Raw genomic sequence first — 72089 nt, 5'->3', positions numbered from 1 at the left:
CTCTTAAGCACTGCATTGGTTTTCCCTTGAAGAGGAAAGGGTGATGCAACAAAGTAGCATAAGTATTTCCCTCAGTTTTTGAGAACCAAGGTATCAATCCAGTAGGAGACTACACGCAAGCCCCTCGCACCTACACAAACAAATAAGAACCTCGCAACCAACGCGATAAAGGGGTTCTCAATCCTTAAACGGTCACTTACGAGAGTGAGATCTGATAGAGATAATAATGATAAGATAAATATTTTTGGTAATTTTATGATATAGATTAAAAGTAAAGATTGCAAAATAAACGGTGCCAGAAATAACTTGTTGGCGGGAGATTAATATAATGGAGAATAGACCCGTGGGCCATAGGTTTCACTAGTGGCTTCTCTCAAGATAGCATAAGTATTACGGTGGGTGAACAAATTACTGTCGAGCAATTGATAGAAAAGCGAATAATTATGAGAATATCTAGGCATGATCATGCATATAGGAATCACGTCCGTGACAAGTAGACCAACTCCTGCCTACATATACTACTATTACTCCACACATCGACCGCTATCCAGCATGCATCTAGAGTATTAAGTTCATAAGAATAGAGTAACGCATTAGGTAAGATGACATGATGTAGAAGGATAAACTCAAGCAATACGATATAAACCCCATCTTTTTATCCTCGATGGCAACAATAAAATGTGTGTCGTTTCCCTTTCTGTCACTGGGATCAAGCACCGCAAGATTGAACCCAAAGCTAAGCACTTCTCCCATTGCAAGAAAGATCAATCTAGTAGGCCAAACCAAACTGATAATTCGAAGAGACTTGCAAAGATAACCAGTCATACATAAAAGATTTCAGAGAAGAATCAAATATTGTTCATAGATAGAGTTGATCATAAACCCACAATTCATAGGATCTCGACAAACACACCGCAAAAAGAGTTACATCGAATAGATCTCCAAGAAGATCGAGGAGAACTTTGTATTGAGATTCAAAGAGAGAGAAGAAGCCATCTAGCTAATAGCTATGGACCCGAAGGTCTAAAGTAAACTACTCACACATCATTGGAGGGGCCATGGAGTTGATGTAGAGGCCCTCCGTGATCGATGCCCCCTCCGGCAGAGCTCTAGAAAAGTCCCCAAGATGGGATCTCATGGGTACAGAAGGTTGCGGCGGTGTAAATAGGGTTTCGTGGTGCTCCTGGATGTGTTCCGGGTATATGAATATATATATATACATATATATATATATATAGGAGGAAGAAGTAGGTCGGTGGAGCCACGAGGGGCCCATGACGGGGGAGGGTGCGCCCAGGGGGGTAGGCGCGCCCCCTGCCTTGTGGACACCCCGTTGGTTTCTTGACGTCTACTCCAAGCCCTCTGGATCATGTTTGTTCCAAAAATAACTCTCCCGAAGGTTTCACTCTGTTTGGATTCCGTTTGATATTCCTTTTCTGCGAAACACTGAAATAGGCAAAAAACAACAATTTGCACTGGGCCTTGGGTTAGTAGGTTAGTCCCAAAAATAATATAAAATTGTATAAATAAGCACATTAACATCCAAAACAGATAATATAATAACATGGAACAATCAAAAATTATAGATACATTGGAGACGTATCAGCTGCCGACGTGCCCCTCTTGCTTTATCGGGGACGGCAAGGAAGCTTGTCCCAGCTGTCGCCGCCTCACCTGGCTCCGACGCGCGTCCAAGCTAACGAGGCATTGTAGCGCCATGTTGGCTGGCTGCTGGGCTGGTGTGGTGGCGGAGTCTTCACAAAGATCTGCATGCCACCACGCAGGTGCTTGCTGAGTCGGTGCGGAGGCCGCACGCTGCCACACAGATGCCTGCCCAGCTGGTTGAGCTAGCAGCTGCATGGGAGCGGCGGTGGAGTCTTGGCAAACGTGGGCCTGGCTGCGGCCTCGCAGATGTCCTCGGCAAGAGTCTTGCCGGGGCCCGACAAGGGTCTTGCCGTGGCACCGCGGTCGTCCCCGGCAAGGATCTTGCCGGGGGTCTCGTGGATTTCCTTGGCAAGGATCTTGCCAAGGATCATTGTCTTCTGGTCCTCATCTGATCTTGTGTATCTATGATCTCGACAAAGATATGCATGCCACCATGGAGGTGCCTCCTGAGCCTTGGTTCCAATGTAGTTGATGGTGTTGGAAACCCTTGGGCTCAAGGGTGGCGCGCTCTGCTGGCGTCAGGCAAGTTACCCTGGCAAGGGTCTTGCTGGGGGAGTCCACCTCGGCCTTTTGCTCTCTGTGCCTCTAGTCTTGGCGTTGCTCTGGTTGTCTTGTGCTCCAGCTTCCCTCCTCTGCCCTGCTCAGTGCGGCCGCGGGCGCGACTCTGACTGCCCATGCACAAGTAAAGGGGTACGAAGGAGAGAACCTACTTTTGTACACCGATAGGAGCCCCTGGGCCTGGGCCACACATAAGCACGACGCATTGTTGGGCTAGGCCCAGAATTGTGCGCGGGAAGGCGGGGCGGATTTTTACTGCACTAACTTTTCTGTCTGCTGCGCTTCCCCATGACCCGCGTTGAACGTGCGATGTGGGGGGTCATGCGCGACGTGGGGGTCATGCGTGGGGCGGATTCCCGCACACATGTGTCACATCGTGGTAAAGAGGCGGCTCGCACCTTCCCCATAAAAAGAGGAAAATGCATAGGCGCGACTCATTTACTGAGTGGACTTGGGTCGTGGTCTTCAAGGCGCCCGCGCCCCACGATCACAGGGTGGAGAACGGTCGCCTCACCCATCCCCTTGGTTTCTGCTTGCTCGCCATGTCTCCCCCATGCCCCCAAGGTGGCAGGCGATGGATGCGGGGGGGGGGGGGGGGGGGGGGGGGGGGGGGGGGGGGACACGGGCCCTAAATAACGAGGCGGGAAACTGGATCGTCGCTGATTGGAGCAGCGGGTCGGTCTCGATTCCCTGTGCCCTGATGGCCAGATTGGCTGAGTGGGGTGGCCGAGCCCTGACCCCGCCCCTTTATAAGAAGGGCGAGGGGGATGGCAACCCACAATCTTTCATCATCCCTCTCCTTCCACCTTGGCTCCGTTCTTTCATCTGCCATGGCGAGAGGGGGCGCCGGCCCTTCGACGGTGGCGGCAAGGGTCTCTGGTCGATAGCACGTCCCTCCTTCCCAAGAGCTCGCGGTGGCGGAGCCGACCATGAGAGGAAGGGGGAGGGGCGAGGCTGAGGTCGGCGTGGCGCTCGGGGAAGAGGGGGATGGGGTGGCGCACCGGCCTTGCCTCCGCCAGTGATGCCTCCCCCAATGGAGGGCCACATTGGGGACCAGCCTCGTGAGTTCTTCATCAGCCTGCGCCGGCCACCGCGCCGTTGCCTTCGTCTCCCTGCTCCATTCGCTCGGGAGATGGAGCTCAATCCGCCCCAGACCCTGAGGTTGCATATGAGGGGTTGCGGGAATGGCGGCACGCGGGTTGACGTCGACTTTCCCGCCCCTCATGTCATGTACCTTCGTCATGGATGGAAGACTTTTGCTCGTATCCATAGCCTAAGGACGGGGCTCGTTCTCTATTTCAAATTAATGGAGAATGTCCTGCGCTCTGTCAAGGTCTTTGGAGACTCTGGGACTCGCCTAAAGTGCTACATGGAGAGCTCCTCCGATGACGAAGACTCTTCCTCAAGCGGGAGTGACGAGGAGGACAGCGACAGCGACGATGAGGGTGTCGAGCGAGGGAACGCCGACTCCGACTCCGAATGACCGCGCCGCTCCTCCCTTGGCCACGTGCCCTGCCGAGGGCCTTCCTCGTAAAGCTCTCCATCGACGCATTCCCCATCGCCCCTCTTTTTCCTTCACCTGCTGCACCTGGGAGGAAAAGCACAATAATGGGGATCATGGGGCACTTATCTTTTTTAGTTTGTAAGCCTACGTGCCTTGGTAGAATTTAGACCTTGTAATCCCCTCGCTCGTGTACTCATTCCGTATGAATTGTACTTGTTTACAACGTATGAATGAAAAGAAGGGTGTTTGCCGGGTTTTGTTTGTGCGTGGGTGAGGGCCACACCAAGGAACGCGTCCTCGTTATCTTAAGATAAACATTGTATCCAGGAACAGGCCTTGCCGTCCTCCTTCTATATGGCTCGGCTACACTCACGCCCTTGGTGGAGGTAGGGGCCGAGTAGGATTAGGCCCTTCGCTCGCCCTCTTCCCATCGCACTACAACCAAGTTCCGGCCCAAAGTAAGGTTTTCGGACACGGGACAGAGGGAGCAAGATGGTACGAGAGAGAGCGAAGCCTTATACGTCCAAGGTTCATACGGGGGCACGGAGTGGGGGAGAAAGACTTATCTGATGTCGCAGCCCCCGACAACTTTGGCTTTCCGTGATTGGATCCTTAGACCTGCACCCCCGGCAACCCTGGCTTGTCGGTGTCGGGGCGTCAGCCTGTTCTCTTTCTTCCAAATAGCTCATGAGAAATGTCCATGTACCCTGCGAACCAAAGAGGACGGAAAGGAACAGAGAGACGCACACTCGACCTCTATGCTAGGGGTTAGCCGCTGCTAAGCACTATTAACCCTAACCGAGGGAGAGACTCAACCTAGCATGCATGCTAAAACTTAGGGCGCCAGCGCTTCATTTATTTAGGCTCAGGGTCTGTGGCTGGCTTTGTACAGAGGGTTACATGCCTTGCGGGCAAGGCTTGTACAAAAGGTGGCTTGCCGGGGGGGCCGGCAACCGCGCCTTATGGGTAAAACTTGCGAAGATGATCGATGTTCCAGGAGTTGCTCACTTGAATAGCATCTTCGGTCTCCAGGCGGACTACGCCGGGCTTGGTGACTTGTATTACCCGATAAGGGCCTTCCCGCTTCGGCGTCAACTTGTTGGAATTCTTGGCCGATTGAACGCGCCGAAGAACAAGGTCGCCTTCCTCAAAGCTTCAGGCATGAACCTTGCGTCTATGGTAGCGGCGCAAGGCTTGCTGGTAGCGTGCTGCTCTCACAGCCGCCCGAAGACGATCTTCCTCAAGGAGCGTTGTGTCATCTTGCCGCAACTGCTCTTGCTCAAGCTCGTCATAAGCGAGCACTCGAGGTGACCCGTATGTGAGTTCCGTGGGGAGAACTGCTTCTGCCCCGTATACCAGGGCAAAGGGTGTCTGGCCGGTGGCTCGATTTGGCGTCGTTCTGATTGACCAAAGAACCACCGACAACTCATCAATCCAGCACCTTCCGCTCTTGTGCAGCCTGTCAAAAGTCTTTGTCCTCAGGCCTCGCGGTACTTCAGCATTTGCCCTCTCCGCCTGGCCGTTGCTCAGTGGGTGTGCCACAGAAGCAAAACAGACCCTGCTGCCGAGGTCCTGGATATATTGCATGAAGGTGTGGCTTGTAAACTGCATGCCATTGTCGGTGATGACTCTGTTTGGCACACCAAAGCGGTAGACTAGCCCCTTGAAGAACTTGACAGCTGATTGCGCTGTCACCTTCCTTACTGCTTCCACCTCCGGCCACTTTGTGAACTTGTCGATTGCAACGTACAAGTACTCAAAGCCCCCGACAGCGCGGGGGAAGGGGCCCAGTATCTCGAGCCCCCAGACCGAAAATGGCCAGGAGAGAGGAATTGTTTGAAGGGCTTGAGCTGGTTGATGAAGCTTCTTCGAATGGAACTGACACGCTTCACACTTGGTTACCAGTGCCATTGCATCCTGGAGGGCAGTGGGCCAGAAGAAACCTTGCCGGAATGCCTTGCTGGCAAGGGCCCTTGACCCTATGTGGGAGCCACATATGCCTCCGTGTACCTCTGCCAATAGCTCTAGTCCTTCCTCCCGGGGAATGCACTTCAATTTCACACCGTTTGGTCTCTTTCTGTACAGGACGTCGTCGACGAACTGATACATGGCAGACCGACGGGCTAATTTATCCGCTTCTTCCCGTTCCTCAGAGAGTTCCCCTATTTGCAGGAATCGGACGGTATGTTGTACCCATGCCGGAGCCTGGGGCTCGACGGCAAGGACTAAAGGCATTTCCTGTACCATGGGAGCGGCCGTCTCTACAGCCAGGGCTTGATGCCCCGCCGGAGTCAGTTGCCCCACGGCAGGCTCAACGTCCATGGCAACATCTTTGCCGGCAGCTCCTGGGAGCTCGGCAGGAAAGTACTTGCCGGGGCCTGATTTCCTGTGCTTGTTCTGCTCTGTTTGATGGTTCAATGAATGGTTGAGTCAACCGAAGCACAAAAGTACCTAGTTCCACAGGTAGTTTGAAGGCGGCGCGTTTCGACAGGTAGTCGGCGATGTCGTTCTCCACTCGGGGAACATGCTCCGCCTGTATACTATCAAAACGCTCCTCCACCTTCCTCACCTCATTTACGTAGGCCTCCATCAACGGGCTTTGATAATCTTTCTTGACTTGCCTGACGACAAGCTGTGAATCACCTCAGACGATGAGCTTCTTAATCCCGAGGTCTGCCGCGATCCTGAGACCCGCAAGCAACCCCTAGTATTCATCAGTGTTGTTCGTGGACACCTCCCTGGGAAAGTGCATCTAGATTACATACTTGAGGTGCTCTTCGGTGGGTGCAACGAGCAGCACACCAGCACCGGCACCTTGCAACGAGAAAGCCCTGTCAAAGTACATAATCCAGTTGCGACTTGTCTCCTTGCCTGGGAGGGTGGTCTCCTGGATCTCTTCATCGGGTGTTGAGGTCCACTCGGCAATGAACTCTGCCAAGACTCTGCTCTGGATTGTCGAAGTACTTTCAAACTTTAAACCAAAGCTCGACAGTTCCACGGCCCACTCCACAATCCTCCCGGTTGCGTCTGGGTTATGGGATATCCATTGCAATGGGAGGCAGGTGATGACGGTGATTTCGTGTGCTTGGAAGTAATGAAGCAGCTTCCTCGAGGCCATAAGGAGGCCGAAGAGCAATTTCTGCACACCGGAGTACCTTGACCTAGCCCCTGCAAGAGGGAGCTGACAAAGTAAACCGGGTGTTGCATCATTTTCTTCTTCTGCACCACTTCGTTTGGTTGCGCAGGCCATGTCCCGCTAGCATCAGACTCTGCCGGGGGCCTTGCCTTGCCGGCACCAGGCCCTGCCGGGGGGGAGCTCTGGCTTGCCATCTGCCAGTCCTGCCATTTCCACTGCCTCTTCGTCGACCCCCCCTCTGCGCCACTAGCGCGGCACTGACCACTTGATTCCTTGCCGCCAGATATAGCAGCAACGGCTCTTGTGGTTTAGGCGCAACCAGTATTGGTGTAGAGGAGAGGTATTTCTTCAAATCCTGCAGCGCTGCTTTGGCCTCTGGGGTCCATTCCATTGGGCCCACCTTTTTCAAGATTTTGAAAAAGGGAAGGGAACGCTCAGCAGATTTGGAGATGAATCTGGTCATGGCGGCAACGCAGCCAGTGAGCCGACGCACATCCTTGATCCGCTTGGGCACCTCAATCTGCTCAATAGCCTTGACCTTGTCTGGATTCGCCTCGATCCCACGCTGTGACACAAAGAACCCGAGAAGTTTGCTGGATGGAACGCTGAAGACACACTTCTTAGGGTCAACTTGAGGTTGATCTTGCGCAAATTTGCAAACGTCTCTTCCAAATCTTGTATAAGTGTTGCCCTGTCCTTGGTTTTGACCACTATGTCATCCATATAAGCTTTCCATATTTCTATGTAGCTGGGGCTCAAAACCAATTTGGACTGCCCTTGAAAACGTTGAGCCAGCACTCTTCAACCCAAAAGGCATCCTTAAAAAGCAATACGTACCACATGGGGTGATGAATGATGTCTTCTCTTCGTCTTCTCTTGTCATGAAGATCTGGTGGTATCCTGAGTAGGCTTCAAGGAATGATAATAGATCACACCCGGCTGTGGAGTCAACAATCTTGTCAATGCATGGCAACGGGAAAGGGTCCTTGGGACAAGCCTTATTGATATTTGTGTAGTCAATACACAACCTCCACTTCCCATTTGCCTTGCGCACCACCATCGGATTGGCCAACCACGTCGGATGGAGTACTCCTCTCACTAAGCATGCCGCTTCCAACTTCCTGATCTCCTCTATAATGAACTCTTGCCGTTCCAAAGCTTGCTTCCTGACCTTCTTCTTGACGGGTCGCGCATGAGGACAGACAGCAAGATGGTGCTCAATAACCTCCCTGGGAATGCTGGGGATGTCGGATGCTTGCCATGCAAACACGTCAACCTTCGCCCGCAGGAAGGTGATGAGCGCGCCTTCCTATTTGCTGTCTAGGGTGGAGCTTATGATGAAAGCCCCTCCCGTGCCATCCTCCTTGACAGATACCTTCTTGGTCTCTGGTGGTGCAGCTTTGGATTTCTTGCTCTTGCCGGTGGAGCTCTCTAGCACGTCCTCAACGGGAGCACAACACTCCGGAGAGGTGTGCTTGCCAGAGTGGGTGCGAGAGGTCTTGCCAGTATTCTTCCCTGCCGGGGCTCCAGCGACAGGAGCAAGTGCCTTGGCGGTAGTCGCTGCAACTGCTTCTCGGTAGAGTTGGTCGGCGTAGATCAGTGTGTCATCGGCCCAGGCATCTTCAGCGTGTTGTAGGCATAGTGTGACGCCACCATGAACTTGGCTAGTGTCTAGCGACCGAGGATCCCGTTGTAGGGCAAGGGGATCTCGGCTACATCAAAAACATTCCTCTCTGTCCTGTAGTTTCACTCGCCTCCAAACGTCACGAGCAGCGTGACCTTACCCTTCGGCTGACTCCTCCCCGGGTTGACCCCCTGAAACGTGCCCATCTCTTCGAGGTCTCTATCAGGAATCTGTAGCCTTTTGATCACAACGGGCGAGATCAAGTTCAAACCGGCCCTGCCGTCAACTAGCATCTTCATCACCTTGAGGTTGCCTATTGTTGGTGAGACCAACAATAGCAAACACCCGACCACAGTTATGCGATCAGGGTGGTCCTCGGTGTCAAAAATGATAGGCGTGCTGGACCACTTCAGTGGCTTCTGAGCATCGAGTGATGGTTCCACTGATGTGATCTCACGCGCCCGCTGCTTGAGCTAGCGGTGAGAGGTGTGAAGCGAGGTGCCACCGTCGACGCACATGGCCTCCGTAGCCTTTTGTAACTCATGCTCGCCAGACTCGTCGTCTTCGTCATGATCATCATCTCCTTGCTTCTTGTCACGGCCCCGAGCGGGCCTCTCTTGCTGGTTATCCTTTTCGCGGCGACCTCCTTGGCCGCCACCCTTCTTGCCAGATCCCTCGGCACCATCCTGGCCCTTCTCCTTGTCCCGCCTCTCATACTCAGCTCTTTGCTTCTCAGCAAGCATCTCAACTTGCCGGAAGTTCTGGAGGTCGTGGCCCTTGGTGTGGTGGATCTTGCAGTATTGCTTGTCAGAGCCTCCTGGCTTGTCGACAGCTGCCAAGGCCCAGCAAGCGGCGCACACAGAAATTTCCTTGCCGGGGTCACTTGCCTTGGCCTTCTTGGCAGCGCCGGTGTCCTCGGATCCCTTGACGGCAAGCACGGTCTTGCCCTTGCACTTCCTGTTGCGGCGCCGGCCCTTCTTCGTCGGGGTGGCTGTGTCTTCATCTATGGAGTCGGTTTCCGCACCAGCGTCCTAGTCGGGGTAATTCCTCCCCTCTTCAGCTCGGGCGCACCTATTGGCAAGAACATAAAGTTTGGCCATAGCTTTGACCTTGTTCATCGCCAACTCTTCACACATCTTGCGGTTGCGCACATTCTGATGGAATGCACTGATCACGGCGGCGGGATGAACATCTAGGATGTTGTACTGTACCCGGCTGAACCTCTGTATGTACTTACGCAGGTTTTCACCTTCCTTCTGGGGGATGATATGCAAATCGCTCGCCTGACCATGAGCTTGGTGGCCTACAGTGAAGGCGCCAACGGACTCATGACACAAATCCGACCAAGAAGAAATGGAATCCGCCAGCAAGTGCATCAACCATGACATGACATTGGGTTTGAGTGCTAACGGGAAGTAATTGGAAAGCACCTTATCGTCCCGAGCTCCAGCGGCTTGCATGGCGATGGTGTAGATGCTGAGGAACTTCGACGGATGGGTCTTGCCGTTGTACTTCTCGCCGACATGGGCTTGAACGTGCGGTGGGAGGGCCACTGGAACCGCCGCAGCTCACGGGTAAAGGTGTAACACCCACCTCTCGCTATTCATTTGTTCCGGAGTGCTGAAGATATCTCAGAAGATTCGTGTTTCCTTTGCTAATTCGTTTAAGTTATCTCGAGGTTGTTGTCTCATTCAAGCAACTTAATTCAACTGGCGCAATCTCACTTTCAAGTAATCGTTCAACGGTGTTTCATTTGAGTGGGCCCTAATCCATAGGTCTTTTCCCAGGATCTTACTTGACTCTTCAAATTTTTCTTGAAGCTTCTCAAATTGTTTCAAAGTTTGACGTAAGAATGAACTGTGATCAGTCAAATGTCCTTCACTAAGATCTTTCAAATTCTTTCATTGTTGGTTCAACCTTTCTAATTTTCATTCCGGAGTGCCTCAACAATTCATGGTGGTCTTTCTCATCGTCATTCTCTGCATTTGAAGACCAAAGAAGAGTTTTTCCTCCAAATATTATCCGTTCTCTCGAATATTCATGGTTCTAGCTTGTTGCCACCCTCTCATAATTATTTTTTATTGTGAAAATTCTTTTCACCATCCGAAGCAATTCAGGAATCTTTTCAATTTGATTCTCTGGAGCCCGTCATCTCAGAAATATTCATTCCAGCTTTCAGCTGTCGTTCTCAAATCCTACCGGTGCATGTCACATCCCTAGTTCTGGTATGACCTAGACAAGCTAGTCATGTGCGCATCATGTTTAAATTTCATTTAAATTTGAATTGGGGATTTGTGAAACCCTCAGAAATCATTTCTGGAAATAACCCAGATAAAAATTGCTCCAAAAAGGTCCAAGAAAATGTTCATGTTGCTCTCTGAAAATATTGGTCAGAGGTAAAATTCAAACAAATATTTTCAAGAGCTCATAAATATTTATTTCGGCCATTTGGAATTAATGCAATACTTATTTTCTTTGGATATATATATATATCCAAAAGTTCTGAAATTTGGTGAGGGGCTTTGGATTAATCCCTTAGGTCCCTGCAAAAATTGTCAGAAGAAAATAAAATGATTTAGTTTTATTATTAAGTCAAAACAAATGTCAGAAAAGTAGAAAATAAACAAAAAGGAAAAACCTTGCCTGGACCTACCTGCAGCTTGGCACTGTGCGGCCCAGCAGGCCAGCCCAACCAGCTGGCCGCGCCAGTCATCCCCTTCCTCACACCAGGAGGACAGGGGCACGCGCCCGGCGCGCGCGGCCACGCGCCCGGCCACCTCCTGCCTCTCTCCTCCCTCCCACATCTCTCTGGAGACACCACACGCTGCCCCGCACCTCTCTCACTCTCTCTCGTTCTCCCTCCTCCCCTGGATCCCTCTCTCTCGACCCGCCTGAGCACTGCCGTCGCCGCCGCTTGCCGTTGCCGTAGCCACCGCCTCCCCCTCGCCCTCTCTCAGTGTCTGCAAGCTCCGCCACGTCTCCATCTACCTCTCCGTCGAGCCACGCGCCTCGGGAGACCCTGGAGCGCCTCCATCGCCGTCGTCATCATCTCCGGCTGCCATGGATTCCCATAGCCGCACCGTCGACCTCAGCGCGTCCCCGAGCTCGCCGTCAAGCCCACGGAGATCGTTTGTGAGCTCCTGCTCCTTCTCCGTCTCTCCGTTTAGCCGTTCACGCGTCGTAGCCCCGTCCACCACCACGGCCGTAGCCCTTCACCGCCATCCATGTCGCCGTCGTCGCGCTAGTCGCCGCAGCTCGCACCCGAGCATGTCACCGTGCTCCTGGTGCCACGAGGGTGCCGCAGAGCCCCTCGGGTGGCCTCCCCGTGCCCCGCAGCCCGCTCCTGCTCGAAGCAGCGCTCCGGCCGCCGCGCCGGGCTCCGCTCCGGTGAGCTCCGGCCGTCCCCGCCTCTCCCACTTGCTCCAGATGACGCGGAAGAGCGCTGGCTCCACGCCCGTGGTCTCCGCCGCCCAAATGGTCGCCGGAGCGACGATCCTGAGCCCCTCCGCCGTGTTCTGCCTCGCCGGCGGCTAAATGCCAGCGGGATTGACCGGGTCTAACCCCCTGTTGACCCAGCTTTGACCCCTGTGGGTCAATGACATGTGGGGCCTGGCCCTGCTAATTTCTAGTTTAGGATTAGTTTAACAACTAATTAAACCTGTTAACTAACTGAGTCACTGACGTGTGGTCCCCATGCGTCAGGTTTGACCTGGTCAGCCATGGTTGACTCGCTGACGTCATGCCACTATCATGCTGATGTAGTTATTCATTTTCTGGTATTAAATTAAATCAGGAAAATCCAGAAAATGTTATAAACTTCAAAAAATCACAGAACAACCGTAGCTCAGATTGAAATAAGTTATATATGAAAAATTATCAGGAAAATTCAATCTATCCATCTGTACCATTTTCATGCATGACAAACCAACCTATACATGCTGTATATATGAAAACACACTTATGGTATTTAAAGGGACTTAAATTAGAGTTGCATTTGAACCTTTGGTTCAAATGGACCTCTTCCAAGTTGAATGCTAAATGCATTAGCTCAAAACAAATCACATATTCATGCCATGTTCATGCATCATATTGTTACATATGGTTGTGTATTGATTGTCGACACCATTCCTTCTCGATAGGTCCTACTCCGGAGAGTGCTCCAGAGTACCTGTCTATGGAGCAGTGCCCCCCTGTTGATCTACCAGGCAAGCAAACCCCCCTTGTTCATTCCGATAAAATCCCACTCCCTCGCCCTACTCTCTTTTATTGCATTAGGACAACATCGATTCAACTGCTACTTTATGCTGCGGTAGTTGAACCCATTCCTCTGCATGACCTGTCATTGCCACAGTAAATAGTTAAAACCCACTAGCATGTGTAGGAGTTGATTGAGCAATGTTGTGTTCCTACCATACCATGCCTGCAATTGCTTAGACTTGTGTCAGGTCTGATTCATCGGGAATGAATTGGAGTGTTACGGTATGTTCTGGTGCTGAGAGTTAAGCGTGTGAACACGATTTGGTAAAGGTAGCGGTGAGTGGCCATGTAGGAGTACATGGTGGGTTGTCTCACTGGAACCGTCCTTAAGCACTGAGTTCCGTGTATGTCGTCCAATGACTAGTTACTACCACACATTGGAATGCTTAAGTGCCCCTCTCGACTTATTAACCAACTTGATCTCTGTCCAGGAGTTGCAAATAGTTTCTGGTGTTTGTAGGTAGTGCTATTTTTCTATCGAGTGGCACCCGACAGGGTGGACTCGGGACAGACTAGGCACCGTGGCCCGGTGTACCGAGTGGCACCCGGATGGTGGGCTCGGGAACCCTGTACACATCGTTTGGGGCCATGAGCGAAACCCCGGCCGGATCTCCCTGCGGATGGAACCCGAATAGGTGATAAACCTGGACCAGAGTCTTGTGTGGTTAGTCAGGTCGTGGCCGACACCCTCGCCAGGCTTCCGCTTGAAGGTTGCCGAGATACATGACGTGTACATGGTGATAAGTGGTGAGAGTGTGTGTGAAGAAGTACACCCCTGCAGGGTTATCATGATCTATTCGAATAGCCGTGTCCTCGGTTATGGACTTCTTGGATGTTTACGTGGTACATAGACAACTTAAAGTGGATACACTAAAATGCTCAAGACAAGTGTGAGTGCTATGGATGGCCTTCTCGTAGAGAGACAGGGATGAATCCATAGTAGTGTATTGATGTGGTGATTAGTGGACTCGTGTGCGCTGCCTCACCTCAAAGAAGTTTCTCGTTGTCGTAGAACAGGATAGCCACTAAGTCAAGCTGGCTTGTTGCAACTAAGCCCCACATCACCTTCTTGATACAAATGCATGTATGATAGGATCTGATGTAAGCCTTGCTGAGTACCTTTGTACTCATGTTTGCTTTATGTATGTTTTGCAGGTGAGACATCTGTCTCACTAGTAGTACCGCTTGGACTTCGACGAGTAGCTTGTTACCTCTGCTACGATCTTGTACCCTTGGGAGGGTCTTGTAGATAGTCAGGCTTCTCAGCCTTTTTCTTTTGTAGTTGTCTGTACTCAGACATGTAATGCTTCCGTTGCTTATATGCTCTGAATGATGGGTCATGAGACCTCTATTTGTATTAATGCTATGCAGCTCTTCTGGGCCTTTATCTATATGAATTTGAGTTATGTTGTGATGCCATGTTGTACGACACATACTTGCATGTTATGCGTACGTGTGACGTTTATTGCTATGTGTGGGATCTGACAACCTAGTTGTTTATCCTTGGTAGCCTCTCTTATGGGGAAATGTGGTCTAGTGCTTCCACTGAGCCATGGTAGTCTGCTATAGCCTGGTTCACTGGAGTCCTGCTAGCCCAGCACTACTGCTCCAGAACACTTAGACTGGCCGGCGTGTGATTCACATCGTTCCTGTGTCTGTCCTTTCAGGGAAATGTCACGCGGTGACTTCTGGAGTCCTGCTAGCCTGCTACAGCCCGGATTCTGAATTTTGGTGAGGGGCTTTTGATTAATCCCTTCGGTCCCTCCAAAAATTGTCAGAAGAAAATAAAATGATTTAGTTTTATTATTAAGTCAAAACAAATGTCAGAAAAGTAGAAAATAAACAAAAAGGAAAAACCTTACCTGGACCTACCTGCGGCCTGGCACTGTGCGGCCCAGCAGGCCGGCCCAGCCAGCTGGCCGCGCCAGTCATCCCCTTCCTTGCGCTAGGAGGACAGGGGCACGCGCCCAGCCACCTCCTGCCTCTCTGCTCCCTCCTGTGTCTCTCTGGAGACACCACGCGCCGCCCCACACCTCTCTCACTCTCTCTCGTTCTCCCTCCTCCCCTGGATCCCTCTCTCTCGACCCGCCCGAGCGTTGCCGTCCCCGCCGCTCGCCGTTGCCGTAGCCACTGCCTCCCCCTCGCCCTCTCTCCGTGTCTGCAAGCTTCGCCACGTCTCCATCTACCTCTCCGTCGAGCCATGCGCCTCGGGAGGCCCTGGAGCGCCTCCATCGCCGTCGTCATCATCTCCAGCCACCGTGGATCCCCATCGCCGCACCGTCGACCTCAGCGCGTCCCCGAGCTCGCCGTCAAGCCCACCGAGATCGTTGTGAGCTCCTGCTCCTTCTCCCTCTCTCCGTTTACCCGTTCGCGCGCCGTAGCCCCATCCACCACCACGGCCGTAGCCCTTCGCCGCCGTCCATGTCGCCGTCGTCGCGCTAGTCGCCGCAGCTCGCACTCGAGCACCTCACCGTGCTCCTGGTGCCACGAGGGTGCCGCAGAGCCCCTCGGGTGGCCTCCCCGTGCCCCGCAGCCCGCTCCCACTCGAAGGCGTGCTCCGGCCACTGCGCCGGCCAACGCTCTGGCGAGATCCGGCCGTCCCCGCCTCTCCCACTTGCTCCAGATGACGCGGAAGAGCGCTGGCTCCACGTCTGTGGTCTCCGTCACCCAAATGGTCACCGGAGCGACGATCCCGAGCCCCTCCGCCACGTTCTGCCTCGTCGGTGGCTAAACGCCGGCGGGATTGACCAGGTCTAACCCCCTGTTGACCCAGCTTTGACCCCTGTGGGTCAATGACATGTGGGGCCCGGCCCTGCTAATTTCTAGTTTAGGATTAGTTTAACAACTAATTAAACCTGTTAACTAACTGAGTCAGTGACGTGAGGTCCCCACGCATCAGGTTTGACCAGGTCAGCCGAGGTTGACTCGCTGACGTCATGCTACTGTCATGCTGACGCAGTTATTCATTTTCTGGTATTAAATTAAATCAGGAAAATCCAGAAAATGTTATAAACTTCAAAAAATCACAGAAATTCAACCGTAGCTCAGATTGAAATAAGTTATATATGAATAATTATCAGGAAAATTCAATCTATCCATCTATACCATTTTCATGCATGCCAAACCAACCTATACATGTTGTATATATGAAAACACACTTATGGCATTTAAAGGGACTTAAATTAGAGTTGCATTTGAACCTTTGGTTCAAATGGACCTCTTCCAAGTTGAATGCTAAATGCATTAGCTCAAAACACATCACATATTCATGCCATGTTCAGGCATCATATTTTTGCATATGGTTGTGTATTGATTGTCGACACCGTTCCTTCTCGATAGGTCCTGCTCCGGAGAGTGCTCCAGAGTACCTGTCTATGGAGTAGTGCCCCCCTGTTGATCTACCAAGCAAGCAAACCCCCCTTGTTCATTCCGATAAAATCCCACTCCCTCGCCCTACTCTCTTTTATTGCATTAGGACAACATCGATTCAACTGCTACTTTATGCTGCGGTAGTTGAACCCATTCCTCTGCATGACCTATCATTGCCACAGTAAATAGTTAAAACCCACTAGCATGTGTAGGAGTTGATTGAGCCATGTTGTGTTCCTACCATACCATGCCTGCTATTGCTTAGACTTGTGTCAGGTCTGATTCATCAGGAATGAATTGGACTGTTACGATATGTTTTGGTGCTGAGAGTTAAGCGTGTGAACATGATTTGGTAAAGGTAGCGGTGAGAGGCCATATAGGAGTACATGGTGGGTTGTCTCACTGGAACCGTCCTTAAGCACCGAGTTCCATGTATGTCGTCCAATGACTAGTTACTACCACACATTGGAATGCTTAAGTGCCCCTCTCAACTTATTAACCAACTTGATCTCTGTCCAGGAGTTGCAAATAGTTTCTGGTGTTTGTAGGTAGTGCTATTTTTCTACCGAGTGGCACCCGGCAGGGTGGACTTGGGACAGACTAGGCACCGTGGCCCGGTGTACTGAGTGGCACCCGGATGGTGGGCTCGGGAACCCTATACACATCATTTGGGGCCGTGAGCGAAACCCCGGCTGGATCTCCTTGCGGATGTAACCCGAATAGGCGATAAACCTGGACTAGAGTCTTGTGTGGTTAGTCAGGTCGTGGCCGACACCCTCGCCAGGCTTCCACTTGAAGGTTGCCGAGATACATGACGTGTACATGGTGATAAGTGGTGAGAGTGTGTGTGAAGAAGTACACCCCTGCAGGGTTATCATGGTCTATTCGAATAGTCGTGTCCTCGATTATGGACTTCTTGGATGCTTACGTGGTACATAGACAACTTAAAGTGGATACTCTAAAATGCTCAAGACAAGTGTGAGTGCTATGGATGGCCTTCTCGTAGAGAGACAGGGATGAATCCATAGTAGTGTATTGATGTGGTGATTAGTGGACTCGTGTGCGCTGCCTCACCTCAAAGAAGTTTCTCATTGTCGTAGAACAGGATAGCCACAGAGTCAAGCTGGCTTGCTGCAACTAAACCCCACATTACCTTCTTGATACAAATGCATGTATGATAGGATTTGATGTAAGCCTTGCTGAGTACCTTTGTACTCACATTGCTTTATTTATGTTTTGTAAGTGAGACATCTGTCTTACTAGTAGTACCGCTTGGACTTTGACGAGTAGCTTGTTACCTCAGCTGCGGTCTTGTACCCTTGGGAGGGTCTTGTAGATAGTTAGGCTTCTCAGCCTTTTTCTTTTGTAGTTATCTATACTCAGACATGTAATGCTTCCATTGCTTGTATGCTCTGAATAATGGGTCATGAGACCTCTGTTTGTATTAATGCTATGTGGCTCTTCTGGGCCTTTATCTATATGAGTTTGAGTTATGTTGTGATGCCATGTTGTACAACACATACTTGCATGTTATGCGTACGTGTGACGTGTGTTGCTATGTGTGGGATCCGACAACCTAGTTGTTAATCCTTGGTAGCCTCTCTTATGGGGAAATGTGGTCTAGTGCTTCCACTGGGCCATGCTAGTCTACTACAGCCTGGTTCACCGGAGTCCTGCTAGCCCAGCACTACTGCTCCGGAGCACTTAGACTGGCCGGCGTGTGATTCAGATTGTTCCTGTGTCTGTCCTTTCGCGGAAATGTCACACGATGACTTTCGGAGTCCTGCTAGCCTGCTACAGCCCGGATTCCCGGAGTCCTGTTAGCCCAGTTTCTACAGCCCGGATTCACACGCTTCTGACCGACAAGCTCGATGTTGTTTCATGTATGCCTGTCCCTGTAAGTTAGTGCCACTTTGGGTTCACGACTAGTCATGTCGGCCCGGGTTCTCTGTCATATGGATGCTAGCGGCACTATCATATATGTGAGCCAAAAGGCGCAAACGGTCCCGGGCCAGGTAAGGCGACACCCGTGGGATTACCGTGCGTGAGGCCGCAAACTGATATGATGTGTTACATGCTAGATCAGTGCGACTTAGAATCGGGGTCCTGACAGCTTTGGTATCAGAGCCTGAGTGCCTGTAGGATTACCAAGCCAACCTGGTCAAAGTTGAGTCTAGAAATTCTTTAGATATATAGGGGAATTGATTGTGGAAGGGAACGTAAGGCTCTTTTTACTCCTTATACCTTATGCCCTCTGATCTGAGTCATCCTACCTTCCTACGGGGTTAAGGAACTAGGCCTTCTCTTCCGTCTATCAGGATCACCAGTTACTACTCCGTAGTCTCTTAGGATTGGTTGATCAGAGTCATATCCCAGTTCGAGTACTTCCGGTGTAGTCTATTTAGTAATATCTCAGAACCTTGAGTGATGATGTTGAGTATGGTACTACCCCATCGTTTGCAGGATGTCTCATTTTGAGCATTTTACTGTCGTTATGCTGCCGGAATTGTCCTAGGAGTTCGAGAGATACTAAATTCTTGTGCTACCTTCTGCATCCTATAGTTGATGCTGAATCCATCCATGTTTTCCTTGGTTTCGTTCTTCAGGATGTTGCCAGTTAACCGAAGTTCTGTTGCTTGTAGTCGGAACCACGGAGATGGTAGGGATGAGGATCCTCCCGACCAGTCTTCGTTGGCAGAGTTCATGTTAGAGATGGAGAGGAACAAGCGTGAGTCTAACCGCTTGTTAGCACGTATCGAGAAGAACACCGCACCCCAGTGCAAAGAGTCAGCGACCATCTATGATTTCATTGGTTTGAAACCACCTACCTTCCATCATTCCACTAAACCACTCGATGCAGATGACTGGCTCCATAGTATCACACACAAGCTGTGTTCTACGAGCATAGCTGAAGGTGACAAGGTCACCTATGCTGCATATCACCTAGAAGGTCCTGCTAGTCTTTGGTGGCAGAACTATGAGGCTATGCTTCCAGCTGGCCAGATACCCACCTGGAGAGATTTCACTGAGGCTTTTCGAGAGCATCACATTCCTCAGGATCTCATTGACCGCAAGAGAGAAGAGTTATGTAGTTTCACCCAGGATAAGATGGCTGTTGATGCTTATAGTAGAGAGTTTGAGAACCTCACCCGCTATGCTACAAAAGATGTGTCCACAGACGCCAAGAAGCAGGCTAGGTTCCGGAAGGGCCTCAACCCCAAGTTGCGTCATGAACTCCACCTGCATCACTGTGATACATTCTAGGCTCTTGTGAACAAGGCCATTAATGTAGAGACAGCTCAGCTTACGTACGAGGAGTCTCGTAAGCACACCCGTGATTTGGTTTCTTCCTCCAGTTCTAGTTCTCAGAAGCGCCGGATTTGGGTTCCGAACTCCGCTCTTCCACCCAGATATTCACGGAGGCCCTCTTATGTGGCGCCTCACCCAGTTCAGCAGTATGCTCCACCCAGGCCTATTGGTAGACCGCTTGTCAATGCGGGTCCACGTCCTACCTTAGGGACTTGTTTCACAAGCGGAGAGCCAGGACACTATGCATGTGACTGCTCTCAAACCAACTATGATCCACTGTAACGCCCTCGATGCGGCTATAGCTCCCACGTGTCGAGGCACGACTTAGAGATATAACCGCATTGAAAGCAATGTCGCAAGTCAGGCAATCATTACAACATCCCATGTAATATATAATAAAAGGGGGAGATACATAATTGGCTTACACTCGCCACGTCACATCAAAGTACATAAATAACATCCATCATACAAACACTCATGGCCCGACTACGGCGCCAAAATAGAAGAAAACCCAACATGTGGCAAGGCCCTGAATCGAACCCCAACTAGGCACCACTACTGATCATCAGGAAAAGACACGTAGTAACGCTGAGAGTCCTCGTCGAACTCCCACTTGAGCTCGTACTTGTCACCTGGAGTGGAATCACCTGGACCTGCATATGGAGTTATAGTATCTGTGAGCCACGGGGACTCAGCAATCTCGCACCCTCACGATCAAGACTATTTAAGCTTATAGGAAGGGTAAGGCTTATATAAGTGGAGCTGCAGCAAGCGACTAGCATATATGGTGGCTAACTTATTTGCAAAAGAGGGCGGGAAGAAGAGGCAAAGCGCGAGCGAAGAACTAGAGGAACAACCTGCGCAAGCATTACTCCAACACCGTGTCCACTTCCCGGACTCCGCCGAGAAGAGGCCATCACGGCAACACACTCAGTTGATTCATTTTAATTAATTAAGGTTCAAGTTATCTACAACCGGACATTAACAAATTCCCATCTGCCCATAACCGCGGGCACGGCTTTCGAAAGTTCAATCCCTGCAGGGGAGTCCCAACTTAGCCCATGACAAGCTCTCACGGTCAACGAAGGAATAGACCTCCTCCCAAGACGTTCCGATCAGACTCGGTGTCTCGGTAATTCAAGACACTTCGACAGGTTAAAACAAGACCAGCAACACCGCCCGAATGTGCCGACAAATCCCGATAGGAGCTGCACATATCTCTTTCTCAGGGCACACTCAGATTGTCCAAACTTCCGGTAGGCCAGCCCAGAGTTGCCCCTGGTAGCCACCGGCGGCTGACGGTTTGGACCAACACTCAGAGGAGCACTGGCCCGGGGGGGTTAAAATAAGATGACCCTTGAGTCTGCAGAACCCAAGGGAAAGAAAAAGGCTAGGTGGCAAATGGTAAAACCAAGGTTGGGCATTGCTGGACAAGCTTTAATCAAGGCAAAATATCAAGGGGTTCCCATTATAACCCAACCGCGTAAGGAACGCAAAATCCGGGAACATAACACCGATATGATGGAAACTAGGGCGGCAAGAGTGGAACAAAACACTAGGCGAGAGGCCGAGCCTTCCACCCTTTACCAAGTATATAGATGCATTAAGATAACATGGCAATATAATGATATCCCAACAAATAAATAAATGTTCCAACAAGGAACGGCCTCCAATCTTCACCTGCAACTAGCAACGCTATAAGAGGGGCTGAGCAAAGCGATAACATAGCCAATCAACGGTTTGCTAGGACAAGGTGGGTTAGAGGTTTGGCATGGCAATTGGGAGGCTGACAAGCAAATGGTAGGCATCGTGGCATTGGCATAGCAAGAGCGAGCAAACTAGCATAGCAAAGATAGTAGTGATTTCGAGGGTATGATCATCTTGCCTGCACAATTGTCAGAGTTGACTGGATCCTCACAAGCAAACTCAACGGGCTCCTCGGTAGCGAACTCGTCTCCCTGCTCTACCCAATAAGACAAACAAGCAACAAGGATACAATCAACCACGTGCAAGACCAAGCAATATGATGAAATGATGATATGCTATGCGGGATGCGATGCGGGATGCAAAATGCAAGATATGACAGGAAATTCATGAACCTGGCCTCAACTTGGAATTCCAAGGGTGCCACTGGAAAGATGAGATGAAATCTCTTGAAAACGATATAAAGAACACCGGAATCGGAGCTACGGTTCGGAAATGGCAAGCGTTTTAAGAATGACATCGGTCTGCGATTTACAGCAAGTAGGCATCTAAGTGCAATGCAATGAACATGCTACAGCCACCAAACATGACAACAAAATACATGGCAGGGATGCACACAAGATGCTTAACAAAATACTAGCACTGAGCCACGGCCAATTCATCCATTATGGGGTTCAAACAAGCATGGCAAAAATGCAAATGCAAAACAGATTCCAGACTTGGTGAAATCAACACTTGTCTGAAATATCAGATCACGAAGCCCTCTTCGGAGAAGCAAAACAACATGATACATGACCTGATTAAGACAAGTAAGAACATGTCATGGATCTACTCAACAAGCTTAACAAAAGACCCAAAGTGACCTGGTGCCAAAAGGGTTCGGAAAATATACTAACGGGCACACGAACATAGCTAAAACACAATCAGTTTTCAGACTTAGTGAAAACTGAGACATGCTGAAATATAACTCACGAAGGCATGTAAACGAGCTCGATGCACTCACCACGGTGCAAGTCATGGAAAGGCAAGCATATATCCATTAATAAGGCACAAAATTCCTGAAAACAGATTTCCCGGGTGCCTCACTTTGCAAGCTTCCACAAGTCACCACACACATCCTAAAAATGCATGGGTTGCACCTCTGGAAATAAGACAAAATCCTTAACAAAACATATGAAGGACTCACAGGCATATCATGCACCCAATAATCATGGCAAAAATGACAAATGTCCAAGATGAACTAGCAGATCTGACAATTAACTCACGAAGCCTCCTTCTAACAGCATTTTGGGCATCAACATGAGCTCAAATGAAAATGATGCAATGGAATGAAATGATGTACTCATCGAGACGAACATTTTGCTATACTATATGTCCAAATCAGAGCTACGGATGCAAAGTTACGGGGCCTCGAACAAGAGCATATGGAGTAAAAATTCTGAGACAGTGAAAAAAAACTACCCCGGATCAGATCTAGGGTTTCGGGGCACTGTTCACCGGCGCGACTCCCGAGGCTTGCCGGAGTTCCCTGTTCGCCGGAGGAGGAGATCGTCGCCGGGGACCTGCCGGAGCTCGGGGAGGAGGAGGCCGGGCGGCGTCGCGGGAGAGGAGGCGGCGTCCGCGGGCGGCGAGGCGGCGGCGTCGGGCCGGAGCAGCGGCGAAGGTCGGCGAGTGCGGGGCGGCGTCCACCGGCCGGAGCGGAGCAGGCGGCAATGGCGCGCGGCGGCGCCGGCGATCTGGCGCGGGGACAAAGGAGGGACCGCACGGGGCTCCTCTGGCCCGAGGGGTCGGCGGAGAGGGCCGGCCCCGGGCCTCGCGGGCCGGCGGCGGCGGGGAAGTGGGCACGGGCGGCGGCCACTAGGCAGAGGACACGTGGCGGCGGACGGGGAGGCCGGACATGTCCGTCGGCGGGGCAGATGTCCGGCGCGCGCGAGGACGAATGAATCTAGGGTTTTCGGGGGAGGAGAAGATCCGGATTTCGGGGGAGGCTATATATAGGCATAAGTGGAGCTAGGAGAGTCCAAATGAGGTGCTGTTTTCGGCCACGCGATCGTGATCAAATGCTCTAGGACATGGAGCAGAGTTTGGTGGGTTTTGGGCCAAATTGAAGGGGTGTTGGGCTGCAACACACACGAGGCCTTTTCGGTCCCTCGGTTAACCGTAGGAGTATCAAACGAAGTCCAAATGGTACGAAACTTGACAGGCGGTCTACCGGTAGTAAACCAAGGCCGCATGGCAAGTCTCGGTCCAATCCAGAAATGTTTAATCCCCACACATGAAAGAAAGCTAGAAATGACCACCGGAGGAGAACGAAGCGCCGGAATGCAAAACGGACAACGGGGAAAAAGCTCGAATGCATGAGATGAACACGTATGCAAATGCAATGCACATGATGACATGATATGAGATGCATGACAATGAAAACAACACACGGAGACAAAGACCCGAACCCGAGAAATAAATATAACTTAACGCCGGAAGCGGCAAGAGTTGGAGTACAAATTGGGAAAGTAACATCCGGGGTGTTACAACACTCCACCACTACGAAAAGATCTCGTCCCGAGATCTAGGACTGAAAGAACTCCGGGTACTCAGAACGGAGGTGATCCTCGCGTTCCCAGGTAGCTTCACGGTCGTAATGGTGTGACCACTTGACTTTGAGAAATTTGATTGACTTGTTGCGAGTCTTGCGTTCAGTCTCTTCAAGAATAGCAACTGGGTGCTCACGATAAGAGAGATCTTCTTGGAGCTCAATGTCCTCGAAGTTGACAGTGTGGTCAGGAGTCTTGAAGCACTTTCGAAGCTGAGAGACGTGGAACACATCATGAACATTTGCAAAGTTTGAAGGAAGCTCGAGTTGATAGGCGAGGTCGCCTCTCTTGCTGACAATCTTGAAAGGTCCCACGTATCTAGGGGCAAGCTTCCCTTTGATACCGAAGCGACGAGTACCTTTCATAGGAGAGACATGGAGGTAAACATGATCTCCGATCTCGAAAGCCAAATCACGGTGCTTACTATCATAGTAGCTCTTCTGGCGGGATTGGGCTGCTTTGAGGTTATCACGAATGACTTTGCACATTTCTTCTGCTTCTGTGATTAAGTCATTACCCAAAAGCTGACGTTCACCGATTTCAGACCAGTTGAGAGGGGTACGGCACTTCCTGCCATACAGAATTTCAAATGGGCCTTGCCCGAACTTGCTTGAAAACTATTGTTGTAGGAGAATTCAGCATAAGGAAGACAATCCTCCCACTTCATGCCGAAGGAGATCACACAAGCCCTGAGCATATCTTCAAGAATCTGGTTGACACGCTCGACTTGACCGCTTGTTTGAGGATGGAAAGCAGTGCTGAAGCGGATGTTGGTGCCCATGGCTTTCTGAAAAGAATCCCAAAACTTGGAGGTAAAGATGCTGCCACGGTCTGAAGATATCACTTGAGGAATACCGTGCAGAGAGACAATGCGAGAGGTATAGAGTTCCGCCAATTGAGCTGCAGTGATCGACTCTTTGATAGGCAGAAAGTGAGCCACTTTGGTGAGCTTGTCGATGACAACGAATATAGCATCATTGCCACGCTTGGACTTTGGAAACCCAGTCACGAAGTCCATTTCAATGTGGTCAAACTTCCATTCTGGAATGGCAAGAGGTTGGAGGAGACCTGCTGGCCTTTGGTATTCTGCCTTCACTCTTCTGCAGACATCACATTCATTCACGAATTGAGCGATCTCGTGCTTCATTCGAGTCCACCAATAAGCTTGCTTAAGGTCCTGATACATCTTCGTACTCCCAGGGTGGATGGAGAGGAGAGAATTGTGAGCCTCATTCATGATCACTTTACGAAGTTCACCTTTGGGCACAACAATACGATCCTCGAAGAAAAGAGTGTCCTTGTCATCAAGGCGGTAGCACTTGTACTTGGACTAACTCTTGGCAATCCCAATCTTCACCTTTTTCACCATAGCATCAAGAAGCTGGGCTTGGCGAATCTGGTCTTCTAAGGTAGGAGAGACTTGAAGGTTGGCGAGGAAACCTTGAGGAACAACTTGCAGATTAAGTTTGCGGAAAGCTTCACAAAGCTCGGGTTGATAAGGCTTAAGAATCAGACTGTTGCAGTAGGCCTTTCTGCTCAAAGCGTCAGCAATCACATTGGCCTTGCCTGGAGTATACTCGATACTCGGATTATACTCTTGAATCATTTCGACCCATCGAGTTTGCCTGAGGTTGAGATTAGGCTGAGTGAAGATGTACTTGAGACTCTTGTGATCAGTGAAAATATCCACTTTTCTTCCCAATAGAAGATGTCTCCAAGTCAAAAGAGCATGCACAACTGCCGCCAACTCGAGATCATGAGTGGGGTAGTTCTTCTCATTAGGCTTCAACTGGCGAGATGTATAAGCAACAACTTTCTTCTCTTGCATCAATACTGCGCTAAGACCTTGGAGAGAGGCATCACAAAAGACCTCGTACGGCTTGGATTCATCAGGCGGAGTCAGAACTGGAGCAGTGATCAATTTCTCTTTCAAAGTGTTGAAAGCAATATCACACTCCGGAGACCAAACGTACTTGATGTGCTTCTGAAGAAGATTTGAGAGAGGCTTCGCGATCTTGGAAAAGTTTTCAACGAATCTTCGGCAATCGCTTGCGAGACCGAGAAAACTGCGGAGTTGCTTCACATTCTGAGGAGGTTCCCAATTCACAATTGCGGACACCTTCTCGGGATTCACGGAAATGCCCTTGGCAGAGATGATATGACCAAGATAAAGAACCTCATCGAGCCAAAATTCGCACTTGGAGAACTTGGCGTAGAACTGATGTTCTCTGAGCTTATCAAGAACCAAACGCAAGTGCTTGGCATGATCTTCCTTGTTCTTGGAGAAAACCAGAATGTCATCGAGATAGACCAAAACGAAGTCATTGGTGTAGGCGCTGAAGATGAAATTCATCATGCGAGAGAACGTCGGAGGAGCGTTGGCGAGGCCAAAAGACATGACAGTGTATTCATATGAACCAAAGCTTGTTCTGAATGTTGTCTTGGGAATATCTTCTTCACGAATGCGAATCTGGTGATAACCCATACGGAGATCAAGCTTGGAGAATACTTGGGCACCTTTGAGTTGTTCGAACAGCTCATTGATGTTGGGAAGTGGGTATTTGTTCTTGATGGTCTTCTTGTTCACTGGATGGTAATCAACACAAAGTCGGTCCGTTCCATCCTTCTTCTTCACAAAAAGAACACCACAACCCCACGGAGAAGAACTAGGCCGGATGAGACCCATTCTTTCTTGCTCATCGAGTTGCTTCTTCAGCTCCTTCAACTCTTCAGGTCCGGGCTTGTAAGGACGTTTGCACACAGGTTCCGTGCCAGGATCAAGTTCAATAACGAATTCAACTGGCCGGTGCGGAGGCATTCCTGGGAGCTCTTCTGGAAAGACGTCTTGATATTCGCAAACGACTGGAATTTGAGAGATGGCATCCAATTCACCCTTGTCATTGAGAGAAAACAGACGGATGGTATTATCCCGAGCGGCAAAGACAATTACATCCTCAGACGAATGAGTCAATTGAATCTGCCTGGCTGCACAATCAAGCTGAGCCTTGTGCTTAGAAAGCCAATCCATTCCGAGAATAAGATCAATATCCGAGTTACCAAGAACCATTGGAGAAGCCAGAAACTTGAAATCACCCATCATGATAGAAATATCCGGAATCTCGTGATTAGCAAGCAAACATTTACCCGGAGAGACGACTGCTAACGGTTTATGCATAACTTGGGAAGTCAACTCATGCTTAGATGCAAAAGGTTTCGAGATGAAGCAATGCGATGCACCAGTGTCAAAAGAACTTTTGCAGGTTTATCATTAACAGGAAGGTTACCCATAATCACATCTGACAAGTCCTCTGCCTGAGCTGCATTCATCAAATTGACCTTGGCATGCTTGGGGTTATGCTTGACCATAGCTGTACTTGCCGATCTGACAGGAGGAGGAGGAGGAAGACGCCTCTGGTTGAAACACTTGTTGGCATAGTGACCCTTCTGTTGGCACTTGTTGCACGTGACCTCTAAAAGCGGACGGTGATACGGAGCACTCGATCTTGGAGCTTGAGATGAAGTCTTGTTCTGAAAGCCTGGGTTGGTGGGTGGGAAGAACCACTGCCACCTTTGCTCTTCTGCTGAAACGGCTGACGGAACGGAGGAGGAGGAAGCCAAAACTTCTGCTGCTTGGCCACTTGAGTAGAGGAAGAAGGAGTAACATCTCTGACTCGCTTCCTGGAAGCATCACACCTCAACTGAGCAGCCTCTTGCTTCAGTGCCATGTTGTAGAACTCATCGTACCTCAAGGGCTCGAAGAGAACAAGAGCGAGCTGAATATCATCCCTGAGACCACCCCTGAACTGGTATATCATGCTCTTCTCATCAGGCACATCCTGCTTGGCAATGCGGGCAAGCTTCTGGAACAACTTGTTGTAGTCATAGACAGACAAAGAGCCTTGCTTCAGATTGCGGAATTCCTCACGCTTGCTTTCAACCACGCTCTGCGGAATATGATGAGCTCGGAAATCTCGACGGAAATCATCCCAAGTGATAACACGTCCACCTCTGGAGTCCCTGTACTGCTGGAACCATTCTACAGCTTGATCTTTGAGTTGGAAGGAAGCGAACTTGACAAAGTCCTCAGGCCTGACGTTACTGCACTTGAAATGCTTACACAGATCCACAAGCCAATCGTCAGCATCGGTTGCCTCAACACAATTGCTGAAAGTCTTTGGCCCGTTAGCAAGGAACTGGTTGAGTGTAGCAAAGTGACTCTGATTGCTGCCTTGATTCCCTTGACTGCCTTGATTGCGCTCTTGAAGAATTTGCATGATCAGCTGAGTGTTTGCATTGGTTGCGGCCATCACAGCTTGCCATGCCTCCGGAGGAGGTGGAGGTGGTGGCGGATCTTGATTCTGGTTCTGACTGGTGCTCTTAGCGGGAGCCATCCTGAAGAGGTTGACCATCGTTAGCACATAGGCAGATAAATATTGAAGCTGAATCCAATGGAATGAAAATTGCAACATATAGTCTTCACATCCGAACAAAATGAACGAATGCATTCCTCTTCAAATGGTCACATATCCATAAATTGAGAAGCCACGTAGAATTAAGGTAGAGAAATAAATCAACAAGGTACGGATCAAGAACGAATAATCGGTAAGAAATCCCAATCTCAAACCAATATCCGTGGAAGAAGAACTAGAGCTACTAGAATTCCCACCTATGAAACTCCCGAACCTTTCTGGTTATGCAATCAGGTGTTGGGGATATAGGGGAAGCATAATATCTCACCCGAACTAGCAAATCCTACATCCAGCTGTATCCATCCTTCAACACATACCCAAGAAACCTTCGGAAACCATCTACCTCAACCTTCGAAAAGCATCCGTTATACAAGTTATGGCGATACTCCCGAACTCCCGCCCCAGTACTGGGTGGCGTCGAGGTTATCTCACCAACGAACTGCATAAAAGAGATTTTCGATGTCGGCGAACATATCTCAAGTATTCCAGAATTGCAACGATAAAATTATGATGACAACACCTCAGAGCTCAACTCCCCGGGACACTTCCACTAAACCCCTGACAGGAGGCACCAAGACAATATTCTCATCATAAGCCATCGGAACGATTCCAAGATACTCGCGTGATCCTAAAAAAAATTTAGTGAAATTTGAGAAGAGAAGAGTCAAAACTCTACGTCAGGATGCCTTACCAGAGCGATGAGGAGACTGGGAAGTAAAAAGAATTCCTAAGCTCTCCGATATATAATTCCTAAAGACTCAAAACATTTTTCTAGACACAACTCGGCTGCTAAAAACGATCAAGCAATGGGGCTCCTAAGGTCGGGGAAGGCTCTGATTACCAACTTGTAACGCCCTCGATGCGGCTATAGCTCCCACGTGTCGAGGCACGACTTAGAGATATAACCGCATTGAAAGCAATGTCGCAAGTCAGGCAATCATTACAACATCCCATGTAATAAATAATAAAAGGGGGAGATACATAATTGGCTTACACTCTCCATGTCACATCAAAGTACATAAATAACATCCATCATACAAACACTCATGGCCCGACTACGGCGCCAAAATAGAAGAAAACCCGACATGCGACAAGGCCCTGAATCGAACCCCAACTAGGCACCACTACTGATCATCAGGAAAAGACACGTAGTAACGCTGAGAGTCCTCGTCGAACTCCCACTTGAGCTCGTACTCGTCACCTGGAGTGGAATCACCTGGACCTGCATCTGGAGTTATAGTATCTGTGAGCCACGGGGACTCAAAAATCTCGCACCCTCGCGATCAAGACTATTTAAGCTTATAGGAAGGGTAAGGCTTATATAAGTGGAGCTGCAGCAAGCGACTAGCATATATGGTGGCTAACTTATTCGCAAAAGAGGGCGGGAAGAGGAGGCAAAGCGCGAGCGAAGAACTAGAGGAACAACCTGCGCAAGCATTACTCCAACACCGTGTCCACTTCCCGGACTCCGCCGAGAAGAGGCCATCACGGCAACACACTCAGATGATTCATTTTAATTAATTAAGGTTCAAGTTATCTACAACCAGACATTAACAAATTCCCATCTGCCCATAACCGCGGGCACGGCTTTCGAAAGTTCAATCCCTGCAGGGGAGTCCCAACTTAGCCCATGACAAGCTCTCATGGTCAACGAAGGAATAGACCTCCTCCCAAGACGTTCCGATCAGACTCGGTATCTCGGTAATTCAAGACACTTCGACAGGTTAAAACAAGACCAGCAACACCGCCCGAATGTGCCGACAAATCCCGATAGGAGCTGCACAAATCTCTTTCTCAGGGCACACTCAGATTGTCCAAACTTCCGGTAGGCTAGCCCAGAGTTACCCCTGGTAGCCACCGGCGGCTGACGGTTTGGACCAACACTTAGAGGAGCACTGGCCCGCGGGGGGGGGGGGTTAAAATAAGATGACCCTTGAGTCTGCAGAACCCAAGGGAAAGAAAAAGGCTAGGTGGCAAATGGTAAAACCAAGGTTGGGCATTGCTGGACAAGCTTTAAACAAGGCTAAATATCAAGGGGTTCCCATTATAACCCAACCGCGTAAGGAACGCAAAATCCGGGAACATAACACCGATATGATGGAAACTAGGGCGGCAAGAGTGGAACAAAAACACTAGGCGAGAGGCCGAGCCTTCCACCCTTTACCAAGTATATAGATGCATTAAGATAACATGGCAATATAATGATATCCCAACAAGTAAATAAATGTTCCAACAAGGAACGGCCTCCAATCTTCACCTGCAACTAGCAACGCTATAAGAGGGGCTGAGCAAAGCGGTAACATAGCAATCAACGGTTTGCTAGGACATGGTGGGTTAGAGGTTTGACATGGCAATTTGGGAGGCTTGAAAGCAAAGTGGTAGGCATCGTAGCATTGGCATAGCAAGAGCGAGCAAACTAGCATAGCAAAGATAGTAGTGATTTCGAGGGTATGATCATCTTGCCTGCACAATTGTCAGAGTTGACTGGATCCTCACAAGCAAACTCAACGGGCTCCTCGGTAGCGAACTCGTCTCCCGGCTCTACCCAACAAGAAAAACAAGCAACAAGGATACAATCAACCACGTGCAAGACCAAGCAATATGATGAAATGATGATATGCTATGCGGGATGCGATGCGGGATGCAAAATGCAAGATATGACAGGAAATGCATGAACCTGGCCTCAACATGGAATTCCAAGGGTGCCACTGGAAAGATGAGATGAAATCGCTTGAAAACGATATAAAGAACACCGGAATCGGAGCTACGGTTCGGAAATGGCAAGCGTTTTAAGAATGACACCGGTCTGCGATTTACAGCAAGTAGGCATCTAAGTGCAATGCAATGAACATGCTGCAGCCACCAAACATGACAAAAAAATACATGGAAGGTATGCACACAAGATGCTTAACAAAATACTAGCACTGAGCCATGGCCAATTCATCCATTATGGGGTTCAAACAAGCATGGCAAAAACGCAAATGCAAAACAGATTCCAGACTTGGTGAAATCAACACTTGTCTGAAATATCAGATCACGAAGCCCTCTTCGGAGCAGCAAAACAACATGATACATGACCTGTTTAATACAAGTAAGAACATTTCATGGAGCTACTCAACAAGCTTAACAAAAGACCCAAAGTGACCTGGGGCCAAAAGGGTTCACAAAATATACTAACGGGCACACGAACATAGCTAAAACACAATCAGTTTTCAGACTTAGTGAAAACTGAGACATGCTGAAATATAACTCACGAAGGCATGTAAACGAGCTCGATGCACTCACCATGGTGCAAGTCATGGCAAGGCAAGCATATATCCATTAAGAAGGCACAAAATTCTAGCTAGACATAGCAAGAACAATGGAATCGCATGCACGGATCAACTACAATAACATCGGCAAAATCGCAAACGAGTTGACGATCTGCCCAGATTCACCACGAAGCAAAAGTAGAGCTCGATTGACTCAAGCTAGGGTGCTCCATAATTGCAAACAAAGACATGGCTGGATAGAGCATAACATGATTAACAAACTCCTTTACTGATCATCCTCAAAAGAGGCACGGATCTCTAGGAAACAAGCTGAACACATGGCATCACGAACTAAATAATCCCAGACTTAGTGAAAACTACTAAGTCCCTGAAAACAGATTTCCCGGGTGCCTCACTTTGCAAGCTTGCACAAGTCACCACACACATCCTAAAAATGAATGGGTTGCACCTCTGGAAAGAAGACAAAATCCTTAACAAAACATATGAAGGACTCACAGGCATATCATGCACACAATAATCATGGCAAAAATGACAAAAGTCTAAGATGAACTAGCAGATCTGACAATTAATTCACGAAGCCTCCTTCTAACAGAATTTTGGGCATCAAGATGAGCTCAAATGAAAATGACGCAATGACATGAAATTATTTACTCGTCGAGACGAACATTTTGATATACTATATGTCCAAATCGGATCTACGGATGCAAAGTTACGGGGCCTCGAACAGGAGCATATGGAGTAAAAATTCTGAGACTTAATGAAAAAAAAACTACCCCGGATCAGATCTAGGGTTTCGGGGCACTGTTCACCGGCGCGACTCCCGAGGCTCGCCGGAGTTCCCTGTTCGCCGGAGGAGGAGATCGTCGCCGGGGACCTGCCGGAGCTCGGGGAGGAGGAGGCCGGGCGGCGTCGCGGGAGAGGAGGCGGCGTCCGCGGGCGGCGAGGCGGCGGCGTTGGGCCGGAGCAGCGGCGAAGGTCGGCGAGTGCGGGGCGGCGTCCACCGGCCGGAGCGGAGCAGGCGGCAATGGCGCGCGGCGGCGCCGGCGATCTGGCGCGGGGACGAAGGAGGGAGCGCGCGGGGCTCCTCTGGCCCGAGGGGTCGGCGGAGAGGGCCGGCCCCGGGCCGGCGGCGGCGGGGAAGTGGACACGGGCGGCGGCCACTAGGCGGAGGACACATGGCGGCGGACAGGGAGGCCGGACATGTCCGTCGGCGGGGCATATGTCCGGCGCGCGCGAGGACGAATGAATCTAGGGTTTTCGGGGGAGGAGAAGATCCGAATTTCGGGGGAGGCTATATATAGGCATAAGTGGAGCTAGGAGAGTCCAAATGAGGTGCGGTTTTCGGCCACGCGATCGTGATCGAACGCTCTAGGACATGGAGCAGAGTTTGGTGGGTTTTGGGCCAAATTGAAGGGGTGTTGGGCTGCAACACACACGAGGCCTTTTCGGTCCCTCGGTTAACCGTTGGAGTATCAAACGAAGTCCAAATGGTACGAAACTTGACAGGCGGTCTACCGGTAGTAAACCAAGGCCGCATGGCAAGTCTCAGTCCAATCCGGAAATGTTTAATCCCCACACACGAAAGAAAGCTAGAAATGACCACCGGAGGAGAACGAAGCGCCGGAATGCAAAACGGACAACGGGGAAAAAGCTCGAATGCATGAGATGAACACGTATGCAAATGCAATGCACATGATGACATGATATGAGATGCATGACAATGAAAACAACACACGGATACAAAGACCCGAACCCGAGAAATAAATATAACTTAACGCCGGAAGCGGCAAGAGTTGGAGTACAAATTGGGAAAGTAACATCTGGGGTGTTACATCCACCCCCGCCTAAGAAGTCTGTTGGCCGTGGTAAGCCATCACGCAAGGTGATTAGTGTCAAGTCAGCTCCCACTGAATGTGGATGTGTGCATCACATCTCAGCTAAAGATTCTCATGATGATCCGGATGTCGTTCTTGGTACACTCCTTATCAACTGTCATCCAGCTTCGGTTCTGTTCGATACCGGAGCATCTCACTCCTTCATCTCTGAAGGCTATGCTCGTTTGCACGACATGTCATTTTGTGATATGCCAACTCCACTTGAAATCCAAACTCTAGGTTCTAGATGGAAAACTACCAGAATAAGCCATGGTAATGAAATCCTTGTTGACAGACTTGTATTCCTTGCATCACTTGTAGCCCTCAAGTCTTCAGATATTAACATCATCTTGGGTATGGACTGGACGACAGCTCATCATGCCAAGATTGATTGTTTCACCAGGTCTGTTCATCTTACACACCCATCTCGCAAGATAGTGACTGTCTCCACCAGAGTTGCAAAGCGTCAACTCTATTCTCTTAATGCCAGCCCTCTTCCAGACCTTGAGGATATCCCGGTAGTCCGTGAATTTCCAGATGTCTTTCCAGAGGAACTGCCAGGTATTCCACCTGACAGAGATGTAGAGCTTGACATAGATCTTATCCCAGGAACTGCCCCAATCTCTAGGAGACCTTACAAGATGGCACCCTTTGAGCTAGCTGAGCTTAAGAAACAACTCGATGAATCCTTGCAAAAGAGTTTCATCCGTCCTAGTTCTTCTCCCTGGGCTTGCCCCGTCCTCTTCGTCAAGAAGAAGGATGGTACGGACCGAATGGTTGTAGATTATCGTCCCGTTAATTTGGTCATGATAAAGAACAAGTATCCGCTCCCCAGGATCAACGACCTGTATGATCAGCTCGCTGGATCCTCGGTCTTTTCAAAGATGGATTTGAGGTTAGGCTACCACCAAATCAAGATCAGAAATGGGGACATTCCTAAGGCGGCTTTTGTCACTCGTTATGGCCAGTACGAGTACACCGTCATGTCCTTTGGTCTAATCAATGCTCCAGCTACTTTCTCCCGCTTGATGAACTCGATCTTCATGGAGTACTTAGATAAGTTCGTCATGGTTTACCTTGATGATATCCTTATTTACTCGAAGAACGAGGAAGAGCATGCCGAATATCTTAGACTTGTGTTAGAAAAACTCAGAGAGCACCACCTTTATGCCAAGTTATCCAAGTGCAAATTTTGGTTGCCAGAAGTGACCTATCTCGGCCACGTGATCTCTGGCAAGGGCATTGCTGTCAATCCCGAGAGAGTTTAGGTCGTTCTTGATTGGACTCCGCCTGAAATGGTTAAGCAAGTTAGGAGTTTCCTTGGCCTAGCCAGTTATTGTCGCTGCTTCATTGAGAACTTCTCCAAAGTGGCCAAACCTCTCACAGAACTTCTCAAGAAAGATAAGAAGTTTGAGTGGTCCCCACAGTGTGAGTACAGTTTTTAGGAACTGAAAAGACGCCTGACTTCCGCTCCCATACTTGTGCCACCGGATTTCACTAAAGACTTTGTTATCTACTGCGACGCCTCACGATAGGGACTAGGTTGCATTCTTATGCAAGATCGCCATGTGATTGCCTATGCATCTTGACAGTTGCATCCACATGAGGAGAATTATGCTACACATGATCTAGAGCTTGCAGTCGTAGTCTCTGCACTTAAGACATGGCGACATTACCTTCTTGGTAAACGTTGCGAGATTTACACCGACCACCAGAGTCTCAAGTATATCTTCACCCAACCAAATTTGAACCTTAGGCAAAGACGTTGGTTGGAGTTGATCTCAGATTATGACTCAGGGATTACCTACACCCCAGGCAAGGGAAATGTCATGGCTGATGCGCTAAGTCATAAGTCCTATTGGAACAATCTCATGTTGCAGCAGGGCAACCACTTCTCCATGAGGAATTATGTAAGCTTAACCTTCACATTGCTCCTCACGAATTCCCTTCTACCTTGGTGGCGAAACCTACCCTTGAGGATCAGATCATTACTGACGAGAAGTTTGATAAGGGTGTTATCCGCATTAAGAGAAACTTTAAGAAGGGAGTTGGTGGTAGTTTCTCCATAGATGATCGAGGTGTTGTTTTCTTTGAGCTTGGTGGTTCCCAAGAATCAACATCTGCGACAACTGATTCTTAAGGAGACTCATGAATCTCCTCTCACGTTTCATCCCGGTAGTACTAAGATGTATCAGGACCTGCGCCAGAGGTTGTGGTGGACTAGGAGAAGAGAGAAATCGTTGAGTTCATTGCTAATTGTGACGTTTGTCGTCGCGTTAAGGCAGAACATCAAAGACCTGCTGGCACCCTTCAGCATTTAGCTATTCCTGAGTGGAAATGGGATAAAGTTGGTATGGACTTCATCATCGGCTTTCCCAGGACTAAGAGAGGGAATAATGCTATCTTCGTAGTCATTGATTGTCTTTCCAAAGTGGCTCACTTCCTACCTGTTCGAGAGAGTATCACTGCTAGTCAGCTCGCTGACTTATATATTTCTCGAATAGTGTCACTTCATGGTGTTCCACTAGAGATCAATTCAGACCGTGGTAGTCTTTTCACTTCTCATTTCTGGGAGAGTTTCCAGACTGCCATGGGGACCCATCTTTCCTTCAGTACCGCTTTCCACCCTCAGTCAAGTGGTTAGGTGGAAAGGGTCAACAAAATTCTCGAAGACATGCTTAGAGCTTGTGTTATCTCATTCGGTATGGATTGGGAGAAGTGTCTTCCCTTCGCCGAGTTTGCTTATAACAATAGCTACCAATCCAGCCTCAAGAAAGCTCCTTTTGAGGTTCTGTATGGACGAAGATGTCAAACACCTTTGAACTGGTCAGAAACCGGTGAAAGACAATTCTTTGGACTGGATATGATCCAGGAGGCAGAAGAACAAGTTCGCGTCATTCATGAGAATTTGAAAACAGCCCAATCTCGTCAAAAGAGCCAGTATGACCGCCGTCATAAGGAAGTGGCTTATGAAGTTGGCGACAAGGCTTACCTTCGGGTTACTCCTTTGAAGGGTACCCATCGTTTCGGTATCAAGGGCAAGTTGGCTCCTCGTTACATTGGTCCTTTTCGCATTCTCGCTAAACGAGGAGAGGTTGCCTACCAGTTGGAACTACCCCCACATCTTTCCCGAGTACATGATGTCTTCCACATCTCTCAACTCAGGCGTTGCTTCTCGGATCCCATCCGCAGAGTGGACCATGAAACGCTTGATCTCCAATATAACCTCACATATCGAGAGTACCCTGTTTGCATCCTTGATCAAGCAAAGCGTGTCACCCGACGTCATAACATCAAGTTTCTCAAGGTTCAGTGGTCTCATCATTCCGAGAGAGAAGCTACCTGGGAGCGAGAAGATCGACTTTGACTTGAGTACCCCACTTTCTTTCCACCGACTCCTGAATCTCGGGACGAGATTCTTTCGAGTGGGGGCGAGTTGTCACATCCCTAGTTCTGGTATGACCTAGACTAGCTAGTCATGTGTGCATCATGTTTAAATTTCATTTAAATTTGAATTGGGGATTTGTGAAACCCTCAGAAATCATCTCTGGAAATAACCCAGATAAAAATTGCTCCAAAAAGGTCCAAGAAAATGTTCATGTTGCTCTCTGAAAATATAGGTCAGAGGTAAAATTCAAACAAATATTTTCACGAGCTCATAAATATTTATTTTGGCCATTTGGAATTAATGCAATACTTATTTGCTTTGGATATATATATATATATGTTATATATTTTATATATGTCCAAAAGTTCTGAATTTTGGTGAGGGGCTTTGGATTAATCCCTTAGGTCCCTGCAAAAATTGACAGAAGAAAATAAAATGATTTAGTTTTATTATTAAGTCAAAACAAATGACAGAAAAGTAGAAAATAAACAAAAAGGAAAAACCTTGCCTGGACTTACCTGCAGCCTGGCACTGTGCGGCCCAGCAGGCCGGCCCAACCAGCTGGCCACGCCAGTCATCCCCTTCCTCGCGCCAGGAGGACAGCGGCACGTGCCCGGCGCGCGCGGCCACGCGCCCGGCCACCTCCTGCCTCTCTGCTCCCTCCCACGTCTCTCTGGAGACACCACGCGCCGTCCCGCACCTCTCTCACTCTCTCTCGTTCTCCCTCCTCCCCTAGATCCCTCTCTCTCGACCCACCCGAGCGCTGCCGTCGCCGCCGCTCGTCGTTGCCATAGCCACCGCCCCCCTTCGCCCTCTCTCCGTGTCTACAAGCTCCGCCATGTCTCCGTCTACCTCTCCATCGAGCCACGCGCCTCGGGAGACCCTGGAGCGCCTCCATCGCCGTCGTCATCATCTGCGGCTGCCGTGGATCCCCATAGCCGCACCGTCGACCTTAGCGCGTCCCCAAGCTCGCCGTCAAGCCCACGGAGATCGTTTGTGAGCTCCTGCTCCTTCTCCCTCTCTCCGTTTAGCCGTTCACGCGCCGTAGCCCCATCCACCACCACGGCTGTAACCCTTCGTCGCCGTCCATGTCGCCGCCGTCGCGCTAGTCGTCGCAGCTCGCACCCGAGCACGTCACCGTGCTCCTGGTGCCACGAGGGTGCCGCAGAGCCCCTCGGGTGGCCTCCTCGTGCCCCGCAGCTCGCTCCCGCTTGAAGCCGTGCTCCGGCCGCTATGCCGGGCTCCGCTCCGGCGAGCTCCGGTCGTCCCCGCCTCTCCCACTTGCTCCAGATGACGCGGAAGAGCGTTGGCTCCACGCCCGTGGTCTCCGCCGCCCAAATGGTCGTCGGAGCGACGATCCCGAGCCCCTCCGCCGTGTTCTGCTTCGCTGGCAGCTAAACGCCAGCGGGATTGACCGGGTCTAACCCCCTGTTGACCCAGCTTTGACCCCTTTGGGTCAATGACATGTGGGGCCCGGCCCTGCTAATTTCTAGTTTAGGATTAGTTTAACAACTAATTAAACCTGTTAACTAACTGAGTCACTGACGTGTGGTCCCCACGCGTCAGGTCTGACCTGGTCAGCCGTGGTTGACTCACTGATGTCATGCCACTGTCATGCTGACGCAGTTATTCATTTTCTGGTATTAAATTAAATCAGGAAAATCCAGAAAATGTTATAAACTTCAAAAAATCATAGAAATTCAACCGTAGCTCAGATTGAAATAAGTTATATATGAAAAATTATCAGGAAAATTCAATCTATCCATCTGTACCATGTTCATGCATGACAAACCAACCTATACATGCTGTATATATGAAAACACACTTATGGCATTTAAAGGGACTTAAATTAGAGTTGCATTTGAACCTTTGGTTCAAATGGACCTCTTCCAAGTTGAATGCTAAATGCATTAGCTCAAAACACATCACATATTCATGCCATGTTCATGCATCATATTGTTGCATATGGTTGTGTATTGATTGTCGACACCGTTCCTTCTCGATAGGTCTTGCTCCGGAGAGTGCTCCAGAGTACCTGTCTATGGAGCAGTGCCCCCCTGTTGATCTACCAGGCAAGCAAACCCCCCTTGTTCATTCTGATAAAATCCCACTCCCTCGCCCTACTCTCTTTTATTGCATTAGGACAACATCGATTTAACTGCTACTTTATGCTGCGGTAGTTGAACCCATTCCTCTACATGACCTGTCATTGCCACAGTAAATAATTAAAACCCACTAGCATGTGTAGGAGTTGATTGAGCCATGTTGTGTTCCTACCATACCATGCCTGCAATTGCTTAGACTTGTGTCAGGTCTGATTCATCGGGAAAGAATTGGAGTGTTACGATATGTTTTGGTGCTGAGAGTTAAGCGTGTGAACACGATTTGGTAAAGGTAGCGGTGAGAGGCCATGTAGGAGTACATGGTGGGTTGTCTCACTAGAACCGTCCTTAAGCACTGAGTTCCGTGTATGTCGTCCAATGACTAGTTACTACCACACATTGGAATGCTTAAGTGCCCCTCTCGACTTATTCACCAACTTGATCTCTGTCCAGGAGTTGCAAATAGTTTCTGGTGTTTGTAGGTAGTGCTATTTTTCTACCGAGTGGCACCCAGCAGGGTGGACTGGGGACAGACTAGGCACCGTGGCCTGGTGTACCGAGTGGCACCCGGATGGTGGGCTCGGGAACCCTGTACACATCGTTTGGGGCCGTGAGCGAAACCCCGGCCGGGTCTCCTTGCAGATGGAACCCGAATAGGTGATAAACCTGGACCAGAGTCTTGTGTGGTTAGTCAGGTCGTGGCCGACACCCTCGCCAGGCTTCCGCTGGAAGGTTGCGGAGATACGTGACGTGTACATGGTGATAAGTGGTGAGAGTGTGTGTGAAGAAGTACACCCCTGCAGGGTTATCATGATCTATTCGAATAGTCGTGTCCTCGATTATGGACTTCTTGGATGCTTACGTGGTACATAGACAACTTAAAGTGGATACTCTAAAATGCTCAAGACAAGTGTGAGTGCTATGGATGGTCTTCTCGTAGAGAGACGGGGATGAATACATAGTAGTGTATTGATGTGGTGATTAGTGGACTCGTGTGCGCTGCCTCACCTCAAAGAAGTTTCTCGTTGTCGTAGAACAGGATAGCCACTGAGTCAAGCTGGCTTGCTGCAACTAAACCCCACATCACCTTCTTGATACAAATGCATGGATGATAGGATCTGATGTATGCCTTGCTGAGTACCTTTGTACTCATGTTTGCTTTATGTATGTTTTGCAGGTGAGACATCTGTCTCACTAGTAGTACCGCTTGGAATTCGACGAGTAGCTTGTTACCTCAGCTACGATCTTGTACCCTTGGGAGGGTCTTGTAGATAGTCAGGCTTCTCAGCCTTTTTCTTTTGTAGTTGTCTGTACTCAAACATGTAATGCTTCCGTTGCTTGTATGCTCTGAATGATGGGTCATGAGACCTCTGTTTGTATTAATGCTATGTAGCTCTTCTGGGCCTTTATCTATATGAGTTTGAGTTATGTTGTGATGCCATGTTGTACGACACATACTTGCATGTTATGCATACATGTGACGTGTATTGCTATGTGTGGGATCCGACAACCTAGTTGTTTATCCTTGGTAGCCTCTCTTATGGGGAAATGTGGTCTAGTGCTTCCACTGAGCCATGGTAGTCTGCTACAGCCTGGTTCATCGGAGTCTTGCTAGCCCAGCACTACTGCTCCGGAACACTTAGACTGGCCGGCGTGTGATTCACATCGTTCCTGTGTCTGTCCTTTCGGGGAAATGTCACGCGGTGACTTATGGAGTCCTGCTAGCCTGCTACAGCCCGGATTCCCGGAGTCCTGTTAGCCCAGTTGCTATAGCCCGGATTCACACGCTGCTGACCGACATGCTCGGTGTTGTTTCATGTATGCATGTCCCGATAAGTTAGTGCCACTTTGGGTTCACGACTAGTCATGTCGGCCCGGAATCTCTATCATATGGATGCTAGCGACACTATCGTATACGTGAGCCAAAAGGCGCAAACGGTCCCGGGCCAGGTAAGGCGACACCCGTGGGATTACCGTGTGTGAGGCCGCAAAGTGATATGATGTGTTACATGCTAGATCGGTGTGACTTAGAATCAGGGTCCTGACAGTGCATCATCCAAATATTCGCTAATCAAGCATCTTCGTTCATTTGCTAATTCTTCCCGGTGTTTCGCTATCTATTCCTTGATCGTTTTTAATTCTTACGGTGGTTTGTTCAAGATTCCTCTTCCTATGTTCTCATATCAATTCATTCGTTCTTTCCAATCCTATCGGCGGATCGTTGAAGACCTTTCTCAAGTTTGCGCCATATCTATCTTAATCCTTTCTACGAGAATAAGTAGTATGCCAAATCCATTGCTTGTCATCAATTTCAACTGGTGAAGGGTAAGCATAATGTAATTCTTATTCTTGTTTCATCGAGTAAATTCAATTCCTTATTCCGGAGGCTCATCAAATTCTCGGTTTCAATTGTTTCATCTTTTCTTTTCCCGGAGTTCCAAGATCTCTCAATTATATCGTCACGAAGATCCATCTAAATCATTACAAGGCTTCACCTTGTGTTTTCAACTTCTCTTTCTTTTTATCATCCTTTTATTTCCGGAGTTCTTCATGGAGGCTCAACATGGTGGTTCGTCAAGGATTCTTTTCATTCTTCAATTGTTCTTCAAGTTTTTTCTCGAAGCTAAGATCCACCAAGCTATACTTCATTTATTCTTCATCGTGCAATCCAAAATTGCAGTTCTTCCTATCTTATCTTTTGACGTGGTGTTATGTCACTCTTGACAATTTCCCTTCGTGTTTCATGATTCACAAGTTGTCCGGAATGACATATGTTAAACTTGTCATTTTCTCTTCGTTCATGAGATCCTTTGCAACCCATCAATCTCTTCATTGGAGTTGTCTTGGGTTATATTTCACCTAAAGCTTTCCCTAAGGGTTGTTGCTATTTATGGTGCTTATAAATGACCCAAGTTCTTCACTTATCCTCCCAGTGAAATAAGTTTCTCGTTTCCTTGTTCATATCAATCCAATCTATTGTTTTTCGTTAGTGGCAGAATTTCACCTCAAGATTTTGAGATGTTTTCCATAAGCCCACTACAACCTTATTCTTTTGTTTTTTAATTTTTAACAACTCCATTCAATCCTTCTTTCTAAGGATGCTTTCAAATTCATTCGACGTAGAAGATGTTGTTTTCTTCTTCATTTCTTTCAGTCCTTTCTATATTTTGTTCCGGAGGCATTGTGATGTTGCACTCTTCGACCCATCATCCCATTTTGTGTCAAAGTTCATGTTCTTTCCTTTGCTTATCCATTCAACTGGAGTGTCGTGTCCTTCATTCAAGTTCTTTTCATCTTATCAAGTCTTACATCTCTTTTCAACCGGAGTGCTGTCCGAATTTGTTCATCCTTGTTCCTCTTTTCTAACAGAGTGTTTTCAACTTTGTTCATCTCCGTCGTATTCTTTTCTCAAAATTGGTTAACCTATCAAGGTTCTTTGGTTTCACTCGTTTGTCGAAGAAGCAACTTAGTTTTACCTCTTCCCCTTCCTCTTCTGTTTTTCCCCAGTGCCATCCTAGATCTCGGGACGAGATCCTCTCGTAGTGGTGGAGTGTTGTGATGCTCCGAGACCGACGCTTCAGACGCCTTCCATGTTTTTTCGTTGTTGTCATGTGTTTCGTTTGTATGTTGCATTTTATCATAGCATCATGTGCATTGCATCTGCATGTTTTCATAAAGCTTGCATCCGTTCGTAATTGACGCGTCCCCCCTTGCCTTCGTTGACCGGTTCGAGACCAACCTTGTTCTTCGTTTTCCCTCTTGCTTAAACCGGAGTCCCTCTGTACATTGCACAGACCCACCCCCTCGTGTGTGCGTCCGAACCTTACCCGAACCTGACCCGGACAGTCGTGATCGTTGGGTCTGGATCTTCTCCAAACATCTCCTAAGTATCTTCGGTTCTTTGTTGGACTCCCCTAAGCCATTTGTTCACAACCGCCTGATTTTTGATCGGAGGATCCAAATTAACTCTGCCGATATCCCCTTGCTATATAAACTAAACTCTAACCCTAAATCTTAGGAGCAATGTCCCATCCATTCCCCTGCCCTCCGCCACCTACCTACCTCTTCCTCGGGATCCCTCCCGATCTCTCTCCCAACCAACCGGCTGCCACTATCTCCCTCATCTTGCATTCCCGACCAACCCACACACCTCGCCTGGTCTTCCCTGCCTCGGCTGTGTGACCCCGACGGGCCACCCGAACCTGCTGGAGTCGTCGTCGCCGGCAGAAAGCCAGCAGCGCCCGGATCCAGGCTGTGCGACGCCCTGCTCCCTGCATCTCTCTTTCTCCGTGCCTTTTTCTTCCTCCCCTGCCTTAATCCCCCCTGTCCGTTTGCTTCCCTGCTAGGCAACAAGCGGAGCCTCGACGCTCGTCCGCCAGAGCATGCCCCGCCTTGACCTCGGCGGTGACCATCGGCGCTGCAACAGTTGAGCACCACTGTCCCTCATCCTCCCTTCCTTTCTTTGTCTCCTTCCTAACCTCTTTTCCCTCCGGACAGCAACGATAGGAGTTCCATCCCCGAACGCCATGGCCGCCTACGACCTGAACTCCTCCTTCACCCGCGAGTCGCCAAGGATCAGTGCATGCCACCTCCGCTCCTCCTCACCTTGTCCGCGTCGCCGGGATCGCGTCAAGTCCGCCACCGTCGTCCTCTCTCGGGAACGAGCTCTATGCATGCGTCCTGTGCTGCCTCCTCGAACGAGCAGACGCGCTGTCACGCCCTCTGCCATGGAGCTCGCCTCCATCGTCAGCAGCAGCACCTGAGCTCCTCCGCCCTGCCGTACTCTGCCATGGTTGGCCTCGTCACCGCGCCGCTCCCGCGACAACCAGCGGCGCCCTGCCTTGTCGCCGTCGGCAAGCCCCTCGGGTGAGCCATGCCTCGCCGCCCCATTGCCCTGTCTCTCCGTCTGCTGTTTCTCCCTCTCTGAACCTCCTCCTTTTCTCGTTCATACAGGAAGCTTCCGGTGGAGCAGCTCGCTGCCGGGATACCCCTCCTCGACCTGCATTGCGCCCGGTTCCTCGCTCGCCGTCCTTCGCCGCCTAGAGCTTCTTCACTCGGAGACCTCCTTCGTCTCGTCCGCGTCGCTGGCGCCCATCCCCAAGTCCCTCGGCAGCCTCTGTTTTCCCCTGCCATCACACCTTCATTCTGTCTCTGATGAAGGAGACGACTAGCAGCCAAGTCCAGCGCCTGCGTTGACCGCGCCCCCTCCATCTCCTCGTTCGATCCACCAAGGCCCACACCAACACCGCCTCTGCAGCCTGCTCCACTGACCGGGCCAGGCCCAACGTGAGCATCCGCCCAGCCCCTGAACCGTGCACTGTTGGGCCAGCCAGAACCGGCCCAGTGTATTTTTTTCCTGCCAGCGAATTTACCTATTATTCCAGAGAACACCAGTTTGCAGAAAAGTCCCTCTAGATCATGCATTTCATATCTCACAAACTATGCCTCATATGTAAAAACTTTAAATATGAAAAGTGCTTAGAATTTCATCTAGTTTCATAATATGCTGCTTTCATGCATGTTTAAAATGTTTAAAATGTTGTTTGATTAAATTTGCTCAAATGACATGCTAAAATGATTTATTTCGTAACTAAATAACCGTAGCTTCAAATTTAATAATCTTTATATGTAAATGGGGTAGAAAAATGCATAGATTAACATGGTGACTTTACTTTGCATGTTTAACAACTCTAAAATATGGTTCAGGGCAGAACAGTATCAAATTCATAATATGCACATGGGGATTTTCTAGAATTGTTGTTTGTTGTTCCAGCCTCATTTAAACTTGTCTAGATAGGTAGTTTTCATATGCTTCACCTCTTGCCATGTTAATCAACATTTAATATTGTTGGGTACATAAACGAGATCGAACTAAATAAGTCATGTGGTGTTTCGTCAATATGCAACTCGTTGCATATTGAGCTCCACTTAATTTGTAGTATTGTTTGTGCATTTTGTCATGCCATGCCTCTTTAAACCGGACATGCATCATACTTGTTTGTGCATCATGCCATGCTTATGTGATGTTTCGTTACTATGTTGTTTGCTTCTTTCCGGGTTGCTTCTCTCGTTAGCTTCGGTTTCGTTCCGGAGTTGTGAGGATCCGTTCGACTACGTCCGGTTGTCTTCTTCATGGACTCGTTCTTCTCCCTTGCGGGATCTCAGGCAAGATGACCATACCCTCGAAATCACTTATATCTTTGATTGCTAGTTGTCCGCTCTATTGCTATGTCACGCTACCTACCACTTGTTATATCATGCCTCCCATATTGCCATGTCAAGCCTCTAACCAACCTTCCTATCAAACTGTTGTTTGGCTATGTTACCGCTTTTGCTCAGCCCCTCTTATAGCGTTGTTAGTTGTAGGTGAAGATGAAGTTTGTTCCATGTTGGAACATGGATATGCTGGGATATCACAATATCTCTTATTTTAATTAATGCATCTATATACTTGGTAAAGGGTGGAAGGCTCAGCCTTATGCCTGGTGTTTTGTTCCACTCTTGCCACCCTAGTTTCCGTCATACAAGTGTTATGTTCCTTGATTTTGTGTTCCTTACGCGGTTGAGTGTTATGGGAACCCCTTGACAGTTCGCTTTGAATAAAACTCCTCCAGCAAGGCCCAACCTTGGTTTTACATTTGCCTAACAACCTAAGCCTTATTCCCTTGGGTTTCCGGAGCCCGAGGGTCATCTTTATTTTAACCACCCCCCCAGGCCAGTGCTCCTCTGAGTGTTGGTCCAACCTGTCAGTCGCCGGTGGCCACCAGGGGCAACTCTGGGCCCGCCTACCGGAAGCTTGGACAATCCGATGTGCCCTGAGAACGAGATATGTGCACCTCCTATCGGGATTTGTCGGCACATCCGGGTGGCTTTGCTGGTCTTGTTTTACCATTGTCTAAATGTCTTGTAACCGGGATTCCGAAACTCATCGGGTCTTCCCGAGAGAAGGAATATCCTTCGTTAACCGTGAGAGCTTCTGATGGGCTAAGTTGGGACACCCCTGCAGGCTATAAACTTTCGAAAGCCGTGCCCACGGTTTATGTGGAAGATGGGAATTTGTTAATATCCGGTTGTAGAGAACTTGACATTTAACTTAATTAAAATGCATCAACCGCGTGTGTAGCCATGTTGGTCTCTTTCCGGCGGAGTCCGGGAAGTGAAAACGGTTCTTGTGTTATGGTTGTGCATAAGTAGTTTCGGGATCACTTCTTGATCACTTTTAACTTCACGACCGTTGTGTTGCTTCTCTTCTCGCTCTTATTTGCATATGTTAGCCACCATATTTGCTTAGTGCTTGCTGCAGCTCCACCTTACTACCCTTTCCTACCCATAAGCTTAAATAGTCTTGATCTCGCGGGTGTGAGATTGCTGAGTCCTCGTGGCTCACAGTTACTTCCAAACAGTTGCAGGTGCCGATGACACCAGTGCAGATGACGCAACCGAGCTATAAGTGGGAGCTAGATGAAGATCTTGATCATTGTTTTGTTTCATTTCCCGTTGATCAGTAGTGGAGCCCAGTTGGGACGATCGGAGATCTAGCATTTGGGGTTGTCTTCTTTTATTTTGGTTCCGTAGTTGGACCTTGATTGTATTCTGGATGATGTATGTTTACCTTGTTATTTGTGTGAAGTGGTGATTGTAAGCCAACTCTTTATTCCTTTCTTATTCAGTACATGGGATTGTGTGAAGATTACCCATCTTGCGACAAACCTACCATGCGGCTATGCCTCTAAGTCGTGCCCCGACACGTGGGAGATATAGCCGCATTGTGGGTGTTACAAAAGGCCAGGCAACCCACCTCGTAGGGTAGGCCGCCAGAGCCTCCCGATGCTGCTGGTCCATAGTGGGCCCCGCCCGCCTATCTGACTGGTGGCGTGCGTCGCGCCGGCGCTCGATGGTGGTTCGAGCGTCTTCACGGGCTCGCTCCCGAAGAACTTGGCGCTGATCGCGGTGGGTCCGTGGGTCGGATGACGCTATGGAGATGTTATCACAAGCGTCATCACGACGGACCGGCACCCGCGGTGGCTGGTGTGGAGGAGGAGAGTGCACCATGGCTGCAGCACCTCCGGCCCTTCCACCACTGGCATGCGGTGGCTCGATGGAGCGCCGGCCTGGGGGCCCCACTGGTTGCGGTTCATCTTTGTTGGCAACGCCAATGAGGCTCCGGATGGTGGCTCTCCACTCATCGGGCTTTTCTGCAGTAGGAGGAAAGTCGAGGAGCAATTGCGCACACGCCAAAGCTTCTGCTGGTGTGGGTGATGGCGAAAGCTGTGTGGACCGTGACGCGCTCCGACTTCTAACCACGTTAGAAGGAGCTCTATCATGGCCTGGCGGCCGTGCGCCGTTTTCGCCAGCGTCTCGGTGTGCATGCTGGCCTTCTACGTCCTGCAAATGATGCACATGACTCTTCCCACGGCGGCGCCCAGGGTCACTAGCGTGGTGATGCTGCTTGTTGTGCACAACCTGGGAAGAGCACGTCGTGGGCGCCGGTGTAGGCATCTCGGAAGTCGTCGCGCCGCCCGTGGGTGGCACGACACCACCCCTGGAGGGCCCCACGCAACCTGCGGGGGCCCCGGCTCCGTCTTTGGATTTGGTGGCGTGCGGCCCGTCGTCTCGCGCACGAATGATGCCGCTCGCCAGGCTTTGGCTGCCAGAGTGATGCGGGTGTTCGCAGGCCGCGCCTCGGCTTCCCTCCACGACCGCCCCACCACTCACCCGCACTAGTATGGGCCGTTCGGCCCCCGACGAACCAATCGCCGTGATCATCTTCTTCTTGGGAGCCATGGCGATGAAGAACTGCTAAACTAACTGCTAGACTGGATTTTCACAACTGCGCCCCCCTGCTTGGCGCGCCAGAGATGTCGGTGGAAATGACACCTATGGAATCACTTGGATGCCTTCTACGGTTGGCGGGCGCGGGGTTGTGCAAAGAGCGGGTCTGGCGGTCAGCACAAGGATCGTTTACCCAGGTTCGGACTGCGGAGACACGTAATACCCTAGTCCTGCTTTGATGTATATTTGAGTGTTCTTGAGTTCTTGAACTAGCTACGGTGTGTGTCTAGTTCCAAAGATCAGAATCCCTCTCCAATACGCCTCGGGCCTACTTTTATAGACAAAAGGGGTCGCAACAGTGGCACACAGGAGGTGGAAAGGTGTATAGTGGCTGAGTCTATCCTCTGGCACCATCGGACAAATGCATTTAATGCGCTACCGACGTGCCCCTCTTGCTTTATTGGGGATGGCAAGGAAGCTCGTCCCATTTGTCGCCGCCTCACCTGGCTCCGACGCGTGTTCGAGCTGATGAGGTGTTGTAGCGCCACATTGGCTGGCTGCTGGGTAGGCGTGGTGGCAGAGTATTCACGAAGATCTGCATGCCACCACACAGGTGCTTGCTAAGTCGGTGTGGAGGCCACACGCTGCCACGCAGATGCCTGCCCAACTGGTTGAGCTAGCAGATGCATGGGTGCGGCAGTGGAGTCTTGGCAGACGTGGGCCTGGCTGCAGCCCCGCAGATGTCCTTGGCAAGGGTCTTGTCGGGGGCCTAGCAAGGGTCTTGCCGTGGCACCGCGGTCGTCCCCGGCAAGGATCTTGCCGGCGGTCTCATGGATTTCCTTGGCAAGGATCTTGCCAAGGATCGTCTTCTTCTGGTCCTCATCTGATCTTGTGTATCTATGATCTCCACAAAGATCTACATGCCACCATGGAGGTTCCTCTTGAGCCTTGGTTCCAATGTAGTTGATGGTGTTGGAAACCCTTGGGCTCAAGGGTGGAGCGCTCTGCTGGCGTCAGGCAAGTTGCCCCGGCAAGGGTCTTGCCGGGGGAGTCCACCTCGCCCTTTTGCTCTCTGTGCCTCTGGTCTTGGCGTTGCTCTGGCTGTCTTGTGCTTCGGCTTCCCTCCTCTGCCTTGCTCAGTGCGGCCGCGGGCGCGGCTCTGACTGCCGTGCACAAGTAAAGGGGTACGTAGGAGAGCCCCTACTTTTGTACACCGACACTCAATTTGAGAACCAAGGTATTAATCTAGTAGGAGACAATGCACAAATCACCTAATACCTACACAAACAATCAAACAACTTGCACCCAACGTGATAAAGGGGTTGTCAATCCCTTCATGGTTACTTGCAAAAGTGAGATCTGATAGAGATAGATAAATGGTAAAGTAAATACTTTTGGTATTTTTGGTTTATAGATCGGAAAGTAAAAGATTGCAAAAATAGTAGATCGGAAACTAATATTTTAGATCGGAAACTTATATGATGGAAAATAGAAACTTATATGATGGAAAATAGACCCGGGGCCATAGGTTTCACTAGAGGCTTCTCTCAAGATAGCAAATAATACGGTGGGTGAACAAATTACTGCCGAGCAATTGATGGAAAAGGGCAAAGTTATGATGATATCTAAAGCAATGATCATGAATATAGGCATCACGTCCGTGTAAAGTAGATCGAAACGATTCTGCATCTACTACTATTACTCCACACATCGACCGACTCCTTCCTGCATCTAAAGTATTAGGTTCATGAAGAACAGAGTAACGCATTAAGTAAGATGACATGATGTGGAGGAATTAAGTCAAGCCATATGATGAAAACCCCATATTTTTATCCTCGATGGCAACAATACAATACGTGCCTTGCTGCCCCTACTGTCATTGGGAAAGGACACCGCAAGACTGAACCCAAAGCTAAGCACTTCTCCCATTGCAAGAAAAACCAGTCTAGTTGGCCAAACCAAACTGATAGTTCGAAGAGAATTACAATTTACAAGGATATCAAATCATGCATAATAGAATTCAGAGAAGATTCAAATAATATTCGTAGATAAGCTGATCATAAATCCACAATTCATTGGATCTCGGCAAACACACCACAAAAGAAGATTACATCGGATAGATCTCCAAGAACATCGAGGAGAACATGGTATTGAGAATCAAAGAGAGAGAAGAAGCCATCTAGCTACTGGCTATGGACCCGTAGGTCTGTGGTAAACTACTCACGCTTCATCGAGAGGGCAATAGAGTTGATGTTGAAGCCCTTCGCGATCGAATTCCCCTCTGGCAGTGTAACATCCCAATTTTTAATTTGGATGTTAATCATTAGGTCATCATATGCATCCATAATTTGTGCATTCGGAATTTGTTTTAATTGGACTTTTTGATCCTAGAAACCTTAAGCAACTCAAGGACCAATTGAGAGAGTTGGAGGTTTTCACAAAAACCCATTTTTGAATTTTCAAAATTGGCAAATTGGATCAAACTAATTCTTATTCGAAATTATTTATCCAATTATTTCAAATAAATAAAATAATGAGAGAAGATAATATGACTTCTTCAAGACAGCTAGAAATATTGGAAATTTAATTTTGAACAAAAATATATTTATTTGCATTTTATTTGCAATTGTATCCGGTTGCATTTTATTAAATTAGGGAAAAGGTTGCATTTTAAAAAAATTGCATTTAGTCCAGAAAAATGTTCACGTTGTCCCAAATATTACTAGGGGGTGGTGAAAATTGTTTTTGAAATTTTAGGAATTTTATTTTATTTTATTCGGATTTTTTCTTTGCGGCATTATTTAAAAAAAATCTCCGCCGAAACTGGGCCAGCCTAGCTAGCGCCAGGCCACGTCCCAGCGCCCTGCCCGCGACCGACTCCCGCCGGAGTCCGGCCGCTTCACTCCCTTGTCGCCGAGTCTGGCTCGGATTCCGCGCCCCGCCGCCTTGCCCCTCCTTCAAGCAGCACTCCCCCGACCCCTTTAAAAGCTGAGGCCCCCGGCCCCTCCCTGCCACAAGTCGCCGCCGCCTCCCGTCGCCCAAGCTGAGTCGCCGCTTCCGCGCCGCCGCCGCCTCATCGCGCCGCCACTGCCGCCTCGCTACACCACCCCACCGCCAGCGCCGCCGCCTCGCGTTGCCGCGTCGCCCCACATCCGTCGTCGCCCCGCCTCGCCACCGTCACGCCATCCGACCCGGTTTTCTCGGTTTTCTTTTCTAAATCCGGTTTATTTTTAGGTTAACTTATTTAGAGGGCGTTCGTCCGTTAGTCTTCGGTAGTGAACGGTTTCGTTTGTTAGGATTCTGTAGCGAATGTTCGTTCGTTAGATTTTCTTTTTCTGTTTATTTTTGGCCAGGGACCTATCCGTAATTATTTTCTTTGCAGATTAGTCCCTAATCTTTAAACGATCACAACTTTTTGATCGTTTATCCTAATGCAATGAAACCAACGCCAAATTCTTTGTTCCGATCCCCTCTGTTCAGATAATCAACTTAAACATGTTTTTGAAAGTTTAAAATTCGGTTTCAAATAGATTTGAATTTGAACTTCTTTTGATCGTAACTTGAGTTTCTTATCTCCGATTTGATTGATCCTTTTTGCAAATCAAAGCTCTTCACTCGAACTTTTTGTTTAGATATTTTTCTCTGGATTTTCTATTTGCCTCTTATGCTTGAGTGCTTATCTATGCTATTGTTTGTCTATGATAGATTTTCCGGAGTGCGAAGCTTGCTACTACGAATCTCTAGGGTTTTCTAATCGTCAGCAAGGCAAGTTACACATTGATCATATCCATGTATTACCCAGTTTTTATGCATTAGTCTCAACCCTCGAACATTGCATGAGTAGGATTGTGAACATGTGGTTGTGGTTAAGTAGCTGATGAGGTAGGAACCTATTATCCTTTTATCACCCCGGGAATATATGTTATGCTCTTATTGATTAGCCATGCTCGTAGACGGGGATTGGTATGTGAGAATCATGCATGTTGTGAGAGATTTTAACTAAGGCAAACCTAAGGTGACGACTTTAATACACATCTGGGTGGATTGGTTGCGAGCACCTGGAGCAATCCAGTGTTGTCCTAGGATATCCCGGAGTACCCATGTGATCATCCTATGGAATGCCACCAAGGCTCAAAGGGATCATAAGACTATTCATTCTAGAAACTTCCGTGTGCAGCCACAAGCCATTATGGGCTCTGGCATAGTTGAGTAAGTTGTGTGACCACTTTTAGTGGTAGGCTAGTAGATGTAGGGGAAAGTAGGTGGTACTATCTACCCAGAGTAAAGAGTTAATGCTTCAGAAAGACTATGTCTGATCTTCCGATCATGGATGCGGTCGAGTCTTGTGGGGAAAAGTGCGCAAACCTCTGCAGAGTGTATAAACTAATCATGGTTAGCCATGTCCCCGGTTATGGACATCTTGAGTATCTGGTGTTTTAATTATTGATTGATCTCATCACTTTATTTAATGAATTTGTTGGGATATTAATATTCTTTTGGGTATTGAGTTGGGGAAACCTTCTCAATAACGACATAAACTTGGTAGTTAAATAAAAATCTATTCCTTTTTGTTGTAGGGAAAAATTAGCTTTATGCAAATGTTAAACTTAGAGCCTCCACCAGCCAAATGTGCTTGTAGTGATAGTTATTATTGCATCATTTTCTCTATAGTGTGATCTTGCCAGCATATTCCATGTGCTGACCTACACGGCTGCAATGTATCATGTTGCAGAATTTTCAGATGAAGAGTAAGGTGCGATAGGTCATTGTCATGCACTCAGTTTTGCCATGGAGTTTGATGGACTCATTTATCTTTGATGCTTCCGCAAGTTATTTATATGGCCTTCAGCCACATTATTGTAATAAGTAATTTTCTTTAGACACTCGATGTAATAAGTGTGTGATTGAACTCTGTTATAAATCCTCGAGTACTATGTGTGTCAGCAATACCGATCCAGGGATGACACTTATGCACAGAGACTACAGTCCATTGGGATTGGGTCACTACAGGCAGGGTGCCGGAAAAGGTCCCTAGATGGGATCTCACGGGTACAGAAGGTTGCGGCGGCGGAAAAGTGTTTTTGTGGCTCCCTCTAGTGGTTTGGGGATATGTGGGAATATATAGTCGAAAGAATTAGGTCGGGAGGGTCACGGGGGGCCCACAAGGGTGGGGGCACGCCCTACCCCCTGGGTGCGCCCTCCGTACTTGTGGCCACTTCGTGGATCCTCCGACTTCTTCTCCAAGTCTCCTGGTTGTCTTCTGGTCCAAGAAAAATTGAGGGAGTCCTGGATTAGGGGGTCTCCGGACAGCCGGACTGTTGGACTATGAAGATACGAGATTGAAAACTTCGTCCCGTGTACGGATGGGACTCTACTTGGAATGGAAGGCAAGCTAGGCAACACGGATATGTATATCTCCTCCTTTGTAACCGACCTTGTGTAACCCTAGCCCCCTCCAGTGTCTATATAAACCAGAGGGTTTTAGTCTGTAGGACAATAGACAATCATACCATAGGCTAGCTTCTAGGGTTTAGCCTCTTCGATCTCGTGGTAGATCAACTCTTGTACTACCCATATTATGAAGAATAAATCAAGCAGGACGTAGGGTTTTACCTCCATCAAGAGGGCCTGAACCTGGGTAAAACATCGTGTCCCCTGCCTCTTGTTACCATCTGCCTTAGACGCACAGTTCGGGACCCCCTACCCGAGATCCGCCGGTTTTGACACCGACATTGGTGCTTTCATTGAGAGTTCCTCTGTGTCGTCATCATTAGGCTTGATGGCTCCTTCAATCATCGATACCGATGTAGTTCAGGGTGAGACTTTTCTCCCCGGACAGATTTTTGTGTTCGGCGGCTTCGCACTGCGGGCCAACTCGCTTGGCCATCTGGAGCAGATCGAGATTTACGCCCCTGGCCACCAGGTCAGGTTTGGAAGCTTAAACTACACGGCCGATATCCGCGGAGACTTGATCTTCGACGGATTCGAGCCCCTGCCTAGTGCGCCACATGGTCACGATGAGCATGATTTAGCTCTGCCATCGGACAGTGTTCAGGAGATCGCGCCGGCAACCGCTCCGACCCTCAATTCGGAGCCAGTTGCGCCATCCATGGATGGGTGGATAGACCCCACCATGGAGGCTGCACTCTCATCGGCGATCGAGCCGAGTATCGACCTTACCCTTCACGGGAGCCGTGACGCCGAACTACCGGATTCTTCCCCGGCCATGGACTTCGAACCGCCTGCACCCGTGCCTATAGAATCCGACTGGGTGCCGATCATGGAGTTTACCTCTACGGATATTTTTCAGCACTCGCCCTTCGGCGACATACTGAACTCATTAAGGTCTCTCTCCTTGTCAGGAGAGTCCTGGCCGAACTATGTCTGGCAGGATTGGGATGCGGATGACGAAGAAATTCGCCGCCCACCCACCACCCACTTAGTAGCCACTGTCGACGATTTGACCGACATGCTCGACTTCGACTCCGAAGACATCGACGGCATGGACGACGATGCAGGAGGCGAACAAGAACCACTACCCACAGGGCACTGGACAGCCACCTCGTCATATGACATATATATGGTGGACACACCCAAAGAAGGCAATGGCGACGGGACAGCGGAGGATGACCCCTCCAAGAAGCAACCCAAGCACCGACATCAGCGGTGCCGCTCTAAGTCTCGCCAAAGCAAAAGTGGTGACACTGGCACAGGAGATAATAGCACTCCGGACAGTGCCGAAGATGACAACAATCCCCTCCAGCAAGATTTAGGGCAGGAGGATGGAGAAGCCAGCCCTCCCGAGAGAGCGGCAGATGGAGAGGCAGAGGATGATAATTACATGCCTCATCCAAAGACGAGGCAAGCCTCGACGATGACGAATTCATCGTGCCTGAGGATCCCGTCGAACAAGAGCGCTTCAAGCGTCGGCTTATAGCCACGGCAAATAGCCTTAAGAAAAAGCAACAGCAGCTTCAAGCTGGTTAAGATTTGCTAGCTGACAGATGGACTGAAGTCCTTGCAGCCGAGGAATATAAACTCGAACGCCCCTCCAAGAGTTACCCAAAGTGCAGGTTGCTACCCCGACTGGAGGAGGAAGCACCAAAACCTACATCTCCAGCGTATGAGGTGGCTGATCGGCCACCTCGTGGCCGCGACAAAGAGGCATTTTAGCCAAAAGCTCAGCCCGCACCCCGACGCCACTCAAATAAAAATGTCAAGACATGGGGAAATATGCCAGACCTGCGAGACGTATTGGAGGACAAAGCAAAACACACAAGATCGATCTACAGATCGCGAGGGCGCGCCACTATGCGAGACGATAACCGTCATGCCGGATACAGTAAAAGTAAGTCCGGCCGGGCCGAACACAGCGGACAAGACTCATTTGAGCTGCGTCGCGATATAGCCCAGTACAGAGGCGCCGCACACCCCCTATGCTTCACAGACGAAGGAATGGATCATCAAATCCCAGAGGGTTTCAGACCTGTAAATATAGAATCATACGACGGCACAACAGATCCTGCGGTATGGATCGAGGACTTCCTCCTGCACATCCACATGGCCCGCGGTGATGATCCACACGCCATCAAATACCTCCCACTTAAACTCAAAGGACCAGCTCGGCATTGGCTCACAGCCTGCCAGCAGAATCCATTGGCTGTTGGGTAGATCTGGAAGCCGCATTCCTTGACAAATTCCAGGGCACTTATGTGTGACCACCAGATGCCGATGACTTGAGCCACATAATTCAGCAGCCAGAGGAATTGGCCAGGCAATTCTGGACACGGTTCCTAACAAAGAAAAATCAAATCATTGACTATCCGGATGCAGAGGCCCTAGCAGCTTTTAAGCACAACATCCGCGACGAGTGGCTCGCCCGGCACCTTGGCCAGGAAAAGCCGAAATCTATGGCAGCCCTCACTTATGACCCGCTTTTGCGCGAGAGAAGACAGCTGGCTGGCTCGCAGCAATAATATATCAAAGAACCATGGTACTTCGGATACCAAGGATGGCAATGGCAGGTCACGTCGCAACAAACACAAGCACCGCATTAACAACGACAATACCGAGGATACGGCAGTCAATGCTGGATTCAGAGGCTCTAAACCTGGTCAGTGGAAAAAGCCATTCAAAAGAAGCACTCCAGGCCCGTCCAGTTTGGACCATATACTCGACCGCTAGTGTCAAATACACGGCACCCCTGACAAGCCAGCCAACCCCACCAACAGGGATTGTTGGGTGTTCAAGCAGGCCGGCAAGTTAAATGCCGAAAACAAAGATAAGGGGTCACATAGCTATGACGAGGAGGAGCCCCGGCAGTCGAACACCGGAGTACAGAAGAGGTTCCCCCCACAAGTGCGGATGGTGAACATGTTATACGCAACCCACATCCCCAAGAGGGAGCGGAAGCATGCGCTAAGGGACGTATATGCGTTGGAGCCAGTCGCCCCAAAGTTCAACCCATGGTCCTCTTGTCCGATCACCTTCGATCGCAGGGACCACCCCACTAGTATCCGTCATGGCGGATTCGCCGCACTGGTCCTAGACCCAATCATTGACGGATTTCACCTCACTCGAGTCCTTATGGATGGCGGCAGCAGCCTGAACCTGCTTTATCAGGACACAGTGCGCAAAATGGGTATAGACCCCTCAAGGATCAAACCCACAAAAACGGCCTTCAAAGGCATCATACCAGGTGTAGAGGCCCATCGCACAGGCTCGGTCACACTGGAAGTGGTCTTCGGATCCCCGGATAACTTCTGAAGCGAGGAGTTAATCTTTGATATAGTCCCGTTCCGCAGCGGCTATCATGCACTGCTCGGGCGAACCGCATTTGCGAGATTCAACGCGGTACCGCATTATGCATACCTCAAGCTCAAGATGCCAGGACCTCTGGGGGTCATCACAGTCAATGGAAACACAGAGCGCTCTCTCCGTACGGAGGAGCACACCGCGGCCCTTGCAGCAGAAGTGCAAAGCAGCCTCTTAAGGCAATCCACCAGTTCGGCGATTCAAGACCCGGACACCTTCAAGCGCGCCCGGAGTAATCGGCAACAAGACCGCCTGGCACGTTCCGAGCTCGCATAGCAATGCGGCCCCCACCCCAGTACCAGCCAAACGGCGAAATCCGTGCCACGCGTACATAATTACGCATTAAAAATACCATGGGCACAGGTGGGGAGGGGGCACAACTACAGCACGCCCCAAGACGCGGCTCAACCGCACTAGGGGCTTCTCGCTTTGTTATTTTTCTCTCTTTCAGGACTTTAATCTCTGGAAACCCCGTCCGGCAGTACGGTTGCCAGGCACATGATGCAACAACCAAGGAGGCAGAAAGCTACGTCGCACCATGGAACTCCCAGGTGGTCTCTGATAACGAGTGAAATACCTGCTTTAAATACCATTCCTCGGCTTACCCTTGGAGGGAACATGTCAAATAGTCCTACTTTTTGCTTATCACACTACTTGTATCATTCTGCTTTGATGCACCCTTTTTGAATAAACAATGCATAGCACTAGACTATTATCGCATTCTCTATTCTTCTTTATATATATATATATATATGTTCATTCATGACATTCAGCACCCGTACACTGGTACGGCCAATGCGCCAGGGGCTTAAGCATACCCCATAATACGGCGTGAGAAGTCCGAACACTTTCGACAGTGCGGCACCCTGAACTTATAGCATTATATGCATCAGCTCCGAATCATGTCTTGGGTCAATAATTGGGTTTGCCCAGCTCCCATGTTTTGGTACCTTACATTCCGCTATATCGGCTTAGGTAGCACTGGGAGAACTACTGCGATTGTGCCCCGGTTCAGCTGGGCTAAGCACCTCAGTAGAGAAAGCTAAAACTGACTGTCATGATAAGGCGAGAGTTGGTCGCTGTTCGAGAGGTTTTGAGTCCCTAAAGACTTATGCCGCTTAGAGCGAGGAGTCGGCTTTGTCCGGCTTAAGGCATGTATAGCGCCCCGAATTCGGCCTTCCGACTACTAGGGGCTTCGCCAAAATTTAAAATTGTAGAATTCTATGGCTAAGTGAGAGTGATAAAGCATTATAGTCTGGTTACCTTCTTCGTTGTGCTGAGCACCTCCCTCGAAGGACCCAACAATGGGAAAAAGTGTGCTCAGGTTTATCCCGAACACCCCAGCACTCGTGGCATGGGGGCAGAAGCTGACGACTGACCATCTCTCAGATTTGATAAACAGCCGCACAGAAGGTAATATTTTAAATTCAAACAAGCGTTGCATAGCACATATCAACAAGTTTTCATAATACAGGATCACACGAGCAAGTTCATTCAAAAATTACATCTTTCGCACACTCGTCCGCCACAAGACGGGAACCCTTCAGGATACCCTCATAATACATTTCGGGGTGGCGATGCTCCTTGCTCTGCGGCGGCCCCTCCTTCACCAGCTTCTCAGTGTCCATCTTGGCCCAATGCACCTTCGCACGGGCAAAGGCCCGGCATGCACCCTCGATGTAGACGGACCGCTTTATGGCCTCCAGCCATGGGCAGGCATCCATAAGCCGCTTCTTTAGGCCAAAGTAGCTGTTGGGAAGGGACTCACCAGGCCACATCCGGACTATAAGGCCCCTCATGGCCTGTTCGGCCACCTTGTGCAGCTCGACCAGTTGCTTCAGCTGGTCGCTCATAGGCATCGGGTGTTCGGTCCCAGAATACTGAGACCAGAATAGCTTCTCTGTCGAGCTTCCCTCCTCAGCCTGGTAAAATTTTGTGGCATCCGACACGCTGCGGGGCAAATCTTCGAATGCTCCTGGAGAGCTCCGGACTCGGGTAAGTAACAAGTAATTTACTTTCACATGCTTGCTTTGCATATTGAATGCCTTACCCGCCGCTATCTTCCTCATCGCCTCAATCTCCTGGAGGGCCTTTTGGGCTTCAGCCTTGGCATTCTTTGCGCTCTCAAGGGCCGCGGCAAGCTCAGACTCTCGCGTCTTCGAGTCAAGCTCCAAAGCCTCGTGCTTCGTCACAAGAGCCTGGAGCTCTTGCTGCACCTCTCCCACCCGTGCCTCTTGCTTTTCCCGCTCGGTGCGCTCCTTGGCCGCTTTGTTTTCGGCCTCGGACAACGCTTGCTTCAGGTTCGCCACTTCGGTCGTGGCCCCTCACACATTCACGATGATCCTGTCATTTCGCAACCACATTTTCTTTTATATATAGACAAGGTATTACTTACCTTTGTTCTCCTTGAGCTGCCTCTTGGCAAGGCCGAGCTCTTTCTCGGACCCCTCGAGGTCCTGCTTCAGTGCGGCGACCTCCGCAGTCAGCGCGGCAGAGGTCAGCAGCGAAGCCTGCATACGCATACAAACATACTTATATTAGACTCCTGCATATATTATTTGATCCTCTATTCGGCTTTTCTTTGCGAACACCAAACAGAGCATCAGGGGCTACTGTCTATGCGGTAATATTTTTCCTATATTTTAAATACTTACCTCAAAGCCTGTTAGAAGGCTGGCACAGGCTTCAGTCAGTCCGCTCTTGGCGGACTGAACCTTCTTGATCAATGCACTCATAATAGTGCGGTGCTCTTCGTTGATGGAAGCGCCGCGAAGCACTCCCAGCAGGTGGTCCGGTGCCTCTGGATGGACAGAGGTCACCGGCACGGGCGGCTTGCCCCTCTTGGAAGAGGGCTGCCTACTCGAGTCCGGAACCACTGCAGGTTCCGGCGCGGTGTTCGGCTGAGAGCCGAACTTGGAGCCCCCGGGAGCCTTGCTCCCTTTGCTCCTGGAGTCCGGGAGGTCGCCTTGAGGCGCATTCGGGACCGTCTCCCCTGGCTCGGTGCCCCTTGAGACAATACCTCGGCATTGTCCATAGGGCAAGGGGAGGAGGCGGTTGGAAGTGTATCACTATTCATGTCCGACGAGTCCAAGGAACCGTCCGATGATGATACATCGATACGGGCTTGGGGCGGACTGCATAATCATATTCGACGTTAGGAGAAGCAGTGCGACAAAGTTATACTATGAGTTACTCTGGTATCCGAATACCTACGACTTCGCCAAGGGCTTAGCCCTGAGCAGCCACTTGTCTTCGTCGTTGGCGGCGGTGGTGGAGCAGTCCAGAAGGAGAGTCCTTCCCTTCTTGGACCCTTCGGCCTCCCCGGTTGGGGCGGCTTTCCTTTTCTTGTCTCCTCTGGCTGGAGGGGGAGAATCTTCATCATCCTTCTCCTTGTTTTCATGGGAGGAGTGCGTCTCGGAGTTATCGGACGATGAGTCCGATACCACCTAGCGCCGGGAACTCTTTCGGGTTCCCTTGGCCTTCTTCTTGGTCTTATCCGGCACCTCATAAGGAGCCGGAGTTTGCATCTCCGTAAGGAGAGCATCCACAGGGTCTTCGGGCAGAGGGGTCGGATAGTTGATCTGCTCCAATGTCTCCACCTAGTCCTGTCATAGGCATGGGAGCTCAGACCCCGCACATGGTTAAGCTACGGGAAATAAACACCCTATCAGATGTATAGAACTTACCGGATTCACAGAACGCTTCGTGCTTAGCCCGCGGTCCTCGGTAAGAGAAGGAGGGACCTCGGCGCTCTTGAACAGCACCCTCCAGACGTCTTTATGCGTCGTGTCGAAGAGCTCGCTTAGAGTCTGGTGCCAGGCCGGGTCGAACTCCCATAAGTTGAAATCCCGTTGTTGACACGGGAGGATCCGGCGGAAGAGCATGACCTGGACTATGTTGAATCTTAAGTTTCTTGCTTATCATGTTCCGGATACACTTCTGGAGTCCGTCCAGCTCCACCGATGAACCCCAGGACAGGCCCTTCTCCTTCCAGGAAGTGAGCCGCGTGGGGATTCTGGATCGAAACTCGGGGGCCGCCACCCAGTTGGTGTCGCACGGCTCGGTGATGTAGAACCACCCCGATTGCCACCCCTTTATGGTCTCCACGAAGGGGCCCTCAAGCCATATAACGTTGGGCATTTTGTCCACCATGGCTCCGCCGTATTCCACTTGTTGGCCGCCCACCACCTTCGGCTTGATATTGAAGGTCTTCAGCCACAGGCCAAAGTGGGGCCGGATGCGGAGGAAAGCCTCGCACACGACGATGAACGCCGAGATGTTGAGGATGAAATTCGGGTCCAAATCATGAAAGTCCAGCCCGTAATAGAACATGAGGCAGCGGACGAATGGATGGAGGGGAAACCCCAATCCGCGGACAAAATGGGGGAGGAAAACCACCCTTTCGTGAGGTTCCGGGGTAGGGACGATCTGCCCCGCGGCTAGCAGCCGGTGCGCGATATCCGTGGCTAAGTATCCGGCTCCACGTAACTTTTTGATGTGCCCCTCCGTGACGAAGGAGGCCATCCACTTGCCTCCCACTCCGGACATGTTTGGAGAGAGTTGAGGAGGAGGATGCGGACTTGGGTGCTGGAGCTCGAGTGCGCGAGAATGGATGAGCAAGGAGGAAGAAGGCGTGGGTAGAAAAAGGTGAGATCTTATCCCTTTATAAGGGCGGACTAAACTATGCGCCCCCACTTGCCTGGTGAAACTCGCTTATCCCCCAAGCGTCGTAATTGATGGTGCGGTTGGGTTACCCACGTCTGTATTGATGAGAATCCCGTAATAAGGGGAACACGATCTCTGCTTTGACAAGACGTGTCAAGAAACCGCCTCGCGTTATGTGCGGGGGCTGATTAAAGAAAAATGGTTCAAATAATTACCAGGCCGTGGCGTGATGTCATGCTGCCAAAACGTGTCAGCAGATTAGATTTGTGGTAATATTATTCTCTCTATGGTGGTATGTGGAACTTATTTTGCAGGGTCGTACACTATCCGTGTATTCAAATTCTTCTGTGGTGTATTCGGAGGAGGAACCGGCCTTGCAATGCCGAAGACAACATTGCGCGCCGGACTCATCGTCATTGAAGCCTGGTTCAGGGGCTACTGAGGGAGTCCTGGATTAGGGGGTCTCCGGACAGCCGAACTATATCCTTTGGCCGGACTGTTGGACTATGAAGATACGAGATTGAAGACTTCGTCCCGTGTCCGGATGGGACTCTACTTGGCGTGGAAGGCAAGCTAGGCAATACGAATATGTATATCTCCTCCTTTGTAACTGACCTTGTGTAACCCTAGCCCCCTCCGGTGTCTATATAAACCGGAGGGTTTTAGTCCGTAGGACAACAGACAATCATACCATAGGCTAGCTTCTAGGGTTTAGCCTCTTCGATCTCGTGGTAGATCAACTCTTGTACTACCCATATTATCAAGAATAAATCAAGCAGGACGTAGGGTTTTACCTCCATCAAGAGGGCCCGAACCTGGGTAAAACATCGTGTCCCCTGCCTCCTGTTACCATCCGCCTTAGACGCACAGTTCGGGACCCCCTACCCGAGATCCGCCGATTTTGACACCGACAAAAATCATCGCAAAGGTTTCATTCCATTTGGACTCCGTTTGGTATTCTTTTTCTGCGAAACTCAAAAATAAGGGGAAAACAGAAACTGGCACTGGGCTCTAGGTTAATAGGTTAGTCCCAAAAATAATATAAAATAGCATATTAATGCATATAAAACATCCAAAACAGATAATATAATAGCATGGAACAATCAAAAATTATAGATACGTTGGAGACATATCAATTATCACTTCTCGGCTGCCTAACCACCCTCAATATTGTGCACCCTCACTACTCATACATACTCATCGAAGCAACAAAGTTGATGAAGAAGGCTCCAACAACAAATTACTCCCTCTGGCAGACCAGGAGGAACTCCGGATTTGATTGCCACACATTGCGATGAAGCAGCGGCAAAAAATCAACGACAAATGCCCAAGAAGGTTTCTGTCGTATATAAAATGGCAGGGACAAAGAAGTGTTGGAGACGGTGGACAGGTGCCCCCCTCTCACTCATCTTTTGTCCTAGTCCCTTTCATGATAAAAATGCGTGAAGTGATTTTCTTAGTTTTTGGTTTTTAGAGGATAATTGTTCCCAATGCACAAAAATAGCGGAAAAAACATGCGACACTTAATACTAAATTAATATGCTATACTAGAAAAAATGATTTTTTGTTAAAACCATGTATAAATGATATGAATGTAACGTGAACATAACAAAAAAATACATACATTTTGATACGTATCACAACGACATGTAAATGACAATGCATATGTTTTTTTTCTTCCGCTCACTTTCAAGTTCTTCAACCTTTCTCTTGCGGGCAACTACTTCGACCACCTTAGTTTTCTTTTCTGCCTAAGCAATGTGTTTTGTTTGGGCTGTTTCTTCAACCTTTTTCTTCGACAACCTAGTGTTGTATTCATCAACTACATTAAATGTGCCTTTTGCAAATCTTTCCCTCATGCGCTCATTTGCGTGGAGAAACATTTTTGCTTCTCCTTGAAACTTTTGATGAGATTCTTCTCTCGTCTTTTATTCTTCACCAACAATCATGCCATGAACTGTGTGCGTGTATTGATGTGTATGCATGTGTGTGTCTATATTATAATTAATATTTGGGAAAAATACAATTTAATCTTTCATGATTGTTGTTTTGTGGACCAAATCATAGCTTTGAAATCGCCACAAGATAGATGCCTCTACATTGTTTGAAGGTCATAATTAGGCCTTATAGTGCTCCTAAGAGCATCTCCAATAGAAGATGCGAATTTGGAGATGTAAAAGAGGAGATGTAAAAATTTAAATCTTAAAGAAGTGCTTTTTTACATCTTCAAAAAAGAGGCATCTCCGACAGATAATACATATTGGAGATGTAAAAGATCAACTCCAACAGAAGATGCAAACTGGAGATGTAAAAGCTGCCGACGGCCGCGCGGCTGCCGCACAAATTGAAATAAAACTTCTAGAAAACAAATAAAAAATTTCAAATTTCCACAATATCAAATTATTACAAAATTCATCAAATCCACAAGATCAAATGCAACACAAATACAACAAACAAATAATGAAACTAGGCGGCTCATTTACCATGTCATTCCCAGTACTCCTTCATCAAATCCTTCTTGCGTTTATCGTGCGCATCGGAGTCTCTAATTTCATTGTACACCTTCATGAAACGTTTGATTTGCTCCTATTTTCTCATTGGCATAACGTGTATGCCCATAAAATGATAGAAGGTGTAATCTAAATTTTGTCCATGCCATTTTCAATGATCATGTTATGCATGATCACACAAGCGGTCATAATATACCAAAGGGCTTTTTAATCCCCAAATCTAGATGGTCCTCACACAATAGCAAATTGGGATTACAAAATCCCAAAAGCGCTCTCAACATATTTCCTAGCCACCGCTTGTGCATTGTGAAATATGAGTTCTCTCTTACCTTGGGGTTTTGCAATTGGCTTGACAAAAGTACTTCATATGTCTCCGTCGTATCTACTTTTCCTAACGCTTTTGATCTTGTTTTGGACTCTAATTTGCATGATTTGAATGAAACTAACTCGGACTGATGTTGTTTTCGGTAGAACTCTCATGGTGTTGTTTTTGTGTGGAAATAAAAGTTCTCGGATTTGGTCGAAACTTTTTGGAGAATTATTTCGGAATAAATAAAAAATACTGGAACCAAGAACCACCAGAGGGGGTGCCCTGGCTGGCCACAATACACCAGGGCGCGCCACCCCCTTCAGGTGCGCCCTGGTAGGTTGTGGTCACCTCGTGACCCTAATTCCAACTCCATAAATACCTATTTTTCGGAGAGAAAAATAGGAGATGAAGTTTCATCGTGTTTCACGGTACGGAGCCGCCGCCACCTCCTATTCTTCATCGGGAGGCCAGATCTCGAGCCCATTCGGGGCTCCGGAGAGGGGGATCTTCGGTCTTCATAATCACCAACCATCCTCCATCACCAATTCCATGATGCTCCCCACCAGGAGTGAGTAATACCTTAGTAGGATCGCTGGTCAGTGAGGAGTTGGATGAGATTCATCATGTAAATCGAGTTAGTTTTGTTAGGGCTTGATCCCTAGTATCCACTATGTTCTGATATTGATGTTGTTATGACTTTGCTATGCTTAATGCTTGTCACTAGGGCCGGAGTGCCATGATTTCAGATCTGAACCGTTTATGTTTTCACCATTATATGTATGTTCTAGATCCGATCTTGCAAGTCATATTCATGTATTACATGTTATGATCCATAAACCCCAGTATGGCGGTAAATCGGATACTTTCCGGTGATGACCGTAGTTTGAGGAGTTCATGTATTCACCATGTGTTAATGCTTTGTTATGGTTCTCTATTAAAGGAGGCCTTAATATCCCTTAGTTTCCTTATGGACCCCGCTTCCACGGGAGGGTAGGACAAAAGATGTCATGCAAGTTCTTTTCCATAAGCACGTATGACTATTTACGGAACACATGCCTACATTATATTTAGGAACTGGAGCTAGTTTTATGTCTCCCTAGGTTATGCCTATTATATGATGGATATCATCCAACAAATTCACCGATCCAATACCTCTACAAATTTTCCATATATTGTTCTTGATATGTTACTATCGCTATTGCTACTGTTACAACTGCTACAAAACTGTTACTGATGTTACCGTTACCACTGCTATTGTTACCACTACCATCAAAATTATCATATTACTGTGTTACCGATCAATTTGCTATAGATATTTAATCTCCAGGTGTGGTTGAATTAACAACTCAACTGCTAATACTTAAAAATATTCTTTGGCTCCCCTTGTGTCGAATCTATAAATTTGGGTTGAATACTCTACCCTCGAAAACTATTGCGATCCCCTATACTTGTGGGTTATCATGACATTTTTCTGGTGCCGTTGCCGGGGTGCATAGCTATATTTGTTGAGTCACTTGGTATTATTATCTATTTATCACTATGAATAATCTGAAGGATACAAAAACCAAGATCGTTCCCTTTAAGACGAGGGAAGGATTTGCCATCACACTCTGCACTTGACTCACCTTCTGTTTTCAGTAGACTTGCAACACCACCACCTGCTATTAATCCTAATATGTCGCAAGTTAATGATGATGCTAGTACCTTGGTTGATAATAATGTGCCACTAGGTGAATTTCTTGATGAACAATTTGCTAGAGCTAAAGATATTGAGAATGCTGAAACTAATGAAATTATTGAAACAGATGAAGTTCTTGAAACTGGAAATCTTGAAACACCTATTAGACCTAGCCCTCCTAGATTTGAAATGCCTAAGCTACCTGAAGATTATGTTATGGATGAGTAGATAGCTAGAGACTTTCTTGCTTGCAATGATAGAGATGATCTTAAGAAATTATTATGCAAACTGAAATAAAAAACTTTGAATGCTAGAATGAAATGTGATCCTAAGTTTGCTACTTCATCTATCTTTGTTACTGATAAGGATTATGAATTCTCTATCGATCCAGAGTTAATTACTTTAGTTGAATCTGATCCTTTCCATGGCTATGAAACTAAAACTGACGTGGCACATCTTACTAAATTGAATGATATAGCCACCCTATTTGCTCAGGATGAGAAATCCGCTACTATTATATTCTCAAGTTATTTCCATTATCATTAAAGGGTGATGCTAAGATTTCGTACAATACTCTTTCTCCTTGTTGTGTGCGTAGTCCCCAGGATATGATATATTACTTCTCTGAAAAATATTTTCCTGCTCATAAGAAACAAGCTGCCTTACAGGAATATTTGACTTTGTGCAAATTGAAGAAGAGAGTCTCCCATAAGCTTGGGGGAGGCTTCTCCAATTGCTTAATACTTTGCCTAATCACCCTCTTAAGAAAAATGAAATACTTGATATCTTCTATACTGGACTAACTGATGCTTCTAGGGACTTCCTAGATAGTTGTGCTGCTTGTGTTTTCAGGGAACAAGCTGTTGAACAGGCTGAAGAATTATTGAATAATATATTGAAGAACTATGATGATTGGAATCTTCCTGAACCACTGCCTAAACCCACTTTGAAGAAGAGGGGTATCTTATTTCTCAGTCCTAAATATGTGCAAGAGGCGAAGAAATGCATGAAGGAAAAAGGTATTAAAGCTGAAGATGTTAAGAAATTACCCCTATTGAGGAAATACATGGACTTGATACACCACCACCACATGTGGTAGAGGCAAATTCTTTTATAAAGTTTGATGAAAATGACATCCCTTACAATAAACACCCTAGTCAATGCCTATATGAATTTGATATGTACATCATAAAACAAGATAACTTCCATGCAAATGTTATGAAACAATTGAAATACTACTCTAATATGATTGCTCGCTTGAGTGACTTGTTATTTAGAATCACTAATGACGTTAGAGGTGTAGGAAAATGCCTCTATGGTTCAAACCCAGTTAGAACAAGTTGCTAAATCTCAAAGAGAGTTGCTTATTGAAATGAATAATAATATGAATGATCATGATGTTAGAGTAATGACTAGAGGAGGTAGAATGACCCAGGAACCACTTATCTTGAGGGACACTCTAAAAGAATTGAGCGATACTCTCAAAGAATTAATACTGATGCACCTAGTCCTTCTAAAAATAAAAAGAAAAAGAAAAAGAAAAAGGACATTGATAGGACCTTGCATACCTGTACTGAACCTGAAATAGAAAAACCTCCTGAAGACAATAATGATGTCTCTATCTTTGATGCTGAAACTCAATCTGGTAATGGACATTCACCTAGTGATAATGAAAAAGATAATGATGATGTTCATGAAGACACCTAGCTAAACAATGATAAACAACTAGATAATGATGTTGAAATAGAACCTGTTGTTGATCTTGATAATCCACAACAAAAAATAAAAGATATGAAAAAAGAGACTTTGTTGCTAGAAAACATGGAAAAGAAAGAGAACCATGGATTCAAAAACCCATGCCCTTTCCACCTAAACCAACTAAGAAAAAAGATGATGAAGAATCTGAACGCTTTGCTGAAATGCTTAGGCTAGTCTTTTAGCGCACCCGTTTGATTGATATTTTAAAGATGGCGCCTTATGCACAATATATGAAAGACATCATCACTAATAAGAGAAAAATACCTGAAGCTGAAATCTCCACCATGCTTGCTAATTATTCTTTTAAGGATGGAGTACCTAAAAAACTTGGAGATCCAGGAATACCAACTATACCGTGCTCCATCAAATGAAATTATGTCAAAACTGCTTTGTGTGATTTAGGAGCTTGTGTTAGTGTTATGACTTTCTCTTTATATAAAAGACTTGATTTGAATAAACTCACACCTACTGAAATATCTTTGCAAATGGCTGATAAATCAACTGCCATACCTATCGGTATTTGTGAGGATGTACCCGTTGTTGTTGCAAATGTTACTATCTTAATAGACTTTGTTGTACTTGAGATGCCCGAGGACGACAACATGTTGATTATCCTTTGTAGACCCTTTTTGAATATTGCATGGGCTGTTATTGATTACAATAAAAGCAAGGCCACTTTTCATATCAATGGTAATGAGCATACGGTGCATTTTCTAAAGAAACAATTCCAAGTCAATGGTATTAATGTTATTGAAAAGTCTCCAAAAATCACTGTTGGAAGTTTTCAACTCCCTTTACCCGCTGCCAAAAATAAATGTGATATACTTGTTGTTGGGATATGCATATCCCCATTGAGGTAACTTAGTGTTTTACAAAATTTCTTTGGTTTCATGCTAATCGGAAGTGGTTGTTAATAAGACTTGATCAACCTTATTAATGGATCATTTTTAGAGGTATGAAGTAAATGAATTTAGTAGGCATAACCTTCAGCTCCCACCTTTTGTTTTCTGTTTTTCTTAGTTAAATAAACTAAAATGCCATGTTTATCCTATTTTTCGGATTTCCCGTGCAATAAAAAATGACCCAAAGATAGAAGTGTTCAGAATTCCCTGAAAATTTAATACAATTTTTTTAATATTTCTGAATTTCCGGTGCAAACAATAACAGAGGGGGGTGCCCCTGGTGACCACAAGACACCAGGGCACGCCAGCAACCCCAGGCACGCCCTGGTGGTTTGTGGTCCCCACGTGGGTTCCCTCACTTATCCCTTTAGCCCATGACATCTCCTACCTCCAGAAAAAATCACCATAGCTCTCTCTCTCTCATGTTCTTGCTCTCAAACCCGCAGATTTTGATCTCCTTGCCCAAAGCTCCGTTTTCGAAACTGCTTTAGGGGATTGTTACTTGGTATGTGACTCCTCCATTGCTCCAATTAGTTTTTGCTTTAGTGGTTTATATTTTGAATAATTAGCTACTCTTGGTGTTGCTATAGATGGGCTTGCATATTGAATTCTTAGAGTCTAAGTAGTTTGAATGCTTAATATAGCCTCTATGCATCCTTATGAGTAGTTGCTATCAAACTTGTGAAGTTTAGTTGACAAAAAATTGTGGACTAAAATTTTCAGAATTTTATTTATAGAAATAAGATGAGTATTTTCAGAAAGTTTTCCTCCAAGAAAAATGCTAAGGGAGTAATCGGGGAATCATCGAACAATGACCTCCATACTTTGAGAATGGCGGAGTGCGGCCGTGCGGATGGCCACATAATGCCATCATGGAGGGGGTCGGGTTCCATCAAGAGTTCACCCAATTCGTTGCAAATGCTGGGCTGACCGACTTCCTCGCAGCTTAGTGTGACTAAGGGAGTCCTGGACTAAGGGGTCCTCGGGCGTTCGGCCTGTTGGACATGGGCCGGACTGATGGGCTATGAAGATACAAGACCGAAGACTCTCACCCGTATCCGGATGGGACTCTCCTTGGCGTGGATGGCAAGTTTGGCGTTCAGATATGAAGATTCCTTTCTCTGTAACCGACTTTGTATAACCCTAGTCTCCTTCAGTGTCTAAATAAACCAGAGGGTTTAGTACGTAGAGGCGAACACAATCATAATCATATAGGCTAGACTTCTAGGGTTTTAGCCATTACGATCTCATGGTAGATCAACTCTTGTAATACTCATATTCATCAAGATCAATCAAGCAGGAAGTAGGGTATTACCTCCATAGAGAGGGCCCGAACCTGGGTAAACATCGTGTCCCCTATCTCCTGTTACCATCGACCCTAGACGCACAGTTCGGGACCCCCTACCCGAGATCCGCCGATTTTGACACCGACATTGGTGCTTTCATTGAGAGTTCCGCCATGTCGTCATCAGAAGGTTCGATGGCTCCTTCCATCATCTACAACAATGCTGCCCGGGGGTGTCTTTCTCCCTGGCTAGATCTTTGTATTCGGCGGCTTTGCACTGCGGGCCAACTCGCTTGGCCATCTAGAGCAGATCGACAACTACGCCCCTGGCCGTCAGGTCAAGTTTGGAAGCTTGAACTACGTTGCTGATATCCGTGAATACTTGATCTTTGATGGATTCGAGAACTACGTTGTTTGGGGAGCTCCTTGCCACCGCGATGAAGATGACCTAAATCTGTCATCGGACCATACCCAGGAGACTGCGCATGTAAGCGCTCTGGCCCTAGATCCGGAGCAGCTTGCGCCATCCAAAGACGGGAAGCTTAACCCCGCCACGGAAGCCGCAGACTCAGCGGTGTTGGAGCCGCACACAGACCCAACCTCGAGCGGGGTCTGCATCACCGGACCCCCGGATTCATCTCCGGCCACTGGTTTCGAACAATGTGCATCCGCGTCCGCCGAGCCTTACCAGGCACCGATCGTCGAATTCAGTTCCGCGGACATCTTCCGGCACTCACCTTTAGGCGATGTGCTAAACTCATTAAAAACCCTCTCTTTAGCAGGGGACTCACAGCTGAATTATATCCGGTTTGAACTGGGGGCTGATGAGGGGGAATTTTGCTTCCCACCCACCTCCCACTTAATAACCACTGTCGAAGATCTAACAGACATGCTCGACTACGACTCCGGAGACATCGACAGTATGGACGATGATGCCGAAGAAGAGCAGGCCCAAAACCCACCATTTACCGGGCACTTGACGACCACCTCCTCCTACAACGTATACATGGTGGACACACCAAACGAGAATAGCGGCGATGACAAGGAAGATCCAGTCGAGGACAGGCCTCCTGAGATACAGCCGAAGCGTGATAACCCACAAGTATAGGGGATCGCAACAGTTTTCGAGGGTAGTGTATTCAACCCAAATTTATTGATTTCACACAAGGGGAGTCAAAGAATATTCTCAAGTATTAGCAGCTGATTCGTCAATTCAACCACACCTGGAAACTTAATATCTGCAGCAAAGTGTTTAGTAGCAAAGTAATATGATAGTAGTGGTAACAGTAGAAAAAGTAATATTTTTGGGTTTTGTAGTGACTGTAACAGTAGCAACGGAAAAGTAAAGAAGCGAAGAACAATATATGAAAAGCTCGTAGGCAATGGATCGGTGATGGAGAATTATGTCGGATGCGATTATTCATGCAACAGTTATAACATAGGGTGACACAGAACTAGCTCCAATTCATCAATGTAATGTAGGCATGTATTCCGAATATAGTCATACGTGCTTATGGAAAAGAACTTGCATGACATCTTTTGTCCTACCCTCCCATGGCAGCGGGGTTCTATTGGAAACTAAGGGATATTAAGGCCTCCTTTTAATAGAGTACCAGACCAAAGCATTAACACATAGTGAATGCATGAACTCCTCAAACTACGGTCATCACCGGTAAGTATCCCGAATATTGTCACTTCGGGGTTAATGGATCATAACACATAATAGGTGACTATAGACATGCAAGATAGGATCACGAACTCACATATATTCAGGAAAACATAATAGGTTCAGATCTGAAATCATGGCACATGGGCCCTAGTGATAAGCATTAAGCATAGCAAAGTCATAGAAACATCAATCTCAGAACACAGTGGATACTAGGGATCAAACCCTAACAAAACTAACTTGATTACGTGATAAATCTCATCCAAACCATCACCGTCCAGCAAGCCTACGATGGAATTACTCACGCACGGCGGTGAGCATCATGAAATTGGTGATGGAGGAAGGTTGCTGATGACAATGGCGACGGATTCCCCTCTCCGGAGCCCCGAACGGACTCCTGATCAGCCCTCCCGGGAGAGTTTAGGGCTTGGCGGCGGCTCCTAATCGTAAAACGTGATGAATCCTTCTCTCTGATTTTTTTTCTCCCCGAACATGAATATATGGAGTTGGAGTTGAGGTCGGTGGAGCGTCAGGGGGCCCACGAGGCAGGGGGCGCGCCCCCACCCTCGTGGACAGGGTGTGGGCCCCCTAACGCGGATCTTTCGCCAGTATTTTTTATATATTCCAAAAATAACCTTCGTTGATTTTCAGGTCATTCCAAGAACTTGTATTTCTGGACAAAAATAACACCATGGCAGTTCTGCTGAAAACAGCATCAGTCCGGGTTAGTTTCATTCAAATCATGCAAGTTAGAGTCCAAAACAAGGGCAAAAGTTTTTGGAAAAGTAGATACGTTGGAGATGTATCAACTCCCCCAAGCTTAAACCTTTGCTTGTCCTCAAGCAATTCAGTTGATAAACTAAAAGTGGTAAAGAAAAACTTTTACAAACCCTGTTTGCTCTTGTTG

The 72089-nt window shown here is 48.4% G+C and overlaps 1 long non-coding RNA gene across 2 annotated transcripts; it reads left to right on the top strand.

Annotated features, from left to right (window-relative positions):
• Positions 1-42861: 42861 nt before the first annotated feature.
• LOC125548374 lies at positions 42862-44956 on the top strand. 2 transcript variants are annotated; one of them, XR_007301046.1, is made up of 5 exons: positions 42862-43076; positions 43169-43247; positions 43320-43688; positions 43776-44108; positions 44897-44956. It is a non-coding gene; the product is annotated as an uncharacterized LOC125548374 (long non-coding RNA). The 2 variants fall into 2 exon arrangements; XR_007301045.1 differs by lacking the exon at positions 44897-44956 and having other exon boundaries at positions 43776-44346.
• The last annotated feature ends 27133 nt before the right edge of the window (positions 44957-72089 follow it).

The sequence above is a fragment of the Triticum urartu genome, chromosome 3 (genome assembly GCF_003073215.2).
Source record: "Triticum urartu cultivar G1812 chromosome 3, Tu2.1, whole genome shotgun sequence".
Taxonomy (NCBI): Eukaryota; Viridiplantae; Streptophyta; class Magnoliopsida; order Poales; family Poaceae; genus Triticum; species Triticum urartu.
The sequence above is the reverse complement of the archived record's forward strand: the minus strand, read 5'-3'. Positions and strand labels throughout refer to the sequence as shown.